This window comes from Sylvia atricapilla, chromosome 10 (assembly GCF_009819655.1).
Source record: "Sylvia atricapilla isolate bSylAtr1 chromosome 10, bSylAtr1.pri, whole genome shotgun sequence".
Classification (NCBI taxonomy): domain Eukaryota; kingdom Metazoa; phylum Chordata; class Aves; order Passeriformes; family Sylviidae; genus Sylvia; species Sylvia atricapilla.
In genome coordinates, this window is record NC_089149.1 from 177,659 (window position 1) to 229,677 (window position 52,019).

Sequence of the window (52,019 nt, forward strand, 5' to 3'; positions counted from 1 at the left end):
AGGTAATTTTTTGTTAGAGGAAACAAAATCATTCAGTGTTGCAGTTTTTCCTTCTTCAATATTGCGACACAGTCCTCAAAGGAACGTGCAGGCTCTCCAGTGACATTCTGCAATCTCAACATCTGCTTTCAACTGACCATTTTACTCAGAATCCCCAAGGAGAACCCTCCTCCTCCTCAGTTAGCACATGCTTCAGGATATGACCCATGTGTAGACTGCCAGCACTTATCATGATACCAACCAGCTCTATAGCAGCTGGATTTTTAAAAAACATTTAAAGAGAGAAAAAGGTAAATATGTTCAGATTCATCAGGCAGTAGTGAAACAACACAAAAAGTTTCTAGGATTTGTATCTAAAACTCCTGTTTTTCTGCCCTGAGTTCCAGAATATGGCTTAAGTGAGGAGAGATGGAATGAGGAAAACCACTCACCTATGTATCGGCTAATCTTGTGTTTCACCTGAAAAGAGAGATCAATTACATAAAAAATACTAATCAAAAACCCCAAGTAGTTATACTTGATCACATTTAATTACCATGTACTATATATGAAGATGATTCTTTGAGAAAGGTCACCAAACATAAATGTGCAAAGCTGGCAGCCAAGGACATTTGGCCTGTAAATACTGGCTCAAGATCCTGGCAGAGGAAAGCAGTTCATCTGATCCAGATGTTTATTTTTCCTCAAAATCTATTTGTGAGCAGTGTTTTGAGTTGTTTTACAAACTGCTTAGTAAGAGAGCAAAGAGGAAGGTTATTTCATGTTGCGCACTATTCTTCTGCAGTGGTTCATCTTCATCTCCCCCAAGGCCTGCTCCAGTTGCTGGATAAGGTGGAGAAGGGTAGCAGGGTCAGTTTGCAACACCTGGGCAGTTTGATCTTCATTTTGGTTAAGATGTAGCTTCATAGTCACGGCAGGCTTGATCTGTTGTCTCAAACTTCTGCTTGCAAGCTGCAGGAGAGGTTCAGTGGGACAGGAACAGGAAAATGATTGATGGTTATCAATGTTTGTTCTTAACAGTTCTCATCAGGTTTATAGAACCTGCCTGGACCGCTGTTCAGAAACCCTTTTCGTCCACATTAAAGATACACACAAGCTGCTACTGTGTTTTATAATTAAGGAATACTAACCCACTTTAATCAATGCTTTCATAATAGTTCTGAAAATAAGGTGATAATCAAGACCAAATATGTTTAGTATATGTTCATATTTTAAAAACACTAATAGAGCCATTAATTCAATTTTCATCAGGCAACAAGCACTTCGCATCACTGCATATCCTGTTCATCTCACAACTGGCTGTAGGACACTAACAATATCATGTCAGTTTTAGATACAAGAAGTACTGCTGCCTCAATTATTTTTACATTGGCTACCAGGTTTTTATTATGAAAAAAAAAATGAAGGAAAGGATGGAGTCCTAAAAACATCAAGGAAGTCACCTGCACATCCAGTCTCCACTCCAGACTGTGGTAGCTGGGAAGCCTTGGTGCCAGCTCTCCAAGAATGCTCCTGATCTCTTTCCTGTTGTCAAGGTACAGCTGAAGCAAGGATTTGTTCAATTCATCTGAGAATCCCAAAACATTAATGGAATCTTGGAAGTCAATCTCAGAAATCTAGAAATAACAATTTAGGCCAGGTAATTATCATTATTTCTTGAAAACCAAGTAAAACTGTAACTAAACATCACATATGCTGTGGTGCAGTTATTTTCCTGCAGGAATGTCCAAGTACAATTCTACGCCTCAGACAAAACAAATATCCAGGATATTTGTTTAAAAGGATCTACAGATGCTGATGTATTACTGCAGATTTGTATGACATTCAGGAACAGTTTTTTTAAAGAACATTTGAAGCTCTCACACGTAAGCCTTCACATCAAAGACCAAAACACAGCATTTTGCACCTCAGTTGTGTCACAAGTCACGACATGCTGTGTGAATCCATTTGTCAGGGTGCTACTAATAACCAGACTACAAACAGCCCAGCAGCGATCTGCACATGAGCAGCACAAGGCACAATGCTCAGCCTCCTTTCCCAAGGGCAGGAGAAGCTTCACAGGCCTTTGTGCTTACTGCAGCAGCCCTAGGGAAGCTGTTACTGACTCCACAGAAAATGCCACTTACCTCTCCAGTGCACCACTGCACAAACACAGTCTGTAACCAGCCACATTCTACCACAGTACACTGTAACCTGCCAGTCAAGACCCCTTGTTTCAAGGAATTGCACCATTTCCATTCCCCCCTCCACCTACTCTTGGGAGCAACACGGGGCATTCCTTGTCTCTGTATCCCTTCTCCATGTAGTCACTGCTCAAGTATTCTACTATATCAATAGTTACCAGTCTTTCCAATGGAAACAGGAATTGTCCAACTACTAATCTTTTAGTATCTGCTTATAGCCACTCAAAATTTTGATGCCAAGAGCTGGAAAAGCTCTCAAACCCATCGCATTGGACAAAGACAAGGAATGCTGAACAGGGGGCTAGTGTAGCCCACATCCTGTGCAGTAGCTGAACAACAAACTCTTCACTTAAGTTTTTTTTATTTAGAGCTTAATCCTGAAGTGACCATCTCTATATGTAATAAATTACACTACTAAAACATTTTCAAGTTTTAGCTTCAGACACTGAATACGAATTCCAGAGTCATAAATGCAGACACAGTGTTTCAATAAGACAAGAGCATGAGACACTTCCTTCTGAAACTAAAACAATACATGTCATTAAAATTTTGAACTATATTTTCCCCATTCATGAACATTTTTAGAGGTCCAAGTGTCCAGAAGACATCTCTCGAGTGTGTCCCCAAATTCCTTATGAGAAGGTATACTTGCCATAAGCTTGGAACTCTCCGTAAGAAGATACACTAGTCCTTCTACCCCGTGCTGAATGGTGTCAATGCCAATGTTCAGCTTTCCTTTAAAGAAAGCACAAAGTGCTTTTTACTTGCTAACTGCCGCAGCAGTGAGACTTAAAGCTGCAAATTTACGCAACGCTTAACATTCAAAATATTTAGGAAAAAAAAAAAAAAAAAAGAGAGAGTTTCACACCCTTCAAATAATAATGTACAACATGTTAGAGACCCCCTCAAACCAAACCATCAAAACCAAAAAACTAAGAAAAACACAAACCAATTTCTTATGGCATGGCGCAGAGAAGGGTTTGTGTCGGAAAAAAGATGTCCGTACCCTCCCCACACCGGGCACGAAGCCCCGACCCCCGGGATGCCGAAGCTCCGTGCCGCCAGCCCGTTCCCTCGGGCCCGCACCGCGATGCACCGGGGACTCGGGGCTCCTTCGTGGCCGGCACAGGGCCCACCGCCTTCCCGCCCTGCTGCCGCCAAACCACCACGGCCCGGCCCGGCCCGCTCCCCGGCCCGCTGCCCGCGCTCCCCGGCCCGGCCCTGTCCGGTCTCCCCGCTCCCCGGCCCGGCCCGTTCCCCCCGCGGCCCGGCTCTGTTCCCCCGGGCCCGGCCCGTTCCCCCCGCGGCCCGGCTCTGTTCCCCCCGCGGCCCGGCTCTGTTCCCCCGGGCCCGGCCCGTTCCCCCCGCGGCCCGGCTCTGTTCCCCCGCGGCCCGGCTCTCACTGGCGGCGGCCTCGCAGGCCCGCGGGGCCGCTCCTCGCCGCAGCTGCTCCAGCGCCAGGCGCCCCAGCTCGCCAACGGCTGTAAGGACAGAGAGAGAGGAGATCCCGCTGCAGTCCCGGCCCGGCCCGGCCCGGCTCGGTTCCCCCCATCCGCGGACCCGTCGCGGGCCCGACCTGCATCCCCGGCCCGCGGCAAACAGCCCAGGTGCGCCCGGTGCTCCGCCGACAGCACCAGCAGCATCGCCGCGGCCCCGCCACCACCGCCCGGGAAGGGGCGGCGTCCCGCGGGCGCCTGCGCGGGGCCGGGCCGGAACGGGACGGCCCGGGACAGAACGGGACAGACCGGGACTGGCCGGGACAGACCGGGACAGAACGGGACAGCCCGGGACAGACCGGGACTGGCCGGGACAGCCCGGGACAGAACGGGACAGCCCGGGACAGAACAGGACAGCCCGGGACAGAACGGGACAGACCGGGACTGGCCGGGACAGACCGGGACAGAACGGGACAGCCCGGGACAGAACGGGACAGCCCGGGACAGAACGGGACAGACCGGGACGGGCCGGGACTGGCCGGGACAGCCCGGGACAGAACGGGACAGAACGGGACAGCCCGGGACAGAACGGGACAGCCCGGGACTGGCCGGGACTGGCCGGGACAGACCAGGACGGGCCGGGACAGACCAGGACAGCCCTGGACTAGCCGGGACAGCCCGGGACCGGGATACACCGGGACGGGCTGGGACAGCCCGGAACACCCTGGGACGCCCCTGGGACAGACCGGGACACCCTGGGACACCCTGGGCAGCGGCAGCTCCGAACCGGGGCAGCGGGGCTGGGACCTGCTCCGAAAAGCCCCCGAGGGGCTGCAGCGGGGACGGACGCAGTGACGGGTCTCCCCAAGTCTGTGTGGCTGCAACGAAACCATTCTTCCGTCTTACAAACCTGTGCGGAAGGGAGGCAACAGATTAATTCTGTGTTTCCTTTCCTTCTTGATTATTCTGTTATTCCGCCTTCCAGCAGCAGTTCAAACCTGCTTCCATGTACAGCCCGGTAAGGTGGAGGTCTCGCTGTGCTGTGTGGGCCAGACGCTTATGCTGCTGCCCCGGTGTATTGAAACCACAGAAAAATGGGTGTTCCTTGTTGAATAAGTCAACAACGACAACTACTAAATAAACAAAACACCGCAGGGTTCTGAGTAATTAAAATTATGTATAACAACGTCTTGTAACTGTTTATAGCTCCTTTTGTTAAGCACAAAGGCTAGACAACTGTTGAAGGGTTTTTTGGGGGGTTGTTTGGTTGGTTTTTTGTTTTGTTTTGTTTTTTTTTTTTTTTTTTATAACAGAGTGTTTGGAAACAGTGAGTGGAAAAAATGCTACTGAATTTTGCCACCACCTGGAAGCACTAGCTTTTGCTGAGATCATGCTGCACTTGTCTGCAAGACTGGTAGTCACAGACACAGGCCATCCCCATGACTGAAGAAAGCTTCTTTATATGGAGTAAATGACACTGCTAAAACGGTGTCAAGTTTAAGCTTCAAACTCTGAATACAAATTCCAAAATCATACAAGCAGATGCAGTGTTTCAATAAGACTCCCAGGTAAAATCCTCTGCGTTTCAGCATCATGGGTTTTTTCAGTTTACAAAAACTTATAAATTGCCATAGATAAATTTACATGGAAATATTTGCAATGTTATGGCTGGCAAATATGCACAAGTTCCTGTGAAACCGGTAGGAGGCCTTACCCACAGGTTGTCTTCTCCTCTCTCGACCGAGTTTGGCTTTGCTGTCTAGGACAAGACATCCTCAAGCCGTAGGAACTCCACGTACGCAACCATACGTCCGTGGAATTACAGACACGCACTGCCTCCTCCTGGCAGGACCTGTGCCCTAGCGGTGGCTCAGATGTGCCTCAGCCGTGCCCAGATGTGCCCGGTTGTGCCCCAGCCGTGGCTCAGATGTGCCCAGCTGTGCCCCAGCCGTGCCCAGCTGTGCCCAGCTGTGCCCCAGCCGTGCCCAGCTGTGCCCCAGCCGTGCCCAGATGTGCCCCAGCCGTGCCCCGAGGCGTCTCTTTGTCCCCTGGGCGCCGTGCGCCCCCTGGCGGCGGGGCGGGAGCCACTGCGGAGCCACGCCCCCGGCCGAGCCGGGCCCGCCTCGCCGCAGCTGAGTGACAGCCCGTGTGACCAATGGGCTGTCCCGGGCCGCCGCCCGCGGCTGTGAGGCGGCAGGCGGGACTTCCGGCGCGGGCGCCGATCGCACGGAAAGCGCCATGGCGTCGGCCTAGGCCGCCCGGGGACTGCGGGCCGCAGGTGAGCGCGGGGCCGGTCCCCCGGGACGCAGGTGAGCATTGGGGCGCGGCCGATGGGCTCCCTGGGTGCTCTGGCCGTGCGGAGGCTGAGCACTTACGCGCCTGACGCTCCATTGCGCAGTGCTTATTCGCCTCCACCCTTGGAGTGGCGAGGCGGGGCCCGGTTCCGTGGGCGGCTTAGGCCCAGCCAGGGCTGAGCCCCGCTGGAGCGGCTGCGGTCCCGGGACTGCCCGGCACCGCGGAAGGGAGATAAGCAAAGCGGAGCGGACGCCTCTGGAGCGCTCCCTGAGCGTGGCTCCTGCCCGGCCAAAGCTACCCCTGGTCGCTTTTCGTTTCTGCTGGGTGTGTGGTTCTTGAGCTGTGATCCGAAGTGCTGGTCGAGCCTGCAGGGTAATGAGGAGCGTGGAGTGTCACTGGCTGAAAGCCAAGTTCTTAGTAAAAACATTAAAATTAATTGAGAGGAATTGTTCCTTCGTGTTAATAGGTGTGAACGCTGTTCTTACTTCGCGTGCGTCAGTGTCCAGTTTTGTGACAGGTCTGAGATGGAGATTTGTGTTAGTAATGATACGGTGGCATCAAAACGCAAGAATTCAGATATGGGGAGATTAGAGGATGTGAATGAGAATTACTGTTATTAGCTGTCTAGTTTTTGTTCATCCTCCGCTTATGAAATTTTGGCAAGTGCAGCCCAGTCTACCAAAATATTTGGAAATTGTTATAGTTCCTGTATCTTCATGCGTCTTTTTTTGTAATTACTGTAAGATTTATAATCTCATTTGGCTTTGAAATAATAGAGTTTAGTTTTGTTTTGTACAGATGTACCAGTTTTGGGTTGTTTTCAGAAGTGGGAGGGAATAGCTGTTTTATTAAGTTAAAATGTAAACATAACCATGTAAACATGGAATTGCTGTGTGTTGTATTATGCTCTGAAACACATTTTGAGTTGATCGAGATACAAATATCTGAAAATTTCATATTTAGGTGTAGTTTGTGAAGCCTGATCTGTGAATATTTGCCAAAAGGTATGAAAGTTCTTTTCTGTGTCTCGAGCTGTGTATCGCCTTTGTGACCTGTATCTTAGATGTGCTTCATGTATTCACTCCAGGGATGTCTGCTGCTCATAACTGTGCTGGGCCAGCACACAGTTTCCCCTCCTCACCTCTGTTCTGTTCAGGCCCATGACAGAGGGATGCAGCACTTCAGGCACAGTTCAGCTTGTGGGCTCTAGCATGAAGAGGGGGAAGAAATGCTCAAGGTTATTTACAGACAACTTTGTCTATACGCACCGGTAAATCAGGTGTGAAGTGTGGAAGGTTACTGCAGAGTCAGGTTTAACTTGTTTTGTTTGGTTTACAGTATAGTCCTTTTCCACACACCTGCATTTCTGCGTGCTCTGAGCTGCCTCCCTCAGCTGAGAGGAGCATGCTTTCCCAAGAGCCGTGGAATTTCAGAAATTGTCAGGCTTTCTGCCTTGCAGTTGATGAGTTGATGAGATCCTGAACACAAAAGAATTTGTGTGAATGTAATTTTGACAGGGAAGAGTGCAGTGTTTATGCATTTTGTTTGCAAGGACCACTTTAATTCTTGTGTTGTCTAACCTTGCTTAATGCTCCTTTAGTGCTTTTCTCTGTGCTGAATTTATTTCGTTGGTTAAAGTGCTGTGATAGCTTCAAGTGTATTGTTTTTTCTGTCGTAGTAAAAATGGCTGTCTTTTTGAAACAATGGTTCTTTCATCCTTCCAGTTTCACTGATGTCCTCTTTCTTAGGACAAGCTGATGAGAGAAGGTGATAAATTTTAACGTAGTAATAAAAGTTCATTAGTTTTGTAATTCACTACCATTTCTTTCCTGTGAGTGTAACTTCATTTCTGTGAACCAGTTGAAAGTTTCACAAAGTTTCACATATGTCTGATTCTGACCAAGTTAGAATCATGAAAACTGATTTTGAAAGGATCAGTTGTTTCCTCCTAATAGTAATAATAAATTCTAATTATCTTCATGTTAGCTTAATTCAAGTCCACCTCTCTGGTATTTGCTTTAATTAACATTGAGAACCTCACATCATGGGACAATGCTTTTTGCTTGAGAAATATGTGAAGGATGGGAATTCTTAGGTGTTTCTTGATTCTGAAAAAGAAAGTAGTAGTATTGGCTGTGATTTCTCAGCTAAGTCAACAGACAGTTTCCAGAAAAAATATCTACAGTCAAATGAAAACAAATTCACGTGAAACCATTTATGTGAGAAGACGCAGTTTGAAGGTTTTCAACAAAAAAATAGTTTCAAGAAATATTTTGGATCACCTAATTGAGTTGGGTTTTTTTGTGGTTTTTTTTTTCTGAAGTACATTTAATTAGGCCAGTAAAAGAAGTTAGAGGAGCTCCAGATGTTCAGATAATTATATTATTTAGTGCATGCTGTCCACTTGTAAAACTTGTCTTTTATTCTTATAGCTATGTTGGACCCAAAAATGGACCCATTTCTATTGTTTTGTGTTGTGACTATTGTAGGTAATTTCCAGTAATTTTGTACTTTGAGACTGGAAGAATCTCTAGAGAGACTTAGACATCTGTGGATCATACAATTCTCTTACATTCAGGAGTGAAAGTGGTTACATTTCCTGCTGAATGTAGCACTTCACTGGTGCTTGTTTGGTACTCATGAGGTGCGCTTGATCACGCGTATTTAAATTCTGAATGTTGGGTTTTCTGACTTAATCATGTTTAGGTGTGAGCTTTTATAAAGGGAATAAGATACTTTGTGCTTTCTGTGTTCTTACGAGGTTGCATGCCCACAGCCATGTTGTAGCTTAGCCTGAGAGAAATCCAAAGTTCCTCCAAGTTGGTATCTCATTGCTCTTGCAAGTGTATTTTTGGAATATGTACTTCTAGTGGAATTATTCGAGGTACATCAGGAATTTTGCTGATGTGGATTTATGACAGAAGAAGGGAAGTTTAAAATGAAGTATCTAAAGACAATTAATATAACGTGACTGGTCATCCCTTTGTACCCCTTGCATTGCTTTGTGGTGCCTAAAGCTTTTTGGAGTTTTGCTCTTAAAGTTTTAATAATTTATGTGTGCTGTTGCTCCTATGGAAACAACATAGGAGCTAAATACTTCTAAAATAATCATATAGCTTTGAGATTACTTGTTTCTCAAAGGTAAACATTGAAATAACATTTTGTATACTTCCTTAGCAGAAAAGTTTTAAGTAACTAAGAGTCCTGTAAAATGACACAAGAAAGTGTTTGCTGTGTGCCTTGACTCTGATTCTTTTCTTGCAGATATTGAATAAAATATGCTGTTGTCAATAGGAATGCTGATGTTGTCTGCCACTCAGATATATACTATTCTGACTGTGCAGTTATTTGCCTTCCTGAATCTTTTACCTGTGGAAGCAGATATTTTAGCAGTAAGTATAATAATATTTTTCTACATGGATGAAATATTTCTAAAATTTAATAATCTCTTCAACTATTCTATTAATGAATCAGTTAATACAATAACTGCTATAGCAGATTTCTTGGAATGGAACTGCCGTAACAGTTTACTTCAATGAACAATAAATTGTACATTTTCAAATCAGTTTATAGGTGGTATGTGCTCATATACCATGACAGTGAAAGTGCTTAATTTCCTTAGTCATTTACAAAGTTCACTCTGACCAGATGTCCTGTAGCATGTTAAAACCCTGTTAATTACATTCTTTGGTTTAGACAGCAGCTGAAGTTTTGGTGATGGGTGCCATTTGTAGGGTTACTGGATTTAAATAATCTTCTATGGCTAGTATAATTTATTTGTATGGGGTGGAGGCATTGTCAGTAAGGGGTTTTGTGTATCTTACACCTAGACATGATCTTTAAATAGCTGAAAACATCTGCTATCATTAAGGAAAATAATATAATGAATAGAGTAATTAACATAGGTCAGTGGTAAAAGCTGATGTTGTGCTGTGTATTAGCAATTTGATATATTGTGGCATTTTAAGGAGGAAGTCTTTGTAGGATCAAGCTTAAGCTACTGAAATAATTAAACCTAATTACTTTAGTCTCCTGCTTATTCCAGTGATATGGAAAAGAATTGTTAGGGTCATATCAGTTTTGGAGAAGAGAGTGGCAAACTCTCAGAGTCAAATTTTAAAATGAAAAATGCTTAAAAGTTCGTGGTAAAGTGGGGTTGATTAATACTGAAGTATTGTATTTGGATTTTCAAGTTGTTGCTGTTCTATAAATACTTTCTGTAGAAAAAAATGTAAAGAATGCAGATGCATTCTTTATATATTATGGCACTGACATCACCATTTTATTGTGAAATTTTAAGCTTTTTACTGTAAACATTATTTCCCTCTTCCCACTTTCCTCTGTCAGCAAGCCTGTGCTTCCTCTTTTTATAAAAAACCTAACTCATTCTTGCTTCTTCCTCTCTTAGACAAGTTACTTAAAACAAAAAAGGAACCTACCCTAACCTCAAAAAAGAAAAATAGGGCACTTTTTGGAGTTTAGTTGGATTTTTTTTCTATTTAGGCTTTGTGTGTAGTATTCTAAAGTAACTTCATATAAAAACGAAGCATCTTTCATTCTTGGATATTCAGAAGTTGCAGATTCATTCTGAGAATATCTAATTAATATTGGAAGACTTCAGATAAAACTTGGCACTGTTTTTCTCTGAACTATAGTTTGAGCTCTCCTGTCTAAGCCTGGCTGGTAGGAAACATCCCTCTGAAGCAAGCACGATCTTTACTTGGCTCTTCTGTGTGACAGTTGGATGATATGATGAACAGACAAACATTTCTGACTCACTAAACTGTTTAATAAAACAACTGATGCACATTCGAGTCCGTTAACTGTAGAGTTCACAACTTCTGCCTGAAACACTTTTTTTTTCATGAAAAAATATGCCATATGTATTGTATATATGTAGATATATTGTATATACACGCAGCACTTTTTTCTGTAAGAATTATGTGTTGGTCAGGCTCGTTATACAGCCAGAGATGAACAGAGAAAGGGGAAACAAAGCTTGCACAGATATAGGGTCTTTTCTAATATTCCTCTGTTTTAAAATGAAAGCTCATAGTTATTATAAAACAAAACTGTTGAGATACTTTGCAGGTACTAATCTGTGTAGCAGGGAATTGGGGAGGGATGGCATAAGGAGGCTATTCTTTATCTGCAGTAAAGCACCTCTTGAAAGCTGTTTTTACCTCTACACAAATGAATTCAGGGCAAAACACCCACCACTACCAACCAATGAAAACTCCACATCCAAATGTCCCAGCTCTTCAGATTTCTGCTTGCTCAGTTTGTTTGTAGTTTCTGTTCTGCATATATGATTGTATTTGAATTTTAGACAGTAGAAAGAAAGGTTTACAATATAAATAGTTCAACAAAGTATCTATTACTTACTTTCTTGTTTTCACAGCTGGATAAGAAAAGTGTAGAGTAGAAGACAGATAGAATAAGCAATTTCATGGTTTCATTGACATGGTCACAAGTTGTTATATGCCTGATAAATATTTTAATCTAAAACAATACACAGTGATGTTTGTTTTTGTTTGTATATGTTAACTATTTCTGTCTTGTTTGCAAACTTAATTTTTAAAAAAATGTATTTCTCTTAGTATAACCTTGAAAATGGAACCCAGACTTTTGATGATCTACCTGCTAGATTTGGCTACAGACTGCCAGCAGAAGGCTTGAAGGTAAATAAATAAATAAATAAATAAAAATATGTAACTATAAATAAAAGAATATAAATATATATAAATATAAATATATGTCGTGCTGGTTTAAGCTGGACTAGAGTTTATTTTCTTCCCAGTGTGTGGTATGGAGCTCTGTTTTGAATCCCTGCTAAACACAGGGTCGATTATATCGAGGGGCTTTTGTTACTGCCGGGCAGTGCCAGCACAGCCAAGGCCTTTTCTGTTCCTCCTGCTGCCACGCTGCTGAGGAAGGTGGAGTGCATGGCAGCCTGGGAGAGGACACAGCCAGGACAGCAGACCCCAAACAATCCAAGGGATATTCCAGACCATGGGACATCATGCTCAGTACATAAAGTGGGGGGATGGAAGTGAAAGGGATGGGGAATTTCCAGTGTGGTGTTTGTCTTCCCAAGTCACTGCGGTGTGTGATGGTGCCCTGCTCTCCTGGAGGTGGCTGAACACCTGCCTGCCTGGGGAGGAAGGGAATTAATTCTTTGTTTTCCTCAGCTTCTGTGTGTGGCTTTTACTTTTCTTGTTAACCTGTCTTTATCTCAACCCCCAAGTTTTTCAGCTTCTGCCCTTCCAGTTCCCTCCTTGATCATATTGGTGGGGAGAGAGTGAGAGCTGGATGGGGTAAAACCCTCACAATCCTTTTTGGCACTCAGTGTGGGGCCCAAAGAGTTCAACATAAAGACAGATTTGATTGGGAAGTCCAGTCAAGGTTGAATTTGAGTGTTGAGTATATTTAAAGAGAACTGTATTTGCTGAACGTTTCCTCTGTAAGCTAAAAATGATAAAAATTAAGGGGATATAGTACCAAGGAAAAATAAAGACAGAAAGTATTAATCAGCTGCTCAAACAAAACAAATGCGCAAAGCATCTGATGTTGTCTGTGAATAGGCAGATGCTTAAGAAGAGAATTTTGGTAATCTTAGTCTACTTAAGAGAATTTCCTGAATTTTGTAAAAAATAAGTTAAAAATAGGTAAATAATGGAAATTTAAGAGAAGTTTGGTGTACCGCTTTTTCTGTGTTTTGATGGCAATACTGCTACATGATATCAGTTACCTTGCAATTGAATCAGCAGATGCCAGACAATTTTGTGTTGATAAAATTTTTTGAAAAACGTATTTGGGAGATTTGTCGTCTCCTTACAGTCCTACTTTGGGAGGCCCTTAAACGCTGTGAAGGGTGGCACAGCCAGAGAGGTTATTTCCTTGCCTGTGGCCCAGTTTAAGTATGCTGTGTAAAGCAACTGTGGCTCAGTTTTTTGGGAAGTTAAAACTGTTGTCTGTTTGCTACTCTTGTTGCATTACTCGAGCCTGTATGGCCCTAAAAACTGCCTCTGCTGCATTGTTAATGTTGCAGTGTTGAGAGTAACCACTGAAGAAAAAAAAAAAAGCTGGTGAGAAGGTAAAAGGGTGGATTACTCTTTAATTCCATGTTGCCCTTTTAATCCCAAAGGGTAGTAAAGTACTGCAAGAATTCTTGTAACTCAGGGATTTCTCTGCAATTCCCTCAAGCAGGCTTCATTTCCATGTCCAGTGGGTGTTATCATGGGGAGAAGGTGTGTTAAAGCTGTGTAGTTGTTTATTGACTATACTGAGAATCAGAGGGTGCTTAAGTGATTTGCCCAAGTAGTGAGCCAATTTAATACACCAGAAATAGCTATAAAGAGCTTTGCTTCTGACCTTTTTAACTGTTAGACAGCTATGTGTCTTAATTAAGGTAGATGTCATCATGTGTAGAAATGATGGAGTTTTAGACCTGAATTTTATACTAAAGCTTTTTCTTTGCATTAAGATTTTAATTATTTTTAAGAATGCTATGATGTTTTTTACAGCAGGATGAAAATGGGTATGCTCTTTCAGTGCTTGTGATCAAGATTTATTAGTATGCATGTTGTAAAACACAGTCTGTTAGATTCTGTAGTAAGTGGCTACAGACTGCCAGCAGAAGGCCACCATCTCAGCCACCTAAAAACAACTCAAAGATTACTTCAAAGTTAGTATTGCCAGATTTTCCTACTTCTTGAAGCTTTCAGCTGTGGCTTATTGAGTGATCTTTGCTTACCACAGAAAACGAACTGTTTTTTGTACTAGGTCAGTTCTGGGGTCATACGTGGAACTTTGCTTGTGTTCTGTTGTGCATTGACAAGTGCTGAGTTTGTTTTGGCGCTTCTTAGGCCACTGTATTTCTGGTTTCTTGATTAGTCTCCCTATGTCTTAGAATAATAGTTACACTATATTAGGGTAGTATATGCTGTCTTCTTTTTTCCTGAATTACACTGCTGGTCTGAGTATGACGGGATTAGAAAAACTGTATTTTTTCTAGCTTTCTAATTCTTTACTTCTTTACAGACATGAAAATTTGGATGAATCCAAATATGTAGTCAGGGAAGTAGCAGGAATCTTACTATGATATAGGACTGAGGTAGTAATAAGAATTTGTTTAGCCATTTTATGAAAATGTGCAGTTTTCTTTCCATATATTTGACTACCAAGCCTTTTGTTAAAGAGAAACGAAGGTTCTTTTTCTGGTTCTGTTTCCTAGGGATTTCTGATCAGTTCCAAGCCAGAGAATGCATGTGAGCCTATAGCCCCACCTCCACTGAGAGACAACTCCTCTGGTGCTTTTATTGTGTTAATCCGAAGGCTGGAGTGCAACTTCGATGTCAAGGTAAGATCTGATTTTGAAACAGAGGGTAGGGGGAAGAGTTTACTGGAACTTCAGAAGAAATTCTATAGCTAACAGTGGAATAGATACTGAAAGGGAGGAAGAATTTGTCTCTAGACAGATAAAGCAGAGTTCACAAAGTCCAACCAATAACCTACCTATGAGTAAACACCATTATGTCAACTACCAGAGCACTGAGTGTCGTGTCCAGTCTTTTATTAAACACCTCCAGGGGTGGAAACTCTACCACCTTCAATGTTTTATCACCCTTTCTGTCAGGAAATTCTTCCTGATGTCCGACCTGAACTTCTCTGCCGCAGTTTAAGACCATGTCCCCTTGTCTTACTGATGGCTGTCTGGGACAAGAGCCCTACCCCCACCTGGCTGCACCCTCCTGTCGGAGTTGTGGAGAGTAGGAGGTCGCCCATGAACCTACTTTTCTCCAGGCTGAGTCCCCAAGCTCCCTCAGCCACTCCTTATGCTTCAGACCCTTCCCCAGCTCCATTCCCTTCTGTGGACATCCTCCAGCCACTTGATCTTTAGGGTCCATTCCAACCCTTAATGTTCTAGGATTTTAAAAATGCAAAATTAAAATGATTTGTGTTTGACTCTGATTTTCTTGAAAATTAATCTGATACAATGGGGCAGCTAAGGGTGTCTCAGGGAAAACTGGGCTCTTTGGTTTGTTGTTGAGTTTCATGAACTAAAAGGAGATTCAGCTGTATTTGCTTTTGCTGCTGTGTGGTAGGTTCAGTTATGTGGTGATTGCAACGTGTAAATTCCACCTGGACTGTAGATTCCACCTGCAGAGGCAGGTTCCCTGTGTGTGATCTGCCTTCACATCAGACTGGGGAGCAGCATACGGTGTGTCCTGGGAATCCTGCCACTGTGTGTGCATGTGGCTCAGTGGGAAAAGGGGGGCAAATGGACTGGCCTTTTTTTCATGTCTGCTTTGTCTGACTGTTGTCCATACACTGTCAGGACAATATTGCTTCTGGAGATGTGGTTAAAGGAAGAGGTCTGAATTTGAGAGATTTCTAAGTGCTGTTGAAGGATTTCCATAGTCCTGACAGTGTACAGGACAGTCTGTCCTTTAAGGATTATGTTGCATTAGCTCTGTATGTAAGGATTTTTGATTGCGTTTTATATGTCGTGTAATATTGATAGAAAAGGGGATTCCCACTCATTTCTTGCTAGACAAAGAGCAGAGTAGAAAGTGGATCAGCATTTCCAAGGTGAGCCGGGGTATCTGCATACTCTGCACTCAGTAAAACCAGGTCTTTAGTCTGTTGTTAATATTCTTGCAATATTGTGTTATATAATTGCATGCGTAGTACAACATTTTGCCTTAAAGTTTATGTCACAAAGTGGCATGTGTGCTGAGATGTGAGCTGAATTACCCATCAGCTGTTTGACTGACAGAATGCATATTTTAACAAAAATTCTGTTTTATGTTGAAAATTACAACATAATTACAGCAGCTATTTCTTGGTTTCTTTATGTATGCACTATGGATATTTTCTGTGGTGATGCAAAAGTGGCCAAACTCCCAATCGAGCATGTATGTTAACATCTCTAAGTGGATTTTTTTTTTTTTAAACTATTGAGATTTCTCAAGCTGTCTGCATCCTGCATCTTCCAATATCATTGTTCTCCTGTTTGAAATACAGTCATTAGCAATATGGGAAGTGAATTGGTGTTGTTGGAATGAAGCCCAAAAATTTCTCAAGGTGCTCTATATTAGAAATGTAACTGGTACACAGGATGTAAATAGTTCTATTATAATAGTTATAATTTTGCACTTTTTCATGAGAAAACTTCTTATACCTGGGCTTTCAGGTGAGATATTCCACATCTCTAAAGCACAGAAAAGATGCTACTCATCTGACTTGATGAACTATCAAGTGCTAATTTCTAGATTACCAAAGTGGGTTAATGCCTTTATTTTCAATTACAATCAAATATATTTAACTGCCTGTAGAAAGTTTTAAATTCTATTTTTAATATATATAAATAGTCTGTCTGTAGACAATACTGAAATAGCTTTCTAAAAAAATAACTACAAGAGTGTAAGAATAATGATATGATTTTGCTTTGAAAGGTGACATGTGGTTTATAAGTGTAAGTTATATCCATGTTAATCACTTTGTGAAAGTGCACCTTAGAAAGCACAGACAGGCTACTGTATTTGGAAGCAACAGTCTTTCCAGTAAGTATTTTGTGTGGCTTACAGGTCTTAAATGCCCAGAGAGCTGGATACAAGGCGGCTATAGTTCACAATGTTGATTCTGATGACCTCATAAGCATGGGATCCAACGACAGTAAGTACAGGTATCACTTCTCTCCTGTTTGAATATCATTTCACCCATTGGAAACAGCAGCATCACCAAAAACCCCTCATAACCTAAACAACAAAACCACCACCACAAACGAACAAAAAACCAAAACCTAACTAAACAAAAAACCCAGATAAATTCTGCTGCTTTTAAGATTTAATGACAGGAGATATTTACATAAGAACAAATACATAGCTTTGTGCCTTCTCTGAATGTTTCTTTTGGTTTTCCATCAAATTTTAGTTTGAGTGTTCTGGGCTAGATTTATATTACTGATGTGGAAAATAGCTGATGTGTTGTTAGTTACATAGAAATGCACATTTTTTACTTTTTGTATATTTGGAAATGGAACTTTACAATATGACGTTTTAGTCTTTAGAATCCTAGAACTATTTAGGTTGGAAAAGACTTTAGATCATGAAGTTCATGCATGATAGTCATTCCAGTTTGTTGTTGCACTGTTGGGTGCATCTTCCTGTTCCCCTGGACAAATGATTCTAGCATATCATGTGTACTTATTTTCAGTTGGAAAAAGACTATTTGGAGACCAGTGCACCATTTACAATTTGGTTCTTGTGTTAGCTGTTCCAATTTTAACCTTCATGGAGTGAATATGTTCAGAACATATTGAAATCTAGTCAGAATGTTGGGTTCGTTCTGTGGTATGTGCTTTGTGTTTCTAGTGCTGTTACCGCTTTCTTTGTGGCATCTCTTTATTTTGTCCAGTTTTCAACCTATTCAATGTGGAACAAGAAAATAAATAAGAGGAAGATGAATTCTTTTCCAGTGGAAATGCCGTTGAGTAAACTAGGAATGAACTTTGACAAATTAAATGGGAGCTGAGTAACTCAGGCAGTTACATGAAAGGGGGGTTCAATGAATTCTCAACCCATGTGAATCTTATTTTCAGGTTTCACTGAGAAACCAAAGCATAGAACAAGTCCACAACAAACACAGACCTCATAGTGTGAGCTGACCTTCAGCCACATGTGCTTTGCCTTGGAGAAAGTGCTTTGAGGTGGTGGACTAAGCTCAGGTTACTTTGAGCCTTAAATGTGAAGTATTAGGAGGAGAATCAATATAAAGTGAAGCTGAGAATAAGGTTTTCTAGAATATGGGATTTATTTTTCAATAAGTTTTCATGTATTACTGCCTTCACTGGTAAACAGAGAAGACCGCACTTCATCCAGTTTCTTGGGACTGAAATAAAGCTGTGGGACTTGTTAATTTTCTTCTTTCTTCTTTTTAACCTGATCTAGCCAGAGTTATTTCCAGTATGTTTATTTATGTTTGGAGTGAAAAGGAGGGAAGACAGGTTAATTAAAACTTAAAGAATCAGTTCACAAAATCATGTAAGTTGCCAGAAATTCTGGAAATCAATGGAACTATGTGACTTGCTTGAATGTCTGAGTGAAGAATGGTGTTCTGGTTAAAATTATAATCTTTTCTTGTCAATGTATTTTGGTTTTAGGCTCCCTTTATTCCATTAGGAATTCTGATTTTTCTACCGGCAGTAAATTCTCTAGAAATTGTGTAGGAAAAAGAATAGTACTTATATGAAGTAAAGATGTAACATGCATGTGCGTTGGTCTGGATGTCACTATGTTAAAATGTCTTCCTGCTGTTATAGTCCCATAATGTTCAGGTCTTGTATCTTGAGTACCCCTGGGTTGTCCACATAATAATAATTTTATTTTCTTACTTCTTTTTATACAGTTGAGGTTTTAAAGAAGATTGACATTCCTTCTGTCTTTATTGGTGAGACGTCAGCTAATTCTCTTAAAGAGGAGTTTACATATGAAAAAGGGTAGGTTAACTCACATGCAGCTGTGTTACTCCTTGCATTAGAACATTGTCTCTTTTGAATGTTTATGGCTTTAAAATAGGACACTGTGATGACAGAGGTTATAGGTGTTTCAGGTGAAATCTTGTGCCTGAGAGCAACTTGTAATGCTTTAGTAAATAAGAATGATTTCACCGTATCTTTTGATAGTTGTGTTAGATTTTTTCCATTCTGCTGTCAAAACAGCCGGGGGTGGTTTTCCTGGTTTCTCTAGGTTTGATTGAGATCAGTAAATAGTTTTAACTCAAAAAAATGTTCTAAGAAACAGTGTTTTGTCCTTTTATTTAATTAGCTTTACACTGTGTGAGTATGGACTGAATTTTCTATGTTGTTGTGTACAGGTAGGATTCTTGTAGTGTGTCTTGTGTGACAATCTTTTGTTTTTGTTTTTTTTTTTTATTGTGTTTGTTCTTCAACTTGCTCATTAAGTTCTCATTAATTTAGAAAGTGTTCTCTCTTCTCTCCACAGTGGCCATGTTGTGTTAATCCCAGAGTTCAGTCTTCCTTTGGAGTACTACTTAATCCCTTTCCTAATAATAGTAGGGATCTGTCTTATTCTGATCGTGATATTTATGGTAAGTTTCTTGTTTTAATAATATTTTTATCTTTCAGATAATCAGGGGAGCTGTCACACACTGAAGGTAAAGGAAGGTTTACAGTAAAGGAAGAGTGAAACTGTGTGTACTGCAAATGCCTGTACCATGCTTACCTGTAATCATTTAGTTTCTCAGTGAAATGAACAGGTGCAGGGTTTTGTCAAAGGGATATCAGAAGTCTTGTGGATCTTCTCCCTAGCATGTAACTGCTTATAGGAATTGTCCTCCCTGCCACTCTTATGGTCCACAAGTCTTTGCTTTTTGGCCCCATACAGAGTGACCTGTTCTCGTGCTCTCGTACACTGAGAGCGTATCCTGCATTACCAAACTTAATAATCATTTCTCCCACTGCTCCAGGGTGCAGGGCTCACTGTTCTGTACTGCACTTAGATGTAGTTCTGAGTGTGTGAGCACAGAGCATTGATCTCAGCACGTGCATTGCCTGTAGGGGTTCTCAACTGGGACATCTTTCCTTGAAGTGGTAAGGTAGCATAGCTACATGTTTCAGGATACTTAGCATCCCATTTTTTGTAATCTGTGCCAAATTTATAATTTTACATTTTAATGAAAAGCAAGTAATGCATCAACTGTTGTATAAACGCTTACTTAAAATATTTTTCTGCATTAGTATTTTTTGCACTGCAAGTTACATATTTAATCCTGGGCATGTTTGGCACAATTGCAGCAGCTCTCTGAAAACAAAGCAGAATGATCACCTAAAGATGAAAATTTTTAGCAGAGTTTTTGCTACTGTCTTTTACCGTGTCCTTCTGGGCAAAACCACCCTGTTAATTGCGTGCAGAGGACAGCGGGTGAAATGTCAGAAGGGGCAGTCTCAGGGAGTTGCAGAGAAGGGGTAACACCTGGCTGGTGGCTGGGCATCAGTGGTGCCCTTCGCAGGTTATCATCAGTTCTCTGCAGTGCTGCTGTCAGCAACCTGGACAGAGGACTTGAGTACACACTGAGTAAATTTGCCAAGGATACTAAACTAGGAGATGCTGATTCCCTTGCATATAGAGAGGCCTTCACAGAGACAGCACAAACAGACTAGAGCACTGGACAATTGATTGGTGCAGTGAAAATGATCCCAGGAAGGTTCCAGGTTGGATTTGGTTCTCATTCTTTTCTGATTCTGTCCCTGCTTCTTTGAAACAATCTTGTTTTTAACTAGAAGATTCACATGAGATTTTTGATTGTCACTAATGGTCTGGATTATAGCAGAAAAACTGCAGTTTGTGCATAGAGCTGATTGTTTAGCTGTGGTGAAAGAGCCTGAATAAACAGTTTAGATTCAAATATCCTTTGTTCATTCTTTGTTTGTCATCATACTTGAAAAAGAATGTAGCATCACAGGTGCTAGATTTAGAAATTGAACAGAAATAGCATTAGGGACTACTAAGAAAATGGAAATAGAATCTTTGGTATAGTTGTTTAGAGAGCTTTGCATCACTAGTTATTTACGGTTTTTTACTGAGTTATCTTAGTATGGCATAGTAACTGACTCAAAGTAAACCCTTTACTTTACTCCCCGAACTACTATTTTAGATAATATGGAAACAGTTCTGATGAATGTGGGAATAGTCCTCTAATACAGCTGTAATAAACTAAATCTGTAAGGAAAACTGTTCAAACTTACTGAAATGTGTCTTGCTCTGCAGTATGCTTCCTGCTTTTCACAGGCCTCAGTAGAGAGTTGCAGCAATTGCCTTTATTTTATGTAGTATACATACCTTTTTGTTTCTCTATCCCCTCAAAAAAGCCCCTTGTGTATTCTCAGTTCCAAATGCTGTGTTCATAGAGAACATCCTTGAGGCTTCATCCTTGTGTTTGGCTTCATCCTTGTGTTCAGGCAAGGGAAGAGATTATTCTGTGTTAGCTGGAGTTCCCTTTTGACCAACTTACTGCAAAGCTTCATAAATCAAAACTTAGTTCTTTTATTGGTGTTACTTACTGTTCATGTTCTCTTGTCTGTTTCCAGATAACAAAATTTGTTCAGGATAGACACAGAGCAAGAAGGAATCGGCTTAGGAAGGATCAACTTAAGAAACTTCCCGTGCATAAGTTTAAGAAAGGCAAGTGGATCATTCTTTGTCTGACTCATTGAACCTTATTGTTTTTAACACCAAGAACCTTGTAAATCAAGGGGGTATTGAGTTTCAGAGGTAATTTTGAGTACACTTGAAATAGAGTCTTGAGTGAAAGCATACAAATGGATTGGCTTGACCCTATTCTCACTGAAATAGAGGAGTTCTAACACTTCATTAATGGGAGCAGAGCAGACTGTGGCTGAGCATTAACACATTGCTTAAAAAAAATCAGTGCAGAAATTGCATGAATGTTCCTAAGCCCATGTGTGTGTCAGGAGGGTCTGCTGCAAGTCCTTTAAAGTCAAACTAATTCTCAATTAAATGCTGTAGGAGATGAATATGACGTGTGTGCCATCTGTCTGGATGAATATGAGGATGGAGACAAGCTCAGGATCCTTCCATGCTCTCACGGTAGGCAGCTGTATTTTAGGTTCAATTTAGATTAAAACAGCTTTCCAAAACACCATCCAAAACCTATTGCACGTATGTTTAGTAAGTGATTTATAAAATTCCTTTTTGCTAATATGGAAGAACGAATGTACAGAGTGGAAAAGTGAAAGTTTTGCTTTCTCTTTTTCAAAGCTAAAAAGCTTGCATTCCCACTTTGCATTTTTCCTTGGATGTACACATGAAAGAAAATCTGAGCTTGATGCTATCCCCTGAATACCCATATTTGTTGTAATACTTTCACATTTGGAAAAACAGGCCTTCACTTTCCCCAAGACAAATTAACTGCAAAACCTAATTGAGCTCCTGGTGACTTAGAGATACAGCTGAGGACAGAGATGGGTCTGTCCTGGAGTCTGCAACCATGCACACCACTGCCTGACTGCACTTGGAAGTCAGTGAAATATTTTCCCTGTGACAGTCTTTCTCAAGTCCAGCCCACTGGTGAGGTGTTGTGGTTTTCCATATACAGCCAGCACAGCAGGTGACGGGCTGAGCTGTTTAGAACCTCAGTCATAAAACCAATTTAAAACTAAGCTGACAAACAAGGAGTTCTCAGAAGATAACAGATCCATGGCATCTCTCAGAGTGTAGGACTGCACAGGTAACTTGAACACCACCAACTCCCACCACTTTGTGTGGAGAACATTTTTCCAGTGTGCTTGACCAGGTACAAAACAATGGCATTACCAGCCCGTGTAAATACAAGCTCTTTGCCAAGTAGAAGTCTCTCTTAGTAAGAAGAGCTGAATTTTCAATACCATGAGTAAGACAAATACTGTTTTTAAACATGGCCAGTCTAGTTGCAGTGCCAATTGCAGACCTAATTTAATATCCACAAAATCGTGCAGTAATATCATGTAATAATGAGGTGCTTTGATACATGTTGGTGTGGAGGTGAGAGGCAATGTGAAGATGATGATGGTGGGCATGCCAAGTGGATGGAATTGCTCAAAAAGCTTTATAGTTTGTCACCAGATGTGGCCTGTTGTACTACTGCTCTCATTCACTCAGTAGGGAACCCAGGTATTCATTGCATGTACCTACGTGACTGAGATCCTAAGCCATCAGGTGTTTTTTACAGGCTATGTGCCAACATATTTGGAACTAAAATTCTCTGTGTGAGTGATGTTTTAAAATTCTCCTGTGTCACTGAATAGAAACACAGTTTAGCAGTTTCCCATGTCCTTTTCACTATTATAACGATGTCCTTGTATTTTGTTTTCTGACAGCATATCACTGCAAGTGTGTGGACCCATGGCTAACAAAAACAAAAAAAACCTGTCCTGTGTGTAAGCAGAAAGTGGTCCCTTCCCAGGGGGACTCTGACTCGGAGACAGACAGCAGCCAGGAGGAGAACGAGGTGTCTGAGAACACTCCCCTGCTCAGGCCTCTGGCCTCGGTCAGCACGCAGTCCTTCGGGGCTCTGTCCGAATCCCACTCCCACCAGAACATGACCGAGTCCTCCGAGTACGAGGACGATGACAACGACAATGGTGATAGCAGTGATGCAGAAAATGGCATGAATGAAGAAAGTGTAGTGGTTCAGCTGCAGCCCAGTGAGGACAGGGAGTACAGAGTGGCAAACACTGTCTGAGACTACTAATGACTCGTAGGTGTATGAACAAATGGGTTCTTAAGGCTATTTGCAAACCTTTGCATAGGGAATCTCTTTTAATCTGTAATCCATTCGGTTTCTTTGATAGGACCAGCAGTTCATGTAGTAGTACTCTGGTTAAATCATTACAGGTAGATTTATTTTTGATTCAGGTATTCAGTCACACATTCTGTCTTCTCAAAACCAACAGTTAAACTGGACTTCACAATGCTAATGAATAATGTTAATAGTTTATATCAATAGAAATACCGCAGAGACTCTAAATGTCTCTTGTTTAAACAGGATTTCTCTGGAAGTACTTTTATTTCCATTTTGTAGCTACAACTGGGTCATCATGAGAGCAATATTTATTACATGTAGATATGTGTTACCCCTTAGGCCCAACAAAAACTGTATTTGCATGTTTGTATAGTTTTCCTAAAAACTGTCATCACTGCTGAAAGGAAAATGTAGAACAGGTCAATATATTCTATGTGCTGATATGTCAAAACAAAGCAGAAGAAAATCCACTTTTATCTCAAAGCAGTGATTACAAATAATCCTTGGAGTTTGCCATGGTAGCAGAGTTTAAGCAGTTCCATTGAGCAATTCCCAGGATGCGGAAACTTAGAATATATGTTTAGTTTTGAGCAGTTCACAAGGTCAGGACCACCATAAGCACATTACTAATCCCTCCTTGCTACTACTTCATCATCTGGTTTCCAGTGAGGAAGTGGGAGTTGGGAGACAACTGAGACAGAGGTTTTGTTCCACATAGAAAAAGAAGTTTAGGGTAAGTATTATATTGATCCTTGGCTCATATACCTCTTACTAAGAGCATTTTATGCTGCATTAGTCTGCTAAACTGTATATAAAAAATTGTTCTTTTCAAATACCTGATTTGAAAACAAGTGCTTACACCTGTCTCACAGAACTCAGTACTTACCAGTGTATCACAGAAAAGATAGATTCTATATAATACCTCTGTAACAATGTAGAAAGTAAAACCATGCATATACTCAAATGGAGATTTTTTTATATGGCCTTGACTAAGGAAAGCTTGAAAGAATGTTAATAAACATGTTTTCCACTTTAAATATCAAAAGGAGTTTATTGAACTTTTGCCTTGAGACCTCGAGTACTTTTCTCCATTACTGAGGGTGAAGTGCTTTCGAAGATGCAGAAGATGGAACTGTTGCGATCCCCAGCAGATGTTTCCTGTGTCCTGCTGTGAATCACAGTACAAGGACTTGCACTGACCAGTGCTACATGCATGGGTCTGGATTATGCAGGAAAACCTTCATTTTTCTTCACTTATGGAGCCTGTAGTTTGCCTGGAGGAGTGGAGGAGGACCAGGGTGCTCTGAACAATTCCACCCAGGTGGCAGTGCCTGCAGAGCTGCAGCCCAGTGCTAGAATCCTGGACAGGTGATGGCAGCTGAGGTGGTCCCAGATGTGATTTCTGACCTAACACTCCATGCAGCCACAGACCCTGCAGTGCAGCTCTGTTTTCTGGGCCTGGCTGAGAGCAGGGAAAAGTTTATTTTGCACAATGAGGCACAATAAAAGGATAATAACAAGAGGATGATTCATCTCCAAACCACTGCTGCCAGCAGCCATGGGTTAATGACAGTCAGTGTAGTGGTATATTTTCACCAGGCAAAATTCCCCTTCAGCGTGCTTATGTCTAGGTGAGTCCAAATGGGAAAACGGTTTCTGAAAATGTAATTACTAAGTTGAAAGATGTTTCTTAAAATAGATCACTGCTGTTGCTGTGAGTGCCTATGTTTATTCATTATTGTGTTCTGGGCTCCCCAAAATCTGAAGAGTTCAGAACCCTGAACTGACCTGAACTTTGTAATATGCTCTTATGTAATTCTAGTGCTTGCAATCAGTTGCAGACACAGTTATGCTAGGAAAAGTTACCAACAAATGCATTTGAAAAAGTAATCTCAACAACGCCTAATTCTTAACCAAGCAGAAGTATACAGATGACATACACCTCAAGAGAGGGGGATTGGTCAGAAAGGAACAATGTCACACTAAGGAACATGATGACAAGTACCTGGCGTGTGCTGCCAGCAACTGCTCTGCCTCAGGTGCTGCTGCAGTCAATTACACCCACTCTGGCCATACCAGAGAAGCAGCTTTGGGAATAATACCCTCATCATCCTAACCAGGGAGAAACAAAGTTCTGCAATCGGCAGGTGAGTGCAACTTTGCATTCAGACACTGAACGCAGCTTCACATGTGTTTTATGGGGGAAGCGGATTTGCATCCTCTGTACCAGTTACTACTGAACAGGAATTTGCTCCGTGCTCTGGGTGTGTTGGTCTGCTCTAACTCTGATACTGGGAGATCCAGTTCAGACACAGAGCACCTTGGCAGTGGGAGAATATGAACATTATATATAGGAAGGTTTTAGTTAGACCTGGGTCTAGTGCCAGAGGAGCAGGTGCAGCTGACACTAGTGATGAAGGCATGGGGGAAGGAGAGAGGAACAAAAGTGTTTTAAGGTCCTGTCCAGAAGCACCTGACTAGTTTGAGGGCCCAGGAAGGCAGAGCCTTTCTACAGATTCACCTCCCATGATATGGGCTTGGCTGTCCTCCCATCCCACAAGCCTCTGAGTTTACCAGCACATCCCCTTGGGCCTGTGTTTTTAGGAGTTTGTTACTTCAGCAGAAGTAACAAGTCCAGGTGCAGTCCTTTAAGGTAAGGGAGACCTTAAATCTGCCCCTTGTCTGGGTGAGAGCACTTTCCCACCCTTGGTGTACTGACCTGGGCAGGCCACCACAGCCTCCTTTGCCAGGTGCAATGCCAAGCTGCCTTCAGCTTGTTTCAGGAATGGTATATTGGGCATTCAGTGGGCAGGGGAACCCCACAGCAGAGAGCTGGATAAATGTGGAATTAAGAGATGATTTCTCATCTCCTAATTTAAGATCTACCCCAAAGACTGCCTGGATTCTGACTGAAGTCATATTATTACACTACTTACCATATTACCATATAATACTACTTAGATTATCATACTACTGCTGTCCTGTAAAATTTAAAACTGCACTTAGACCTCCTGTTAGTGTGGCCAGCCATGCACTGAAAAGCCTCAGAGGATTTCCTGCGTGTGAGGTGGAAAAATTACCAACAGTCTGGTTTTGTTTGGTTGGAATAAATTTATTTCATCTGTCTGTAAACAAGGTGTTTTTAATAGTTATGGCATTTTTTGAAATGCATATTAAATCAGATGAGTTAGACTGTATCCCAGATGTAACAAAGTGCAGGGAAAGAAATGGACAAATCAGCAACAAGAATTTGTTTAAATCTGTACATTATCCACAAGGCCCAACAATAGAAGCAAATACTAGAATGTCCCTAAGGTAGTGCCAGTCAAAAGAAACCCTCGGAGTCAGTTAAAATCCATCTCACAATAGCAACAGTTCATTTTTTTTTTAACAATAGTATGGCACAGAATACATATTAAAAAATTCATCACAAGACAGCCAAGTCAGTTATTCCAACCACTACCATCTCCCATTTATTCTTTAGTATACATAGTTCTGCAGTTCTTGCAATGGACATACAGATCAGAACCGTGCCTGAACTGAGTTTGGTTACAGACATTTCAGATGACTCGTGCACAAGGCAGCTCACTCCATCATTTTCTGCAGCAAGGGTGTGACAGGCCAGATGAAGACTTTTAAATTTGAAATGGTATTTTGACAGTTTAGCTTACAAACTACCGACCTTCATCCAAACAGTGGCTTCAGAGCAGCCAAACTCTGCACCACTGAGTGATCTGGCAGAAAGACTGAAGCCAGTCAGAGCTCACACGGTAGCTGAAGGTGGCAGTTCTGCACAATGACATTGCAGTTTCATATTAAAAAAAAACCAACACCCCCCACCCCCCGACCCCCAAGCTGCAAATTAAAATTGGTCCTATGAGAAACTGAAACCAGACACACTCCAGCTGGTTATACCAGGCTAGCTAAGGGCCACAGTGGCAGCCTTGCACAAGTCAACTACAGAACAGGAGCTGGCAAAAAAAAAAAAGTGCCTGAGCTATTGTAATGATGGAATGTCTGGGGAGTCCCTAGGATGGTGATTTAAGGTCATGGGAGGAAGTACATCTGTACCCTTTCATAGTTTTGTGATTGCACTTGTTAAGCAGTACAACCTTCAGACAACATCAAGAGAAAGTAAGAGACTTAAGCCTACTACAGTGAAGTGCAATGACAAAACTAATGTGACATTAATAGCTTTTGAGTGGCAAATTGGTTAAACAAACCAGGCACTATAAAAAATGGGTGTAAGCAAACACATGGGTTTAAAAAACAGAAACAAAGAGAGGGACAGAAGTGAAGATATGCACGCACTTTTTTCCTCCCAACCGTGCTCTGTGAAAGGAAGACTAGTGAGCTGTGACTTGCTCAAAGTGCTGAAGAGGCATTGATCAAATTAGATTGTACAATCGGCACCTTGTTTAGTATCTCGGTTTAGTTGTCAATATCACACTAATTGCTAAGATGAAGCAGAGCCTACACTTGGCATGTTCCCCTCCCAAGTTTCAAGTTATCATGCATATCATCATCATGGTGGTGCCAGACGGGCTCGGTTACCTACAGTGGTTACAGAGATGAACAAGGGGGAACTGGAGTTATGACAGTAGGAAATGGGTAAATAAAAAACCACAAACTACCATCTACGGTCTGGTAGCACTGAGCACAAGCGAGTGGTGGTGCAGACAGCTGCTAGGTGGATGGGGAGAGGCTGCTCAGACATCAGACCTCCTCAGGTATAAAGCCAGTTCATATGCTTTCTTGTTGAGTGTCCCTCCATGGACACCTTCCTTTCCCATGACTATAACCAATGCTGGAGTACACAAGGAAACAAAACAGAAATAAAAAGAATTAAAGGGAAAAAAAAAAAATAACACCTTTCCCCACCAACAAAGGGATACAAAGGAGACACAGGTTCATACCCCATCACCCTGCATTGCTAGTAAAGTTTCCAGAATGTAAGGTTTAAAGCTCACCGCCAGGAAAGTTTAATAGCAATCTTCCCCTAATACTTAACAGTCTGCCTAACAACTAGAACCCAGAGTCTCTCAAGTATTTTGCCATTGAGTATGCCTTCTTATTCAATCCGCCTCCATGGACCCCTTCTTTGCCCATTACAAAGACCAAGACTGAAAGAGAAAAGAAAAAAAAGTTTTAAAAAGAGTGTGTTAGACATGGAAATAATGCAAGTTTTAGGCAGTGCAATAAACACCCTTCAATATTTAGTATTTGGGTATTAAGCTAGTTTAACAATTTTATTAAAACAGAGATGTAGATAGGGCTGGGAAAAGGCACAAGCTATTCTCAGGGATTTTATTAAACTGTGGAAGTTGTAAGAGTTCACTGCTAAGAAAAATGCCACCAGCTACCTAAAAAGCATTATGGTGCCTCTCACCATCAGTCACCACCCAGCGAGTAAATCCTGGTGGCAGTTTAAACACCTGTGGGGGCAGGGGTGCAGTGTGTGCCCAAGTGTGACTGGAGAGTGACAAAAGAAAACTCCCATGATCTGTGCTGCAGCACTCACTGCTAGTATAGGAACCAGAGTAATTACCCTGATGCTGGTAAAAAACCCCAGAAGGTGAGTTGGGCTGAGACTTTCCATGCAGTAACACAACTATAAACCACATTTTTTACATAAGACAAAACACAGGGACACTTGTCATGCTGCCAATCTCCCCACTCCCCCGATTCCGGCAAGATGTCCCAGACTGTCTGGTGAAAAGGAACACTGGAGGCTCACTAGCAAGAGCCACTGTGAGCTGCCATCAGATGTCCCCCAGCAGGGAGGGGGACACAGTGAGCACTGGGCTGCCACAGGCCAGGGACTGCTCACCAGGCTGGGAATGCTGCAGCCAGTCTACCCACATGTGATCATACACTGGGGCCTCACGCTGCACCATGAAAGGTTTAGGTTGGATATTTAAGAAAGCTTCTTCACCAAAAGGGCTGTCCAGCCCTGGCACAGCGGCCCTGGGTAGTGGTGAGCCCCCAGTTTTGAATCCCTGGAGGGATTCAAAAGCCATGTGGTGGTGGCACTTGAGGGCATGGGTCAGTGGTGGCCTTGGCAGCACCTGGAGAAAAGGTTGGACTCTGTGATTTTGGAGCACTTTCCCAACCTTAATGACTCTATGATTCCATCTCCACAGCAATTTGCTCATAAAAGCTTAAGACAGTTCTCACTGGCATTCCACAAGCCAGAACTCTGCTTGTTTCACTTCAGTGCTGCCAACCCTCTTCCTGCATGCCTGCCCTGGGCTTTAGCCTGCTCTCCCTTTGGTTTTACACCTATAAGCAAAAGTCTTATCACTCATGAACCTGTTCCACAGCCAGCCCAAAAATGCTAGCCCAGGTGTTCCCAACATAAGGCACACCACTCCCAGACAGTATTTCACATCCCAGATGAGTGGCTGCCCCATAATAGGTTTTACTGGAAGTTAACTGAAGAGCACAAGGAGCAGGTGTGTGAGCATGAAGCACATTTCTCGGTGGTACCAAACTGGATGAGCTTTTACTGCCTGGACAGACTTCAGCAGGCTCAATTAGGAAGTGCAAGAAGAGTTAGAGTAGAACTTTTCAAGTAGGAGCAGCTCATACATGAGACTCACATCTGTGCAGAACGAACTTTCCACCAAGCAACTCACAACGAGAAAGCTGCAGTCACTGCCTGTCATTAAAAGACCCCTCCTGGGCTTCAGGTATCAAGCGATGGAATACCAGCTAAGTCTGCTTGGAGCTGCAGCCTGCTTTTTCCTGCTTGGCAGAGACCTGTTAACTACTGCACAGCCTGGTGCTGGCCTGGGATGCAGGTGGGAACGGGGAAGAACTCAGCTAGAGCACTGCCATCCACCCCTTGCATCACTTCCCAAAATTAGCCATTAAATACAGGAGTTTGGTTTTCTTAATAGCTGGAGCCTATGCTTAGGGTCACATTCCTAATTTAGCGATCTGAAGGTAGACAAAAGGGTGCTTACCTCGTCCAGCTCTGCCTACAGCAACATTATATGTGGGCTCACCACCTTGACTCTTTGTCCTGATGTCCATTGTGCAGTCGCCATCGACATACAGGCTATCTCTGATCACAGAGCACTTCTTTGCACCAAGGGTCAGACCATTGGTGAAGAAACCCTCTCGGTCTTTTCCTACAACCATATCTATTTCTCCTGGCTGTCAAAGAAAAGAGTTCAGAGTTAGCACGGCAGGGTATACTGCTGTAATCTCCATTCAGAACCGGTCCTGTCTCGTGCGGAGAGGCCGAGGCCGTGATTTCCCCTCGCTGCCCGCAGGAAGTGCTCCAGAACACAGGGCTTTGTTAGGCGCAGTCTGCGCTGCCCCGCGGTGGCTGCGCGCGGCGGAGCCGCTGCCACGGCGATTGCGGGCCCGAGCCCGTTAAACGGCGCCGGGCGCCTGTCGGAGACTGACCCCGGGCGGGCGCGGACTCCGCCGGCACCTGTCCCGGGAGATCAGCCCGGGGCCTGCCCGTCTCGGCGGCATCAGCCCGGCTCCGGGCCGCCCGCGGGCCCCGAGCCGCTCCCGCCGCCGCGGCCCCTCCGCCGCCGCCTCGGGAAGGGCGCCGGGCCCGGGGCTCGGGGGGTGCGGCGCGGGCCCGGCCGCACCGCGGCGGCCGCAAAGTGCAGCGTCACGGCGGGCCCGGCCCCCCGACCGCGGCCCAGGCGGCCCCGCTCCGCCTCGGCCGGCACCGGGCCCGCCGCGCCCGGGGCGGGGCCGCGTGGGGCCGGGGCAGCCGCGGCGGCGGCCCCGCACGGCCCTTCTCTCGGGGCGGCGGAGCCGCGGAGCCGGGCGGGCCGGGGGCGCGGGCGGGCAGGGCGGGGGAGCATCAATGGCAGAGCGCCATCTTGGCGGAGAAAACATGGAGCCGGCGGCGCGGCGGCGTCCGAGCCGCCTTCCTTCGCCGCCCGCCCCGCACCGCCCCGCACCGGGCCCGCCGCCCGCACCCGCCGCCCCGGGCCGGCCGCCGCCCCCGCCCGCGGGACCGGCCCCGCGCCGCTCCCGACGCGCACAAAAAGGCGGCGCGGGCGGCCGGGCCCGCGCCCCCCGCCCGCAAGGTGCCCCCGTCCCCCGGCCGCGGCCCGCCGCCCCCGCTGCCGGTCCCGCTCCCGCCGGCCGCGCTCCCGCCGGCCCCGCTCACCGTGATGCTCTGGAAGATGCCGCCGGCCGTGGCTGCCCAGACGTACTTGGCGTCGCAGTAGCCCACAATGGCGGCCTCCTGGCAGCAGCCATCGCACATCAGGTTGTCCACGTAGCTCTGCCAGCCGGCCATGATCGCGGGGCGGCGGGCGAGGGCGAGCGGGCAGCGGGCGGGCCGGGGGCGCGGGGCGGGCGGCGGTCCCGGCGGTGCGGCGGCGGAGCGGACCGAGCGCTGCGGCGGCGGCGGCGCGGCCCAGCCCAGCCCTGCGCTGCCGCGCCGGGGGCGGGGGGAGGAGGGGCGCGGCCGGCACCGCCCCCGCGGCCGGGGGGAGCGGGCCCGGGGCGGGGCCGGGGCCCGGAGCTCGGCGCCGGCCGCTCGGGGCGCGATGGCCGGGGCCGCTCGGCCCTTGGAGGTCGGTGCGGGCAGTCCGGGGTCTGCTGCGAGGGCTCGGCTCGGCCCGGCCCGGCTCGGCCCGGCGGAATTGCGGAGCGGGCGGGGCGGGACCCTGTCCGCGGCCGGCTCGGACCGCACGGGGCAGAGGCGCGGCCGGACATCCCCGATGGCCCCGCCGGAGGCCGGAGCCGCCGGGATCGGTGAGTACCGGCGCTGGCCCGACGCGGCTCCGGGGCTCAGGGAGCGGCGCCGCGCTGCCGTCCCGGCGGGCAGCCCCGGGGAGCCCGCAGCACACGGGGTCCGGCGCCCCATCCCTCCCGTGCCCGCTCCGCTGTGCCCGCACGGCCCCTGTGCAGTCCCTGCATTTGTGTTGTTCCTGCAATCTGGCGCCTGCCTTCGCCCCCTCGGAGAGTGGTTGACTCCCAGCTCTGCCCTTCATCCTCCCGGACCTCACGGATGCGGCCCTGTCAGACACCGGCATCTGCTACATTTTATTTCTACAAGGGGTTGTAACTCGCGATTTTGGGGTTTGTCGTTCCAGGTTTCGCCAGGTCTCTGGTGCAATAATTTAGTTCCACATTTCTTTACAACACCGGAGGCTGGTGCCATTGGTTTGCCGCGCTGATTCTGGGCCCTGGGCAGGATAGCTTGGCTGCTCCAAGGCTGTCCTAGGTCGCAGGAGTGTTCTCCAGCACCTTAAGGGCGTGTTTCGAGGCAATTGCTCTGTTTTCCGTAACACTGAAATTGGTGGGAGGATCGTCTGGCTTTTGGGCAGGGTGGGTTTACTTTACTGGATGACTGGTGGCATGTGGCGGGGCTGTCCCTGTCAATAGCTTTGTGGCTACAGTTCAAGAAGTTAGGTCTGAATTGCCTGAATATGCCAAGGCATAGTATACAATAAATGAATCTGCCTTTTCTTGACCTTTCCTTTACCTTTGCCTTTACCCTTCTTTCCCTTTACCTTAAGTCCCCAGGTATTTATAATGGAAACCCCTACAGCATACTTCGGCGTTTCATAGTCCTTTAACAACTTAGTTCTGTTGTTATGGGATTGAGTATTGTTTAGTACTAATTGCTTGGATTAACAGGTACTTGGAAAAGAGCTCATTTGCATCTTTCATCTTAATTCCATAAGGGTTCTTTTCTCTATTTTGTTTTCACAGTGTCTTTACCCCTCTGAGTTTGGACAACATCATCCATGTATCCCAGAAATATTTTTACGTCACTGTATCTACCAATGAGTTACAGTCTTTAAAGTTGCTTTCAGCTTTTAAAATAGCTAAAGCTTTTTGTGAACTTTGGTTTGCCTTCATCATCCTGCCTCCAGAGATTCCTTCCATGGGAAGGAGAAAAGGTTCTTTTCTGTCTGAAGGTGGCATTGAGGGTCACTTCTCTACTTATTCTTGGTCTGTAGGAGGTCCCAGTTAAACATTCTTACTGGCACAAAATTAAATGCATCCATCTGAAACGAATGAGAGCCTGATGGGTCTGTTAGTTTTAGAGTTCAACCAAAATGTGTTTGATTTTTTTGTTGATTGTCTTCAAATGGCAATAAGGATGCCCCTCTTGCTTGAAGGGATCTCACCCTCCAACACATTTGTCCATCCCTTTTGGCCAGTGTGTGTCTGTGCCCTCCTGAGCCCTTGCAGCCCAGGTTCTGGTCCTGTTTCCCAGCTGTCACTGCCAGCCCAGGCGGTGGGGGGAAGCTGAATCCAGAATCCAGAGCTCAGTTGGTGGGCGGTGGTTGAGTGCTTTGCCTCTTTGAGGAGTGTTCCACCTGTGTGTCAGGAATATTGCCTCTTGTAATAGCTGCACAGAGCAGGTGAGCAGTGGTGTGAGGGCTGTTCTGGTGTGCAGATTGTGTTAGCAGTACAGGGAATACAGACATCTGCTTTGAAGGATTTAAATTGGAAATAACTGCATGGAAGTCTGGGGTCTCCTTAACATAAATGGTTGGATCAGAGTAGAGGATTTCACACCAGCTTCGTAGCTCAGCTTCTAGTCATGTTATTTGTGAACTAACTCTAGTAATATATTTAGAAAGTGAAGTCTAAATTGGGTTGCTATTATTTAACGTTTCAAAGCTACCAGGTGTCTTGTATAATTTGCAGATTCAGCAGTCACTAGTAGTGTTTCTGAAAATCATGATTCTTTAATTTTATTTTCAGTCTTAAGTGCCTCATTTGGTTGTGTGCTATGTTATACAATTGTTAAAATACAGTTTGTGTAGGCACTACTGCAGCAGCACCTTTGAGACTGCTGGATTTAAGAAAATATGGGTGTGCTCTGTATCTTAAAGATTGTAAGAGTGGAGACCTCCAGGGTTGTTGGGGTGGTTTTGCTATGAGAGTAAAGTGGAATTTGAGACATTTCTGAAGCTAAATATTTATTTATGTATAAAAATATCCTTGCTAAAATTGGTAATTCAAAGTGCAACAATCATTAACACCATTGTATAGAGTTTTATTGCACAGTTTCTACACCTGTGCATGAAGAAGGTCCTGTTCCATGCCAGCATAGGTGTGGCTGCACTGCAGAGAGCCTTGTACAGTGGCACTTAAACTATCCTGAAAATTTTGACAAAAAGGTGATTTTCTGGTGTATCTTGCATTGTTTGGAGCAATGGTTCAATTCCATGTTAACTCTCCATGATGAGAGTTTCAGCTTCTTAGAGGATTTTGGCCTGATATGGTTTTACCAATAAGATAGCTCAGCAAAACCTTTGTCTTCCTATGTAAGACAGTTATGTAAGCAGTTCTGAGGGGTTTCCCTTGCTTATTCTTTTATTTAACCATCAAATTCAAACAGAACAAAACCACAATGTAACTCTAAAAATCAGATGCAAGTGTAGGGATATAGATATGTCATATAAGAGCATGGAATTGCCTCCATTTCAGTGGCTTCCAGAAGTACTTAAAATAGGAGGGAGGACAGTTTTTGGGGGATGAGATTTACAGGGTGGCCAAAGCACTAAAAAGGGTCTCTAAAGTCATGGGACTTTGCTCAGCTTTAGGATTTTTAAGGTGAAATTTTTATCTTGCTCATGGCCAACAGAAAATCAACCTTATTCCTAGAAATTAAAGTACACTGTATGTAAATTCTTACTTGGAGAGGTAATCTCTGGTTGATAATGGTGTCTTGGATGAGTCCCTGTAGGAGTAACAAGTACAGAATTAGGCCCATATGACAGAGCTTTCTGTGCCTCAGTTACCAAGCAGGCAGACTGCTCGGTGTGCTTCGGTCCTGCAGTGTTTTGTTTTGCTTAAAGTTAAGCAAACAGAACCCAAATAGGTAACTATTAACTTTTCAGTTATGAAATAAGGGTATCAGCCTGTGAAATCCATTGTTTGTAGATAGCTTGACAGCGTTGGGAAGGTGGGAACATACTCAGTCTAAGGTCTTCGTGTTATTTTGCCCAAACTCGTGGTGACTCATCACATGTCTCTGGCAGCTGGCTGTTGCAGTGGGAGAAAGGTTGTGGGGAAGTTATTCTTAAAAGCCCAAACTAAGGCTAAGAAATGCAATAAGAGGGTTGGAGAAGCACAAAGTTGAGCAAGGGAAAGCAGAAAAGTGGAAAATGAAGCACAGCAACACAGGCTCTTGACATAGTCATTTTTAATGGATATTTGTGCAGTGTGGTTTAACAGGGACAGTTAACAATCTTACTGTGGTGTAAAATCTGAACCTGTGACCCCTGTGTGTCGCTCTGATGGACTGGAGTTTCTCACCATTTAACATAAACAAAGGAGATTGTTTTCCTATTTTTCTCTGTGATGGACTGCTAAATTGACCACTGGGGTCAGAGAGGTGTTCCTCTCATCTCCCAATCCTTGATCAAATCCCAAATCCTATTTAAACCCCAAATCATAATAAACCCCCTTCTTTCTCTGCTCACCTCTCAACCTGGGTGAATGTGGTTTTTTTCGTGTCCCAGCAGTGACACCTGCACACACTTCACTGACCACAAGGAGAAGTGATAGGAGATGAAAGAGAACATTTCACTTCTGGCAGGCTTCATCTGCTTGTTTTTTTCTCTGTCACATTTGACTGGTAGAACAAATTTAGCTTTTTAATAGCTGATCTACATTTTTTCACTGTGCTAGCATGCATGAAGAAGAAAACCCAGTTCTGACTGTTGTGTTGGGTTCTGGTGTGTGGCAGGAACATGGGGTCCCTCTCCCCTGGGACAGGACCCTGGGCAGCAGCGTTGTCCTGGCTGTGTCTTGGGGACACCAAGGCTGTGTCTTGGGGACAGTTCTCTTTCCCTAGCTCACAGTTACTGCAGGTGATTGTTTCTGCATCACTGTCTGCTGCACGTTCAGTCACCTGCATGATGCAGCTGGGGACCTCTGGAGCTTTATTCAGGGCATTATTTTCTTCATTCAACTTGCTTTCACTAGTAGCATCTGTAAATATATTTGTCTGCATGCTGTTTCCACCTCTGATCACAAATGATTTTGCTGTTAATGCTTGTTACTTAGTAAAAATCCAAAGGATTTTTGAATCACAGATACATAAATTTATCTGTGATACACAATTTCCACCTAAAACATTCACTGTCTTCAAAATCATAATAAGAATTCTGAAGTTTAAAAAGCCATATTTTCCCAGCAAAATGATACTGTTCTAACCTTATACCAAGTTTTTCTTTAGCCACAAAAAACTTGATCCTAGCTCTAAGCAGGAGTCAACTTGCCTGCTGTTAGCTTGTCAAAGAAGGGCAAGTGTAGATTTAATATTTAGAATAATTTGGTGTGAATTTGTGGTAGTTTGAGTACTACTTAGTTTCATCATGGAGAGAATTATTTCTGCCATAGGTATAGTGCTTTTCTCTCAATTGCATCCACTCAAATATCACATTTTGAGGAACAAAGTATATGAAAATAGTTGTGCTCAAAGCTGTCCATGTAATCTTAGAAGTGTATTCAGTCTAAAAGTGCAACTCTACTGTGCAACTGTAAAGCAGCCACTCTGGTACGAGTGAAAGAAAACATGAAGAATATAAAAATGGGTGGAACCAGGAGAAGTAGAAATGAATAAAGGGGAAAGTAGCCTAAGAATGATGTGATTTCATTTAGAACGTTTTCTCTTCTTTCAAAGTACCTCCCAAAAACCAATAAATTATTCTGTCTCAACCCAGCTGCTCACTGTGGAAGGTGTGGCAGGCCTGATGAGCGGAGTCAGTGCCCAGAGGAGCTGGGGCAGCTTCTTCAGCTCTGTGCCTGCCTGGAGTCCCCAGAGACCCTGCGGTGCTTCAGGGGGTCTTCCTGTGCCCCCATGCCAGGATGGGCTGTCCCCAGCACCACTGCTGTCACCACACACCAGTGTCTGGGGGAAATGTTGCATCTCAGGCAGGGGCTGTTTGGGAGCAGATGCTGAGTTTTTGCTGCCAGCCTTTACACAACTGCCAGCAGAGTCATGGCAGTGGTGCTGTGGAGAAGGGAGTGCAGTCATCTGCTGTGTAATTCTCCCTCCTCACCTGTCGGTGTTGCTGACATCCTCATGCACCAGTGGCACTTGCCCTGCGTCATCAGGTGGTGCTGGGGTGCCTACAGCCACTCTCACACGTGGTTTGTTTGTGATGGTGGAGCTCCCAGTATGTGCTCAGCTTATGTGAGGACAAATGTCGACAGATGCATCTAATACAGTTTGTCTGTACTCTGTGTCCAAGTGGCATAGTGCTTTCTAAAGCTTTATGACTCGGGTGGGTTACATTTAACTAGGACACTGGAAGGATTCCTCCCATTTCAGTTTTCTTTGAAATTCAAATCTAAACTGCACAACAAAGACCACATTTCTTAAATGAAGAAACATGACTTCTGCATGTAAAAAAACCTTCCAACGTCACTGCTTTGACTGAACTATCTGAACAGCTGTCCTCTGCTACACAGACCTCCTCTTTTTGGGCTAGAATAGCGTGTGCTTACTGGAGTTGGGACATGCAGCATGGCTTTGTTACAGAGCTAGAAACAGGTGCAGTTCTAGCCCTTGCCATTGGAAGAAAAAATACAGAAAAAGAGAGGGAGGGAATATTAGCACCAGCTAGACTATTTTGTGTGTTGGTGATAGACACCCATTTTCTCTGCTGCCATTAGTAGGTGTTTGTGCAGGAAACAGTGCTAACTTGCTCAAGCCATGTATTAAACAGCAAGGGCATTTCAGAACCACTGATGGCCTGGTTTTGGATGGAGGTTAGCAGGGTGAATTGGGGTGCACCAGCAGCATCCTGCTTCCCTGGATCAAAGAGAGGAGCTGTGCAGAACATGTTAGTGATGGAGCATGGTGGGCAGTGAGGTGCTGGCCATGTGCAGGGAGCCTTCTCACCATGCTGGGCTCATGTTTTAGGTGCTGTGCCCTGGTCTCTGCCTGGCCTGAGGTACTGCAGCTTTTAAATGAAGCCTTTATACATTGTAAGAGTAATTCCACAGTGTTCTCACTGCTGTGCCACAGCTCTGGGTGCCAGGCAGGCTACTGCTCCTCCGTAGTTCTCTGAGAATGCTTGCTGGTTTTGGAGTGAAAATCTCCCAGTAAGTTCCCAGCCCCTGGCACTAGATGGAGCTTCAATCTACTTGCACTTGGAAGTTTGTTAAATTCAACGACAAGATAAAAATAAAGAAGAATACATTAAGATGTGCGTGCCTGCTGCTACACTTACAGCACCTCTTTCCCTGTTTCTTTAGCAGAGTGGTGTAAATAATAATGTAAATTTAATCTAAGTGAAAATTAAAATATTGCTGCAGAATCTGCTTGATCTAGTATGTGCATTGTAATCATTAGCACCCTTTAATGTACTCTCAGCTTCACAGTGGAAGTTGCTGTAAGTTAAGTATACTGGAAATGTGCTGCAGCTTTAAGCTAATGCCTTAGCTGTGCTGAATAAAGGTAATGCCATTTCTGAACAAAGTAGCTGGTTATATTTCAGGATGTGGTGGGCATGACCACCCTTTCTGTTTGCTGTGCTCATGCAAGAATACATTTGCATTTTCACTTTGTGCTACCAAAGCTAACATTTCAAAATCATCTGTTATATGTCACTTCATTTTTCCTCCATGTGCTACCCTTGAAAATATTGAACAAATAGAAACAAACAAAAATGAACTTTAAGATGTAGTGTTCATACTTTTCATTTAGCAAGCACTATGTCTCACAGGCCAGACACACATATCAAAAATTTAAGACCATCTTTTCCTTCCACAGAAGTACCTGGAAGAAGATTTAGTTTTGTTCTTGGGTGCCTGTGATCTTACCAGCAAGAGACTGGTTTAGGCAAACCTCTTGTCCAAGCACTGAAGTAGTCATAAAAGAAACTGGAGTTGGGAACCAAAATGGTGACACTCATAACAGATTTTGTCATTAAATCATGGAATATTGTTTTGTTGCTTCACTACAAAATCTGACTTGGAATTTCAGTCTTCTTCAGAGGCTTTGTGCTAAGCAGCAGGAGGATAGGGACAGGTGGGTGCCCAGAAGGGCTCAGCAGGCCATGGAGCATTTGCGGGGTGCCCTTAGACATATCCTGCAGAGATTGCACAGAAATTGTCATTGTGTTCTCTTAAAGAAAGCTTTGCTTGGGTTTTTTAAATAAATCTCTTATTTGCCTCAGGAGTGCCTCTTGTGCTCTGTCTGGGACATTAGAGGAATGTCTTTTGAAATCTCACAACCATACTTTAGAGAGCTGTTCTATCATTTGCCACTGCAGTACATCTGTCACTCTGCAACCTTCCAGAGAAGTGGAATTTACAAACTGTTCAGCCATTTTGGTTTATTTTGATCTCTCTTCAGTGAACAAATGAGGGTGTGAGCCACAATCTTTCATCTTTATCACAGCTGAACATTAACAGGTGAGCAGGCAGTCATTTTGTCATGTTGCACCCCTCTGGCAGGGACAAAACCCCTCCTTAAATATGAGAGGTTTAGGCAGGACATGGGCACTGGGCTGCCCTGCAGCAACAGGACAGATGTGCTTCCCAGGGCATTCAGAAGATCTTTTGCTGGATCTCTGGAGACTGTAGTTACAGAAACATGGGCACTTGGTAGTTCAGGCAGCTGGAAACAGGAGTGCTGGAGCTCCAAGTCACTGAAGTGACCAGACCCTTCTGAAGGCAGCTGTGAGGAAGAGGACATTTGCTGGAGCAGGAATTGGACTCAAGTGGGTCTGGTCCTGCAGCCTCTGACGGCTGTTCTCTTTGTCTTCTCAGGTCATAAAACACTTGTGCTTGAGCTAGTTCCAGAATGACTGGTGTGAGAAAAGCTGCCAGGAGCATGGGAAGCTTGTGCTGTGGGTAACCTCCAAGCCAGTGTTTTGTAGGGAGCTGCCATAGGAGCTGCCTGTAGGGACCATGGCATCACTATTGGAAACAAGTGATGAGTGAGGGGGCTCAGCAGGTCTGCTCCAGTACCCAGGGGCCTGTGTTCCCTTGGGAGCTGAGCTCTGCTGGCCTGGTGTGAGCCATGCTTAGGGCAGAGGCTGGGCCCAGGAGTGTGGCTCTGGGCACTGCTGCTTGCTGTTCCTAACCCGAGCAGAGCATGGGTCAGTGCCCAGGGCAGGAGCCTGAGGGGACACCGTGCAGACAGCAGGGAGCAGGACAGGACTCTGTGTGTGCTGTGTCCTGCAGCCACTGTCCTTTCCCTCCCCTTGGAGGGGCTCTGTCCTGGTGTACCTGTGCACTGGAAGTACACAGGACAGAGCCATGGCAGCAGCAGCTGCTGTGAGGTGCTGTGGCAGTGTCCTTGGAGTGCAGCAGCTCTCTCAGAATGGCAGGGACAGCCACTGTTCCATGAATAGCAAACCAAGTGACCTAATTCAGCTCTCCTGGGCGGCCCTCAGCTGCTCCATGGCTGCCACGCTGGAGCTGACTCATCACTTCCAGAGGGGCAGAGATTGGAGCTTTCAGGCCCTAAGGGTTTTGCTGCTTTGTTATTAATTCTAAATTGATTAAAAGGAGTTTTTAAAATACCAAGAGACACTCGCCTAAAGAAATGGTTATTAAAAAAGAAGAAGGAAATACTTGGTCTGTGGGAGTTAACTGTGTGCTTAAAAACCACTGGCTCCTGCAGCTGAGGACACCCGTTGCAATTTGGAGGAGTCTTATGTCAGCTGTTCTGTCCTGGCACATTAGGACAGGACAAGAACAGGATTAATCCATCATTATTATAAAAACTTGAGAACTAGAAACTGTCCTTGCTTATACCCAGCACAGCCCCCTGGTGTCCTTGTCCGCAGCAGAGTGGTATTACAATCTCAGCTACACAGCTTTGTCCAGAAGTCAGGATCTCCTGGGGAAATGAATCCCCGCAGGAACTTCCCATTCTCTCCAGCATCTCCCAGTGCCTGACAAAGCTCCTCACACGGTCCCGAGACTCCCTGGGGTGGCCTGTGGGCCATCTGTGCTAGGAACAGGCTGTGTGTCCCCTGCTCAGCCTCCCCAGGAGGGTGCCATAGCCAGGGAGGGCAGGACAGATGGGTGCAGGATCCTTGTTACCACTGTCAGAGGGCAGTTCTAAATCAGCTTCTCCCCTGGGATGTTCTCAGTGCTGTGCCCGCCCCCGCTGTGCCAGGGGACACTGCCTTACCCTGTGAGCAGGGAGACTGTTGTCCCCAAAGGTTTCCATCTGCTGCAGTTAACTGCACAAGTCAGGCTTGTGCAGAGGGATGGAGCTTTTTCCCTCCTGCCTCTCCTCCACTGGCGGGGCGATGGGTGCAGCCCAGCAGCCCAGGGCTGCCCATGGACCTGCCCCAGCCACTGCCACCAAAGACCCTTCTGTGCTGTGGTGGCTCCAGAGATGAACCTCCTTCCTGGAGCCTACAGAAACGAGGTCAGAACTCAAACTCCATAGGGATTTCTCCCTGAGAGTTCATCCTGGGGCCACCACCTCTCAGCATCCTTCCCACTACTCTGGAGGGGTGTGGGGCTGCATGGTCAGGATGCCACACAAGGTCTGGCCCTGCTGTGTTGGTAGGGATGGTGCTCTGCTCCAATGAAAGTCAGGGTGAGCTCAGGCAGCATAAAAAGATTAATTAATGTAGTTATTTTGTCCAGTAAATAAACACGAGCAAATTAAAAATGAAAAAAAAAAAATGGGCACATGGAAGGTTCCATGGTACTTCAGAGAAGACAGAGCAGGAAGGTGAGAGGAGTAAAGGAGCAGAATATGGAATCCATTTGGAAACAGTGAAGCAGCAGACATTGTCTGCCAGCCTCTTTTATGTCTGTCTAAAAAAAGACACCTGTTATTTCAGTGAAACCAAATAATGAAAATTAAAAAACAATACAGGACAAAAGAAGACTTCTGCAAAAACAATTTGACACTTCCTATTGACTGAAGTAATGGAGCAGCATGTTCTACCAACTTGCATAAAGACACCTTTGGTCTGCTTTAAAATCCCTGCAAAAGATAAAGTAATGTCACTCCTGTGCTGTTCACCTGTCTGTTCTCACCTCTAGATGTCCAAAGCTGAAGAGCTCTAACTTCTGTGCCAAACAGGAGCTATTTCTCCTGCCTGTGCCCTGCACTCAGCAGTGGTCCCTGCCCATGGTGCAGGTGAGGCTGTGGGAGCCTGGACCACGGGCTCCTGCTCACTGCCTTGTGTCAGCTGGGCTCCTTGGAGAAGCACATCTCTGTCCTGCATCCTCTGAGCCCAGGTGGGACGGGCTCCTCCTTAGTGCTGGGTGTGCACCATTGGCAGCAGAGTTTTGTCCTGAGTGGCTCTCCCTTGCTGTGATGTGATTCCTTTGGCTTCACCTCGGGGCCTGGGGATGATGACAAAAGAACAGTTTATGTTGTGTGCCATGTAAACAAATATTCTATCATAGAATGGCTTTTGTGGAGGTTTTGACATGCTTCAATTTCTTTCCAACCAAGCTACTTTCAAAATTAGTAAATTATATGAAAAAATTCCTTTTTGTGCTCAGACAGAATCAGATTTAGCATTTTACTCAAATTAGAAAATTATGAAGTCGAGTAGGAAGAACACTGGGTTACAAAATGTTCTTGCTTCATTCATTTTGCCAGTTATAATTTTAGTTTCAATAATTTATGACACTCCATAATGTACTAGTTAATTTACAATGGCATATTTTGGTACAGTATTAAAATTAGTGACAGGAGAGTTACTGCAACACTTGCTGTTTACCATTTGCTGAGTAATATACGCATTAATTATGCATATATTAGAATGGCTTTAAAGTATGTGTAGCCTCAGCTGGAGGGTTAAGGTGTTTTAGACATGTTTGTTCTTCATGCAGTTAAAAATAGTGTCCTGTAAGATCTGATCCTAAAGTAGTACATGAAATCAGTGCCTATTCATGGAAGGTTCTGGCAATGTGAAAATTCAGTCTTTGTAGGGCCAGGTCTCATCAATCAGATATTAAAGAGCATTCCAGTGTTTTAAGGGAAATACTCTCATATAAAGTTATTTTATTCCTATTTCTTTTTAGATGAAAGTGTCCAACAAGCCTGCCTTCTCAGTCCTGTACAAGCTGGTGCAGAATCTGTGTAAGCACTGCTAATGTTTATGAGAACACAGGTGTAGGGAGTGGGAAAGTGCAGTCCTTGGGCACATGAAACATGACTTTAGGAAAACAAAATGCTGTCAGGTTCACAAGGAAAACAGAATTGAAAATAAAGCAAATATTTTTTCACACTTGTTTAAGTTTTATCACTCAGCTGTGCTATTTCTAGTAGCTGTAGACATAACATTTTGCAGAAAGAAATTTGACATATCTATTCAGCTGGCAGTACTAAGTTTCCCTGTACTGATACCACATCTAGCCAACAATCCTTTCCTGTGGTGGGAATTGTGTTCAAGACAAGACAACTGGCTGCCTTCGTTATGCATTTCCATTTTTTTGAGGCAGAGATAAGACATGTCCAACTAGACCAGGAATTAAAACAACCCAACACATCCATTTTTGTTTGGTGAAAATGTGGCTCATGTTCTTAGAGCAAAGCAAGTATATTCTCTGTATTGTCACAGGTTCTGCTCTTTAGTGGTAATAGCTGTCGAGCATCAAAAAACCCACAACAAACAAACCAAATAAAACAAAACCCAAGGAGGATACTCTGCCTAGAAAGTGTCCTGCCTTGCTGCATATTTTACTGCTTTCAGCCCCAGGCTAAGGGTACTGCATCTGAAACAAGAGTGATTCAGCCCCTCGAGCTCTACCCACAGCCAAAGGGAGGTTTAGTTTTCCTGCTCACCTGTGATCTGTGCCTCCTTTCTGTCCCTGGAGCAGGACCTGAGCCCCTCTGCCCTGAGGACTGAGCCCTGAGCCCCTCTAAGCCCAGTGCCCACCACGGGCACGGCGCTTCCCGGGGAAACTTGGGAGACAAATGTGCATTTGCTTAACTTTCCATGGAATCCATGTCCAGGGTAAACACTTGGCCCATGGTTTATATGACACCAACTTGCAAATAATCTTGCTTCTAAGTAGAAAGGCTTGGGGAAATAAAAAAATTTCCTGTTAAGAAGAAATCTGCAACACTTTTATTTGAGCAAACCCTTTAACATAAACTTAGGCAGCACTTGGTCAATCCAAGTTGGAAGATGCAGAGTCCATCAGTGGCTGTTATTTTCTACATTTCTTTAAGAATTTTGTGTGTGTGCATATTGCAGAAAGGCAGAAAAATCACTGAAGGAATTACTTTTTTTTTTAATTTGCTCATAAGGAAATTGAAAGTAAGAAGGTCTCACCAGGAGGAACACCCACATGCAGGTACCAAATGCCTGCATGTACCTACATTCAGTTGATACAAAGAAGCTGAATTTAAAATGTGCTACAGAACAAAGTAGGGCCAGCTGGAGGATTTCCTGCTGGAGAAAGGAAAAGCCTGCGGAGGCAGTGGGTCGGAATGCTGAGCAGTGACACATTCCTGATGGCTGTAAATAGTCTATCTGGGAGGAGGGGAATGGGAGTATCTTGATTTGGTTATTTGGATTAGTGAACTCTTCCAGTTAATGGTGGTTTTTTTTTTTTTTTTTTTCATTTAGCATTCAAAATGTTTGTGGGGTTTATATTTCTTTATGTCTATTAAAAGCATATACATATACATATACATATACATATACATATACATATACATATACATACATTTGGGGTGAGGTTCAGTAATTATTCATTATAAGAGGCTCCAGAATACCGTGTGTCTGTCTCTTGAGCACCATGAAAGAACAGAAGGTACAGACAGTGGTGTCAGGGTGGCTCAGAGCCAGGTGCCCCCCGGCTGTGCCAGCAGTGCCAGTGTTTGACCTGAGCAGGGCTTTGGCTGTTGAGCACCACGGCTGCTGCTGCAGAGTGGGAGATGGGTGCCCACAGCCCCTCCTCACCCAGCTGGGAGTGTGTGCTGGGAGAGCCAGGGGCCCTGGGGACCACCGTGAGCATTCCAGTGAATGGGCTGCAGGAGGCTTTGGACAGGAGCCCCGTGTGTGGCACAGTGCTGCCCCTTCTCTTTTAATCCCAGCCGTGCCTTGTCCTCCCAAGGCAGCACTGGGGGCAGGGGATGAGTGACTGCAGGGTCACAGGAGCCAGACCCACGGTGTCTGCCCCATGTGGCTCCCGTGCTCTGTCACCACTGGCTTTCCTGGAGTGGTGACAATGGCAGGGAGCATTTGCTCCATGAAACACCTTGTGGATTTGACTGTTCCACAGACTTTTAAAGTTGCTAGTATTTCATTTACCACAGACTAATAAAAAATGCTTGTTGAATTCAAGTAAAACACATGTAATTCAGTACTTCTCTTGCAGTCTCAATCTCACCATACCTCTAATTTTAACTGTAGGCTGAACCGTTTTCATCCTACTGCTTTAAAAACAGGCTTGTTCTGCTATGTTTGGGAAGTACAATGCTTTTTCTTTCTCTTAGTCAGATCTGTCCTGCCAAGCTTCTATCACTCAGTGCTTTTGGATGTAAAAATAACACACAGCCAAGGATGATTTGCAGAGTTAGTTTTATTACTGTAAGCAAAACTGAAACATAAAGGATGCCAGCACACATTATGCAGATTGATTTATAAAAATAAATTAAATGGGAAGTATTAGTCCCAGTGAAATATTTAACCTTGTTCTGACGTAATTCCTCAGGGCAGAGTTTGCATTGTGTGTGCAATACAGTCATTCCACAGTACTTCTCTCTGGGCTTTTTTCCTCTGTGGCTTGCTGGTTCCTCATCTGCCAAACCTTCTGCTGAAGCTGCAGTGGTTAATGTTTGTCTAATTAAAGTACTATCCTATTCCCTGTTCTTAAAACTAGCTGATTTGTTTTTCACAAGTCCAAATACTTCTATTTGAGATAGACTCTTGGCACGACAAATACAGGTGGAATAGCTGTAGCCTGGCAGTGCTATAAACCATGGAGACAGCTCTGAGGGGAAGCCCTGAAGCAGGTAGAGCTGCTCCAAACCTTGCATCTGCAACACCCTTGTGAGAGAGAGCAGAAACACAAGGGAAACACCACGGTGTGATTGTAGCACATCAGAAACATTGCTCCCCTGGGTGCAGAGCTTGGGATGACTGTGGCAAGACAAGAAAAACACTGAAAGTGGCACAAATCCAAGACTGAGCAAACTTGGTCTGTTTATGTACAAGATCTGGTTGTGAATCTGGGCTGATCTAATTTTGCATTTAGAGTTTGGCTTCTTCACATGCATTTGAATTGTAAAACAGTGACTGATACTTATTTATTTTTACTTCGAATTAATTTGCATCTGCATCTCGGCAACATCTTGGGTCTTTGGACAGCACAGGAGACACTGTACTGTACACTTCTGTAGCAGAAGTGTACAGAAATGCATTACACCAACTGATGTGGAGTTGTTTCACCTCTCAGTGTGGAGAAAGTCCCAGTGTTGCCATTCCACCTGGAAGCAGAGCCGTCCTGCCCTGCCACGGGGCCATGCTGACACAGAGAGGGTGTGGGAAGCAGTGAGAGGAGCCCTGGGTCTCTGCTGTGCACTGGCACATATTCCCCTTGCTAATGTTACATGTGGCCCATAACACCTTTCCTTGTGAAGCTTTGCTTTATTTCCACTATTAAAAAGGCAGAACAGGTCTCTGCTCACTCTCAAGTGTGAGTCAGTTTGCACAACCCCAGACCTCCATTTTGCCAGGCTGGTTCTGGAGAGCCTCAGCAATAGTCCTTGCTTATGGAGGCCAGCTGTTGTCAGCCATGGGACTGGGAACAACTGATGTTTTACATAAGAAAGAATAACATGGGTTTAGTTGGCTTTGTCTATTTTCTACCTTTGAGTAGTTTCAATCCCAGTTTACCGGTCTGCTAGGTCAAAGTAAAGCACCTTTCAGTCAGCTGTTTGCACTGATCAGCCTGACATCAGCAGGACCAACAGCAGTGATCTGTGTGATTATTTGTACTTCCAGAAGCTGAGGGATCTCCTCAAAGATCAGCCCTGTGGGACAGAGCACTGGACAAACGCAAAGCAGGCATGTGGGCAACAGGAGTTGTCTGTGCATGAGTGGTTTGTTCCCTGACTGAGTGCAAGGCTGTGCTGATCAGACTTGTCCTGCAGCAGCTGCATCACCTGGCTGTGCCTTTCTGTCATCAACAAGCAGATGTTGGCCACAGAAGCAGGCTGTGCCTCATTGCCAGCTCCCTAAAAGCTGCCACCTGAAAAGCTAGTTTTGTATTTGTAGCCATAGACTTATCTGCTGTTTAACAAAGGAAAGTGTACAAGTGTACCCCCACCCCGCTAGGTGGGCACGAGTGTCCATGTTCATTTGTCTGCTGCCCTAGTGACTGCTGCCCTGTTGCATCCCATATTGTCCATGGAGCATTTCCAGCTCTTGCAAATGGATGGTGATGGAGCATAGAGCAGCACTGACTAATGTTACTTGTCAGGTGCATCTGAAGGACAAGGTGGAGCTCAGCGTTTGGAATATCTCTGCCTGAATTCCTCCATGGCCTCAGCACAACAGTAGAAACGGTCTTAGTAGAATCACCTCTTCTTATATTGAAGATAAATTTATTAGGAAAAATGTAGACTAAAGTGAAGGAACACTTAAAAATATTAAAAAGCAAACAAAGATGGATTCAATGAATAGTGTATGTCAGAGCAGGGCTTCAAATAGGTGGTCCCTTTGTGCACCACCCCAGTCTGGGTGAGCTACACAGTTTATTCAAATTGAGTTAATCGTGTAACTGATTTGTCAGAGTGGTTGTCCAAGAACAAGGTGTTTGGTGACGAGGTCAGATGAGAAGATCTGTGGCTGTTCAGGGGCAGAGGGGAGAGTGAGTCACTGACGTGCTCGAGTGGGATTAACGCGGTAAATGGAGAGCAAACACAAGTGATTATTTGCATTCAAAAGCAGCTAATCTGTTCACTTGGAAAGTGCCAGTTTGCATCCTTGCCCTCAGAAGGGGTTTATTCTCCTGTCTGTAAAATGGTAATGACAGTCCCTGCTCAGCAGCCTTGCTATGCCATGTGTTAGCAGTCGTGGCTACTGTCACAGTTTGAAGTGACCTGTCACTGTTGCTTTCCTTGGAATTGCAGTATTTCTGCTCAGCAAAGGTACAGCTAACCTAGAAGTAAAGGAGGGAAAACAGCAAGTGTGAGATGATGTGGTGCACAGGAAGAGGAGGCAGCTCATTCCAATAAAGCATGCAGTGGCATGTTGAGGTGGAGCTGTGAATCCAGGCTGCAGGATGCAATCGAGGATCTGCCTGGGCTTTGAGACTGAATGTGGCAATCGCACAGCACTCGTGTTCTCTGCTGCTGTGGCTGGCAGTATTTGGAAAAACAGCTTTGACACAGACATACGTAACTGATGACAATGGGCTTGTGAATGTAGATAAAAAACAACCAACCCCAGAACACAGCAGGTGGTGACTGGCTTCTCCTCCGTGGAAACTCCCATTTATTACACTGGAGGCTGAGGCCTGTGTTCCAGGCAGAGCAGTCCTACAGACCCATAGAATTGTTTAGGTTGGAAAAAATCTCTAGGGAGTTTCCAGGTGTGATCTGTGGTGTGTTCTGATCCTGAAGGATGGATGTGGGGATAAGATGTGCAAATTGGAGCCTTCTGTTAGAAGGGATGAAATCCTGCTGCGGTGCAGCAGCAGAGCTATGGCTTCCTGAAGTCACCCAGAGCTGGACCTTGGCTTTGGGCAGCAGCCGAAGCAATCCTGTGCAGCTGGACAGAAACAGAGTGAGTGTGACTGTAGGTGCCTCTTAGGCTGGGAGGGAGCAGGACTGGCCCTTGTGGCAGTCCCCGTGCTGTCAGCAGAGCCAAGGGAGCCTTGGCCACAGTTACCCACTGAACACAGACCAAGGACGTGTGTGCTGCCAGCATCCCCTGGGTGTTCCCTCGCAGAGCTGTCGCATGGACAGAGCGATTGCGGGCGGTACAGGGTGTGCCGGTGAGGCCTGGCCCGGCACGGCTGGGCTGCTTTCGGTGGCACTCCCGGTGACTCGGCAGCCCGGCTGTCCCCGGGGCTGGATCTCAGCGCCTTCGCTGCCGAGCCTCTGCCCGAGCTCAGCTCCCGCAGGACCGGGCCTTTCTCTGCGCTGCCGAGCCTCTGCCCGGGCTGAGCGCCTGCCGCGGGACCGGGCCTTTCTCCGAGCCTCTGCCCGGGCTCAGCTCCCGCAGGACCGGGCCTTTCTCCGAGCCTCTGCCCGGGCTGAGCTCCCGCGGGGACCGGGCCTTTCTCCGAGCCTCTGCCCGGGCTGAGCTCCCGCAGGACCGGGCCTTTCTCCGAGCCTCTGCCCGGGCTGAGCTCCCGCGGGACCGGGCCTTTCTCCGAGCCCCTGCCCGGGCTGAGGGCCCGCGGGGACCGGGCCTTTCTCCGAGCCTCTGCCCGGGCTGAGCTCCCGCGGGGACCGGGCCTTTCTCCGAGCCTCTGCCCGGGCTGAGGGCCCGCAGGACCGGGCCTTTCTCAGGCTGCCTCCGGGGCTGTTACCAGGCGGAGCTGCAGCAAAACACCGCCGGTGCGATCACACGTACTGCGACAGGGCTGTCTCTGTCTGTGGGAGTGTTCTTTGTACACCAGCTCCAGACCAAACAGGCTCAGCCTCCTCCTCCCCTCATGCAGGGATGTCGGGAGGATGAACCTCGTCAGCTGTAGCAGCATCCAGACATCTCACAGGCGTTCGATTGCAGCGATATCTGCCTCATTCAATGCCTGGAGGGATAAAATAACTAAGGGGATGCCGCTCCTTCTCTTAACGTTTTATTTCTCTTTTATTACACGGGTTAGAGCCTTTGTTCCAAACACAGTCCGAGCTGCCTTTGCAATCGGCGGTGTGACTGCATCCTCCCGCAGTGCCTCGTTTCCTTTCTCTTTCAGACACTCCCGTTCTGTGTCTCCCTTCCCGAGGGCGAGCCCCGGGCCGATCGCGGGCTGCGGGCCGACTGCGGGCACGGATCGTGCGGTGGTTCCGTCACCCTCACACGGTCACGCGTGGATCCTGCCGCTGCTATTCCTGCCGGGAATAGCACCCCGAGCCTCTTAGCTCCCTGAAGCCCACCGTCACCAGCCCAGCCTCCTTTCCTCGGTGAGCATGATCTGATTCATAATGCAGCACTCCGCTGGGAGGCTGGCTACCTCTGATCCTGCCGCGGCTACAGAGGGAAGCACCAGGCTCAGGCAGCGACACGGATTGCACATGCCCACAGCAAAAAGTCCAAACCCCAGAAATGGTATTTAGCAGCTTATCTTATAAGCTCATAAAATGTACTGACTGGTTAAAAATAGGTTTTAAAGTTCTTGGCAAACATCTCGCCTTTTTTATTCTGTTTTTTTTTTGCTGCAGTACAAAAATACCGTTTCAATTTTTCTTATTCCTATTGGCTTTTTCTGGTCTTTTTGGAAAAAGACCAAATTATTGATGGGTGTTTTCAGCTTTTAATTGTGCCTCAAGTGCTGAACTTATTCCTGCTATTTGTTTGCAATATGTTTAGGCTATGTTTAGGCAAATGCAAATGCAAGTGGTTATTCAATGCCTTTGGCACTCTGAACAGAATGTACTGAACTCCTGGGGCTTGATACAAAGCCTCAGCCTCCAGCACTAACAAAGCCTGTGCAGGCAGCAGCTAAAATAGGAGAACCACCTAGGCTTGACAGAGGGGGTTCAGAAGATCTGGGAAAACCATGAATCATGCACCTAGCTTTTGTCCTATGGACTGGGCAAACTACATAATTGCCCATGTCCTGTTAGCTGAGGGTGCTCTGGAGGTCTGGGCATGCTCAGCCTGTGGAACCTTTGCAATGTATAGTTCACCAGCGAGGTTCCTCTGGATGTGCTGAGATCAGTGTGCTCCTGCAGCACAATGGAGGCTTTCCTTGGCCAAAGGCCACAGTGCTGGAAGGGAAGCAGCACGGTGCCGCTCCTGCTGCGTGGTCATTGGCAGCAGCTCGGGATTTTTACAGTTGTTTGCCTGTTACCCAATCTATTTCAAGCTGTGATGGAATAAGGATGGCATTTGATCACGGTACTGCGCACAACTGCTTGGCTTTTATAACCCGTGTTTTAAATGGGAGGTTTTTCTGTGTGTGCTTTTGTCTTCAAATAACTTCAGACTCGTGGGTTTAGGCTTGGTGCTCTCTGCTGGCCTTTGCTGTGCCCTGACGAGAAAACTCACCACTCTGCAGAGGGTGCTGGGTTACTGAGGTGAGAAACCCTCACAGGACAAAAGGGTAGTGATGACTGTGGGGCACAAAGAGCCTCCATCCTGGGTCTAGGTCTCATGGTGGAAATTAAGGATGTCTTTGTAACTCTGTCTTTTTATTGGGCTTTATTTATCATCTCTACAGGTGTGTCTGTGTCTGCTGATCTTGGTTTTATCGAGCAGGTGGCACACTCTGTAAATACTTTACTATCTGGTGCTACAGGATAAATCTCTCCTATCATGGCAATGATCAGCTGCTAATGCTGAGTCTAGCACTGTTTTTCTGTGTTCATGTGCCTCTAACAGTGGAGTGAATGGTCTCCATCTACCACATAACATACACCTAAAATTGGTGCTCTGTTTTACCCCAGGTTTGAGACTTCTGCAAGCAGCCTATCATGCAAGCTTGGCCCCACACTTTTCAGTAGATTAGGTACATTTGTGGTTATAGTGAAGTTTAGTCTCATGTCACTTGTTTCAGTGCTGTGGGGAGTGAGGCTGCAGGTTTTCTGCTTCCTGCAAGTGAGTGCAGCCAGGAGATGGATGTTTGCCATCTGGGAGGAAAACCAGGACTGGCAGAGCAGGTAGTCAGTCATGAGAAAAGGTAAAAAAAGCACTCAGTGGAG

At 45.2% G+C, this 52,019-nt stretch overlaps 3 protein-coding genes across 7 annotated transcripts; 1 reads left to right on the forward strand and 2 right to left on the reverse strand.

Moving 5' to 3' along the window:
- Positions 1-511: 511 nt before the first annotated feature.
- Positions 512-3,881, reverse strand: COMMD2 (COMM domain containing 2). Its single transcript, XM_066325597.1, has 5 exons — positions 3,760-3,881; positions 3,587-3,664; positions 2,836-2,918; positions 1,443-1,616; positions 512-951 (listed from the first exon to the last, which is right to left on the reverse strand). The coding sequence occupies exons 1-5, from the start codon at positions 3,824-3,826 to the stop codon at positions 754-756; spliced, it is 600 nt and encodes a 199-aa protein (XP_066181694.1). The 5' UTR covers positions 3,827-3,881; the 3' UTR covers positions 512-753.
- Positions 3,882-5,798: 1,917 nt separating this feature from the next.
- On the forward strand, positions 5,799-46,020 carry RNF13 (ring finger protein 13). 4 transcript variants are annotated; one of them, XR_010744334.1, is made up of 13 exons: positions 5,799-5,928; positions 9,179-9,306; positions 11,515-11,595; positions 14,151-14,276; positions 16,507-16,594; positions 18,326-18,416; positions 18,922-19,027; positions 21,027-21,120; positions 21,466-21,546; positions 22,815-23,972; positions 25,161-25,386; positions 43,214-43,271; positions 44,445-46,020. XR_010744334.1 is itself a non-coding variant. In XM_066325595.1 (10 exons), exons 2-10 carry the CDS (start codon positions 9,193-9,195, stop codon positions 23,177-23,179), a joined length of 1,146 nt encoding a protein of 381 aa, XP_066181692.1. In that variant the 5' UTR covers positions 5,799-5,928; positions 9,179-9,192; the 3' UTR covers positions 23,180-24,284. The 4 variants fall into 4 exon arrangements, 2 of the variants coding, with proteins under 2 accessions (XP_066181692.1, XP_066181693.1); XR_010744333.1 differs by lacking the exon at positions 43,214-43,271; XM_066325595.1 differs by lacking the exons at positions 25,161-25,386; positions 43,214-43,271; positions 44,445-46,020 and having other exon boundaries at positions 22,815-24,284.
- Positions 26,331-31,623, reverse strand: PFN2 (profilin 2). Of its 2 annotated transcripts, none has more exons than XM_066325599.1 (3): positions 31,383-31,623; positions 30,208-30,400; positions 26,331-28,046 (listed from the first exon to the last, which is right to left on the reverse strand). In XM_066325599.1, exons 1-3 carry the CDS (start codon positions 31,512-31,514, stop codon positions 27,949-27,951), a joined length of 423 nt encoding a protein of 140 aa, XP_066181696.1. In that variant the 5' UTR covers positions 31,515-31,623; the 3' UTR covers positions 26,331-27,948. The 2 variants fall into 2 exon arrangements, with proteins under 2 accessions (XP_066181696.1, XP_066181695.1); XM_066325598.1 differs by lacking the exon at positions 26,331-28,046 and adding an exon at positions 28,193-28,362 and having other exon boundaries at positions 31,383-31,613.
- Positions 46,021-52,019: the final 5,999 nt, after the last annotated feature.

What these genes read in the sequence shown, in the direction of transcription:
- PFN2 (XM_066325599.1), bottom strand. Translation starts at nt 31,514, where the DNA reads ATGGCCGGCTGGCAGAGCTACGTGGACAACCTGATGTGCGATGGCTGC. An exon ending in GCATCTTCCAGAGCATCACG is followed by an intron (nt 30,401 to 31,382) that starts GTGAGCGGGGCC and finishes TTTCTTTGACAG; the next exon opens with CCAGGAGAAATAGATATGGT. An exon ending in TGTAGGCAGAGCTGGACGAG is followed by an intron (nt 28,047 to 30,207) that starts GTAAGCACCCTT and finishes TGTGTACTCCAG; the next exon opens with CATTGGTTATAGTCATGGGA.
- RNF13 (XM_066325595.1), top strand. Translation starts at nt 9,193, where the DNA reads ATGCTGTTGTCAATAGGAATGCTGATGTTGTCTGCCACTCAGATATAT. An exon ending in TGGAAGCAGATATTTTAGCA is followed by an intron (nt 9,307 to 11,514) that starts GTAAGTATAATA and finishes TATTTCTCTTAG; the next exon opens with TATAACCTTGAAAATGGAAC. An exon ending in AAGCATGGGATCCAACGACA is followed by an intron (nt 16,595 to 18,325) that starts GTAAGTACAGGT and finishes CTTTTTATACAG; the next exon opens with TTGAGGTTTTAAAGAAGATT.
- COMMD2 (XM_066325597.1), bottom strand. Translation starts at nt 3,826, where the DNA reads ATGCTGCTGGTGCTGTCGGCGGAGCACCGGGCGCACCTGGGCTGTTTG. An exon ending in GGCCTGCGAGGCCGCCGCCA is followed by an intron (nt 2,919 to 3,586) that starts GTGAGAGCCGGG and finishes CTTTCTTTAAAG; the next exon opens with GAAAGCTGAACATTGGCATT. An exon ending in AGTGGAGACTGGATGTGCAG is followed by an intron (nt 952 to 1,442) that starts GTGACTTCCTTG and finishes CCTCTCCTGCAG; the next exon opens with CTTGCAAGCAGAAGTTTGAG.